Raw genomic sequence first — 72089 nt, forward strand, 5'->3', positions numbered from 1 at the left:
GGATCCAGCCCGTTTGAAATGAATAAAACTAAAAAAAAAAAGGACCGTACCCTTTTATGTAATGATGTTTACTTTGAATTTATATTAGTTCACACAAACACTCCATCCGGCCCTCCGGTCCAGTTTAAGAACCCATTGTGGCCCTCGAGTCAAAAAGTTTGCCCACCCCTGCCCTATACCCTCTTCTACTTGCCCTCAACCATCTCCTCCCAGCAATCACTACACTGTTGTCCATGTCAATTAGTTTTTTTCTCTTTTTTTCCCTTTTCTGTTCAATTCTCTACCCCCCAGGGCCCTCACAGTTGTCAACCTGCTCTCTATCTCTGAGTCTGTCTCTATTTTGCTTGTTAGTTCCTTTTGTTCATTAGATTCCACATATGACTAAAACTATGTGCTACTTTTCTTTCTATGACTGGCATATTTCAGTTAGCATAATAGTTGTCTCTCAAGGCTTAATACAAGTGCCATTTAATTTATGATGTATGTCCTAGAGATCCCAATTAAAATAACTCTTTCTGTTCTTTCAGCCTAACCATTTCTGCCCTAATGCACTGGACATTTATCACTCCACTTTCCCCCCTATACACCCTTTCCTCTTTGGGAGACTGTACATTGTTGACACTAGCTGGGGCTAATGGGTACTGGGATTCAGGGCCTTCTCATAGCTTAGGCAAGCTTGTCTCATGTGCTGACCAGAAAAATTAGTCCAGTGAATCAGTAGGTGAACCATTGTGTTTAGTGTTATTACTATATATTTTTTCAAATAAAAACTTGGAATCCAGAGAATCTGGAAAGATGCAGGATGGGTGTGCTGGGAGCCAGGATTCTAGCTTTGTGAATTAAGTAAATGTTAAAGAATGAAACTTTCTGAGGAAAGAAACAGACAAAAGATACAGAGAAAATCACGTTAACTTTTGTTCCTGGCTCTAATATCTATGCCCTTTTCTGTTTTGTTACATGACTCAGTGTAGTATTCCTTTTCCAAATTAAACTAGTTTGAGTTGTGTTTATTTTAAAACAAACAGAATACTCAGGACACCAGTCGGTGTGGACTTTTGTCATGGCTATTAAAATATTTTATTAAATACATATATCTTTATGCTTCGGGCTTTCAGCATTTCAAAGTCTAAAATTAGCTACTTACTTTAAATTAAGGTATTTATTTCTGAAATAAAAATGGAATTAAAGGAACATTAGACTTGCCACACTGATGGCTAGATCAAAGTATATGTGATGAATGGTATGACTCTAAGGATGCCCTTGAACACCCATGATAAAATCACCACAATCTCATTAACTGTGAGACATCCCTGGACATGGATACAATCTGGGGTGGTCAACAAAATAAATGTGGACCCATCCAAGTTCTAACCAGGCCTGACCCTGCTTAGCTTCTGAGATCGAGTTGGAGAGCACTATAATAAGTGAAATAAGTCAGTCAGAGAAAGATAAATATCACATGATCTTACTCATTTGTGGATTATAATGAACAACATAAACTGATGAACAAAAACAGATCTAGAGACAGAGAAGCTTCGATCAGATGCTCAAACCTCAGAGGGAAGGTAGGGGAGGGTGGGGGTAATTGGGAGAGATCAACCAAAGGACTTGTATGCATGCATATAGGCCCAACCAATGGACACAGACACCAGGAAGTGAGGGTGAGGGCAGGACTGAGGGGATGAGGGGACAATAGGGGGATAAAGATACATTTGTAATACCTTATATAAATTTAAAAAATAATAATAAATAAATAAATAAATGTGGACCCAGAAAAGTGAGCATTTATACCCTCACATTGTTTCTCTGCCCGGCTGTACTCCCCTGTGCTAAGCCTATGCAGTGGGGAAGTCATTCGAGTTTCTGCAGCAAGACCTGGGCTCCCATCTCTAGTGAAGGCTTGCTAAGGAGGACTAACATGGTGCTTACCTCTTCAGGCTGTTTCTTAATGGGGAAATATGAGACTGCAAACCTTCAGATGGTAGTCAGAGGAGCAAAGGGTTACTGCTGAGTTGTCAGCAGGTGCCCAGGGAAGGTGGCGGAAGTCATCACTGCTGTAACCCTTGGTACTCATTAGCCTCCTCCTCATTGATCACATGCAGTTGTCCATGGACCATTGTGTATGTACTCAAGCTTTCAAAGAGCATTCTCCTTTTTTGTGATGTAATTATAGTGTCATACAACACACAAAATAACACTAAGTATGTGATGGACATGCTTCTTTGCTTCAGAATATGAACACCTTTCTAAACAGGATGGGCGTCTTTTGAAGCAATGAGTTTTCCATTAAATTTCAGTGGAAATGAGGTTCAGAATGTATCTCAGGCAAGGGAGGCCACCAGATGATGACTATGAAGAGCCAGGGTGTGGTAGCTTTTCCTAATTCAGATTGTTGATTAAGGCCCCGGTGTGCTCTCACTGCCCATGTCACAAACAGCATAGCCAGTGACTTCTGATATTGACCATTGACAAACCTCATTTAGAGCAAAGTCTGAACAGTGTCTGGTGAGGAATGATGATTTTGCATACTTAGAGTAAGTGGCTTTATTCAGATCCAGGATGGGTCTCATAGAAAATGTTATTCTGATTTCTGTCCTACAAATGGGTAGCAAGAGAGATAAAGACGTTAGGTAGACAAGCCAACATGCACACAGCTATTTCATGACATGGTTGAAAAAATAAATAACCTACAAGAAACACACTGGCAGCACCTCCTCACACCTCTTTTGGAATCTTGCTGTGTTAATTATCTTCCACTGTCAACATTTTGAGTATTTCCTTTTCTGCTTGAGACTCCTCAGAATTCCCACATATTCAAATGTTTTTTTAAAAGAACTAACCTTGATCTTATACCCTCCCCCACCAGCTCTATTCTATCAATGTTTGTTCTTACCCCAGTGTTTGCTACATCTACACTGTGCTCATCTTTCTCCACCCTATTCCTACTCACATACACTCAACTCCTAATTCACTGGGTCCAGTCTCCGTCACAGCCCCTGTTACCCCAGTGACCATTATTTAAAAGCCAAGAACATATTTGTACATTCTTTCTGGATCTCTAGATGCCACTGTTGGGACTGCTGATTACATTAATCTTAAAACATTCTTGGTTTCCCATGAGCAGTTCTTATGTGTTCTTTGGGAAAGTCTCCTTCAGGTTCTTCATAGAAACCACCTGTCCCTTCCTCTGCATTAAGTACTGGTTTTCCACATCTGTTTTCATTCTTTCTGTCTTCTTGTTGCATTCATTTATCCTGTATTGGGCTTCAACAAACCCAGATTTCTTCTTGGAATCTGGGGGACTCTATGCAGTTGCTAATTTGCTGTCTGCACTTGGGCATTATTCACACACACACACACACACACACACACACACACACACACACACACCCCATATGCAGAGTACCTCAAACACCATAGAAAAAAATTAAAGTTGTTATTTTCTCTTATCCTTAAACTCCAAACTATCTTCTGAGTGTAGCGTTGTTTAAACGTATCATTATTTATACATTTACCTAACAAAAGCACCTCCCTCCCATCACCCATTTGTTCCAAATTCTGTTTATTATTCCATTGAATTATCTTCTGAATGCTCTCCTTCTTTCAAATTCCACCCCGAGCCACAATTGCTACCTCACTGCAGACCTTTGTTGTATCTTGACTAAATGATCATTACTTCCTAATGATTTCCCTACCACCTTACTTATTTTAAAAATAGTCTCTACTACAGAGAGAAAGAGAAATAAAAAATATGCCAGGTGCCCACATAAAACCTTCAGTTCTAGGTTTTGGGTTCAGGTCAGTCTGTCACTTCAGCAAAACTGAGCTTTGTCATGACATCAAATCTGAATACTTATTAAGCTTCCTTTGACTGGAAACATCAGCTCCTTTTCCCCGAATTTCCTGCAGGAGAGAATCAACCAGCTGTGTGCCTTGAAGACCACTCATGTGATGATTGTAGTGCACTAGCAACACTTTAGTGCTGGTGTCTGTGTCTCTGTCACCTTTCCTCAGTGTATGGTGCCTTTGTTGGCTGGGGCTCTGTGCGTGTGTGTGCACATGCATATGCGTGTGTACATGTTTCCCATTTTGCAGTGTAACTTTTGTCACACTGTAGGTTTTAAAAAATTGTTTTTGGATGATGGATGAATGGATGATTATGTATATCTATACATATGTACAGACATATTATATTACGTGCATCTATACTAATAAACGGGTAATATGCAAATTGGTCAGGATGCCCTCATGCAACAACTGAACAGCAGGCTGCATGGGGCAACCAGGCCAGCAGGGGGGGGGGCAGTGAGGGGTGACCAGGCTGGCAGGGAGGGTCAGTGAGGAGTGACTGGGACAGCAAGGGGGGGGTGAGTGAGGGGCGAACAGGCCAGCAGAAGGGTCAGTGAGGGAAGAACAGGCCAGCAGAGGGGGGCAGTGAGGGACAACCAGGCCAGCAGAAGAGGGCAGCGAGGAGCACCCAGGCCGTCAGGGGGAGCAGTGGGGGTGATCAGGCTGGCAGGGGGAGCAGTGGGGGTGATCAGGCCGGCAGGGGGAGCAGTGGGCGTGATCAGGCCGTCAGGGGGAGCAACCAGGCTGGCAGTTGGGGGCAACCAAGCCTGCAGGGGGGGCAGTGGAGGTGATCAGGCTGGCAGGGAGGGCAGTTAGGGGTGATCAGGCAGGCAAGCAGGTGAGTGGTTAGGAGCCAGTGGTCTCAGATTGTAGAGGGGTGTCCGACTGCTTGTTTAGACCCAATCCCCAGGCAGTCGGACGTCCCCCGAGGAATCCCAAATTGGAGACGGTGCAGGCTGAGCTGAGGGGATTCCCCCCCCATGCACGAATTTCATGCACTGGGCCTCTAGTATATATATATATATATATATATATATATATATATATATATATATTTATCAACTTATACACTATTTGTTCATCTCATCTTGGCCTCTCTCATCTCTCAAATCAGCCATCATACAGACAGCACTTCTGTGGGGATCTGTGTAACTTCCAGCAGTAGCAACCTGCTAAGGCCTTGTCTCGAGGTTGGCTAATCCCCTCTTATCTCACACTGTGGACCTGGGTCTGCTGGGTACCCATGCATAAATAACCTGGAAGTGGGGGTGAGGGCACCTTCGGTCTTCACAAAGAAAAACCTTTGACCAGTGGAGATGGGATCCCATGGATAAATGTATCCTCTTTCTGTATCTGGGATTCACCTCTATGCTTTATTTCATGTGTTTTATCTGAAGGTAATGTTGGAGCAGAGCACCTGCAGTGGTGGGCACACGTTTAACTCATCCTTATATTGGTTCTCTCTCCATCATTTTCTATTATTACTTCTATTCCTGGGAATTACATTCTCCATCAATAATCAGACCTATGCTATCATTACATGCTCTGTTTTGGGAGGAACTTATGCTAAAATAGTAATTAATGGACACAAGATAGAAAAACAGCTACAGATTTTATTAGATAAATTCTGTTCTTATTACAATTTTCCAGAAAAACATTTCTGGTTTTATAAAAATATCTATACTAATAAAAGCATAATGTGCTAATTAGACCTGCCAGCTGAACAACCTTCCAGATGTCATTCTGGACATTCTTCCGGACTAAGCCACAGTGGCGGGGGGCAAGGAAGAGGCAGTTAGGGGCAATCAGGAAGGCAGGGGAGCAGTTAGGGGCATTGACTACGCAGGCAGAGGCAGTTAGGGGCAATCAGGGAGGCAGGAAGAGGTGGTTGGGGGCAATCAGGCAGGCAGACAGAGTGGTTGGGGTAATCAGGCAGGAAGGCAGGCCAGCAGTTAGGAGCCACTGGTCCCAGATTGTGAGAGGGTGCAGACTGGGCTGAGGTACTCCCCTATTCCGTGCATGAATTTCGTGCACTGGTCCTCTAGTGTATTATAAAAATACTAGAGGCCCGGTGCACAAAAATGTGTGCATGGCGGGGGGGGAAGGGGGGTGTCCCTCAGCCCGGCCTGTGCCCTCTCGCAGTCTGGGACCCCTCAGGGGATGACCACCTGCTGATTTAGGCATGCTCCCCAGGGGATTGGGCCTAAGCTGGCAATCAGACATCCCTCTGGCAGCCCAGGAGCCCTCGGAGGATGTCCACTTGCCAGTGGGGAGCAGACATCCTTAGCACTGCTGAGGAGGCAGGAGAGGCTCCTACCACCACCACTGTACTGGCAGCCATCAGCCTGTCTTGTGGCTGAGCAGAGCTCCCCCTGTGGGAGCGCACTGACCACCAGGGGGCAGCTCCTGCATTGAGCGTCTGCCCCCTGGTGGTCAGTGTGTGTCATAGTGACCAGTCATTCTCAGTCTTTCTGCTGTTAGGGTCAGTTTGCATATTACCCTTTTATTATATAGGATAGAGGCCAGGTGCATGGGTGAGGGCCTGTTGGTTTGCCCTTCAGGGTGGGAGTCCCCACTGGGGTGCCACTGGGGTGCCTGGCCAGCCTGGATGATGGGTTGATGGCTGTTTGCAGCTGGTCACACTCCCTTCAGGATGGGGGTTCCCACTGGGGTGCCTGGCCAGTCTGGGTGAGGGGCTGAGGGCTGTTTTCAGGCTGGTGGGCGACTGAAGCTCCCAACCCCTCCTTTTTTCTGTTTTGTTTTTATTTATTCTGGGATTTATTTACCTTCTATAGCTGTCACTGGAGCTGAGAGCCAGCTCCAGCTCTGAGGCCGTTTCCGGCTGAAAGCAGGTATCTGGGTTTGTTTAGATTCTATAATTGAAACTCTGTTGCCATCACTGGCCGCTTTAAGCTCTGAGCCCGCGCTGGCTGAAAGCAAGTACCCAGGGTTTGTTTAGGTTCTATAATTGCAACATTGTTGCATCCGGAGCTCAGAGCTAGGCTGCGGCAGGCGGGGAACCTTGGCTTCTTCCATCACTGGAGCAAGCAAGCCTCATGTTTGCTGCAGCTGCCTGGCTGCCGGCTGCCATCTTGGCTGGCAGTTAATTTGCATATATCGCTGATTAGCCAATGGGAAGGGGAGCGAAGTTATGGTTAATTACCATGTTTCTCTATTATTAGATAGGATCTTTGTATTTCCCTCTTTAATGGCTTAAGTTTACTGATTGTGATCTCATAGAAGCTATGGAGTTGCTTGATCAGCATAAAATATGTTGCTTTTTTTGTTGTTGTTGTTGTTTTTACTTTCAATTGTGTTGGCTTAACAGACACAAAGTTCTCATCACTTATATCAGCACTTTTATGTCTTCATTTTTTTCCTTTTTTGTTAAGTTGTAAGGTAGAATTCAAAATCATTTCCAAAAACAGTCCTGAGCTAACACATGAAAATAATCATCAAATAACCCAATGGACAGCAGAGTACCAATCTGGAATGACATGAAATGTTGATTCACTAACTAATGTACAACAATTTGAATTCAGCATATGCAAGGAATTTGATACTTTTCCATTTAAAATGTATGCGACTGTAAGTTAAGTGCACTTCAATCCAGACCTACATATATTTGCTCTAAAATAATGTAGCTACTTTATCTTTACAACAATAATAATTCTAATTCAATTTGATAGCAATTCCACTTATGTAAAGGGTTCCACTTATACTATTAAATGGAGCTGTTTCTTGGATTGATACAAAAAGAGCAATTGTTTTTGTGTGTTGTGTTTTTGAGCTAATTATTGCTTAATAATATCTTTGAGAATACTACTTCTGACTTAATTATTTGCCACGTCATCTTAGGAATAGCCACTTTGATCCTCAAAGTAATATGCTTTACTAGTTCTTAATCTACTTGAAGCCCTTTACTATCACAGAGTGTTTGGCTCCCAGAGGTTGATGTTTATAGCATATGTAAATGAACAAATATATCACAAATGTTGCATAAACGGTGTGTGACGTCTTTGCTTTGAGCCAAATACATTTTGACACTGCTCAAACATATGCTGTAGAGCTTGTGACTTCCACATGGTTAATTGTGAAAACACTTCTCTACTTCTAACAAGTGACAACATCATACTCTCCTTATCTCAGCCTACACATTTTGAACCTTCCTTTTTCTTTGTCACTTATACTTACCTTATTAGTTTTGTCATTTCTTTATTTAAAGGGTCTCAAATTCACCAATTCTTTTATCTCCTTGTAAACTTCGTTATTCAGAGCCTGCATACCTCTTGTTTAGATGGTTCTAAATATCTACTATAAGCTTCCTTTTCTGCCTTTATTTTTCTTCTCCGTCACTCCCCAGAGAAGGGATTTTTCTCATTTGTTAACTCTACTGAGAAGCCCATACTGTCTCTAGCCTAAAAATGTCTCCACTTTGTTATTTTTGTTTAAGTTGGTCAGCTACTGAAAAATATGAAGAGTAATATTTGAAACTCCCAAATTTCCAAGACATCCCTCATTATATGGGATTCCATTTCCAAAGGATACCAGTCAGATGCCTCTTGTCACACACCATACCATAGCCTTCCCAAAGCCTGCCTTCCTTGTCAACATTGAAAATTACATTCCTACTGCAATAAATTATTTTCATTAATCTTAACATGACTTTATTCCTCTTGCTTATTTTGATTTTTTCTAGATATTTTTCTCACTCTACATTCTAGTTAGTCCATTAAATCCTATTTATTTATTGAGTCATAACATTAGACCTAATTGTAGCCATTCTAAAGGAGTCAGGTACATCACTGTCATATTTCCTTAGCAGTTTAAAGCTAACACCTTTCATAGACCTTATTATTTGTAATTTTCTCTCCATTTTGGGGGGTTATTTGTTAATACCTCAACTGAGAGGCCTGGGCTTTGCCTGGTTTGCACTCAATCCTTTGCCATAGAAATAAGGCAACAAACCAATCAAAGACTGTCAACTCTTAGAAAGTAAAAGCCATTTCTATCTTTAATTTTTAAAAAGAAATTTTAAACCACTGTATTCTAGCAGCTTTTCTAGTCTTCAGCTCAGAAAACACTTAAGGAATGTGAGTTGAATTATTGTGACTGGATTACTGAATATGACTAATTATTTCAATTTGTATTACATTATGATTTGCGTTTCTCTTACCATGAAAACTCTTGGGAAAAACCAGACACATCTAAATGATATTCAACTGTATAGATATATTTTACTTGTTTATATTATTAAATATCTCACTTGCCTCCATATTTTACTTTAATAAATAATTTTAGGCATATGATTTTATTTGTATTTCTAAATACACCTTTAAACTAGATTCCTGATTTTGAAATTATCAAGTCAATAACATACATTTTTAACACTTAAGTAGTACTTGATTATGCTTTCCTAAAAATGCAAAATTTCTTATATCTTAGCAAACAGCAGATGCAATTGTTTTACCACATCCTTTTTAAAAAGTGTGTATTTTAATTGATTAAAATATTTTTCATTAAAAAATTAGTTCAAAAAATGCCAAGGGCAAAAGACAAAGAGAGAATATTAAAAGCAGCAAGAGAAAAACAGTTAGTTACCTATAAGGGAGTACGCATATGACTGTCAGCTGATTCCTCAACAGAAACTACGCAGGCCAGAAGGTAGTGGCAAGAAATATTCAAAGTGATGAACAGCAAAAACCTACAACCAAGATTACTCTACCCAGCAAAGCTATCATTTAGAATTGAAGGTCAGAAAAAGAGCTTCACAGATAAGAAAAATCTAAAGGGGTTCATCACTTCCAAACCAGTATTATATGAAATGCTGAAGGGTATTCTTTAAGAAGAGGAAGAAGAATAAAAAGCTAAAGATAAAAATTATGAACAATAAAGTGACAACTAATACATATCTATCAACAAGTGAATCTAAAAATCAAGTGAAAAAAACATCTGACAAACAGAATAAACTGGTGAATAGAATAGAATCAGGGGCATAGAAAGGGAGTGGACTGACAATTCTGAGTGGAGTGTAGGGGGTGCGGGAAGAAATTGGACAAAAATCGTACACCTATGGATGAGGATAAATCGGTGGGGTAAGGTGGGAGGGTGGGGACAGGGTGAAGGGGAGCTATGGGGTGAAAAAGAAGAACAACTTTAATAATCTGAACAATAAAGATTTATCAAAAAAATTAATTAAAAAATAAATTAAATAAAACAAGATTGTCCATAAGTGAATTGATCCTTGTTGAAGCAGGGTATGGGTACAACTTTGCTGACTTTTCAGTTTTGATCTAAACACATGCTCCCTGGATGTTTTTGTACTTACATCTCCAGGCACCTAGTACTAGATGAGGCCAGCCTTTCTGAAACTCACATGAATAATTGCCAATAATTGATGTACTAAAAGAGTTTTTTTTTGTTGTTTGTTTGTTTGTTTGTTTTTTATCACCAAACCAGGATTGCAAGGAATGTTTAAGAGACTGCTTTAAGAAGAAGAATAAATAGAGAGTGAGAGGAATGCAGGCACAAAGAATAAAAATGGCAATAAATAGTACCTGTCAAAAATAACCTTGAATGTAAATGGATTAAATACTTCAATCAAAAGACATAAGGTAGCTGAATGGATAAGAAAGCATAACCCATATGTAAGCTGTCTACAAGAGACTCACCTGAGAACAAAAGACTGACATAATCTAAAAATGAAGGTATAGAAAAAGAAATCCATGCAAACAGGAAAAAAAATAAAACTGGGGTAGCCATACTTATATCAGACAAAATTGACTTTAAAACAAAAGCCATAACAAAAGACAGAGAATGTCACTAAATGATAAAAGGGATTGATCCAACATATATGCACCCAATATTGGGACACCTAAATATATACAAAAGATTATTGGAGGACTTTCAAATAGAGATCAATAGCAACACAGTCATAGTAAAGTAATTTAATAACACACTGCCATCACTGGATAGATCTTCCAGACCCCCCTCCCCCACCACAAAAAAGTCACGGAAATAGTGAACATAAATGAAACATGATATCAGATAAATTTAAATGATATTGACACAACATTTTATCCCAAAGCTGAAGAATATACATTCTTTTCAAGCGCACATGGAATATTCTCAAAGATAAACTACATCTTAAGGACACATTCAAAAAGATTAAAGGCATGTTAAGTGTCTTCTTGGATCACAATGGCATGAAACTAAAAATTAATTAGAATAAAAAAACTAAAAAACATTAAGATATATGGAAGCTAAATAGTATATTATTAAACAATCAATGGATTAGCAATGAGATTAAGGAAGAGATAAGAAAAAAACTTCCTAGAAACCAATGAAAATGAACACATAGCAACCCAAGATCTATGTGACACACAGAAAATAGTCCTGAGAGGGGAATTCATGGAATTACCAGCCTACCTCAAGAAACAAGAAAAATCCCACATTTATAATCTAACCCTGTAAGTAAAAGAAGTAGGAAAAATACAACAAGAAAAGCCCAGAATAAGTAGAAAGAAGGAAATAATATAGAATAGAATAGAAATAAATGACATACAACTAAAATGCATACTAAAGATCAATGAATCAAGTATTTATTCTTTGAAAAGATAAACAAGATCGATGAACCTTTAGCCAGACTCACCAAGAAACAAAGAGAGGACCTAAGTAAATATAATCAGAAATGAAAGAGGTCAAGCAACAACCAACAGCACAGAAATACAAATGATTGTAAGAAAATACTATGAACAATTATATGACAAAATTTGGACAACTTGGGTGAAAGGGAAAATTTTCTATAAACATACAATCATCCAAAAGTCAATCAGGAAGAATCAGAAAACCTGAATAAACCAATAACAACTAATAAAATTGAAACAGTAATCTAGAAACTCCCAACAAACGGAAGTCCTGATTCGGATGGTATACAGAGTAGTTTTACCAAACTTTCTAAGAAGAACTAACACCTGTCCTTAAACTATTCCAAAAAAATCAAGAGAAAGGAATACCTCCAAGCTAATTTTATGAGGTCAGCATTATCCTAATTCCAAAACCAGATAAAAACTTTGCAAAGAAAGAAAAAATATAGGCCAATATCTCTGGTGAACATAGATGCTGAAATTCTCAAGAAAATATTAGCAAATCAGATTCAGCAATATATTAAAAAGATCATATACCATGACCAAGTGGGATATATTCCAGGGATGCAAGGTAAGCTCAATATTCACAAATCAATAAATGTGATATATCACATAAATAAAGTATAAAAATCACATGACTATATCAATAGATGCAGAGACATCATTTGACAAAATCTAGCACCCATTTTTTATAAAAACTCTCAGATAAGTGGGAATAGAGGTATCATACCTCAACATAATAAAAACCATATATAAAAAAACCTACAGCCAATGTAATACTCAATGGGAAAAAATTAAAAGTGTTTCCCTTAAGAACAGAAACAAGATAAGGAGACCTGCATTCTCCACTCTTACTCAACATAGTGCTGGAATTCCTAGACACTTTGATCTGAGAAGAAGAAGAAATGAGTCATCCATACTGGAAAGGAGAAAGTAAACTAATCATTCCAAGGTGACATGATCCACCAAAAAACTACTAGATTTAATAAATGAATTTAGCAAAGTAGCAGAATACAAAATTGATATTCAGAAATTGGTGCATTTCTATACATCAATAATGAACTCTCAGAAAGAGAAAGCAAGAAAGCAATTCAATTTATCATTTCAACAACAACAAAAATAAGGTACCTGAGAATAAACTTAACCTAGGAGGTAAGAGACCTACACTCAGAAAACTATAGGTCACTAACAAATGAAATAGAGGAAGATACAAACAAGTGGAGACATATACTGTGCTCACGGATTGGAAGAATTAACATCATTAAGATATCATACTACTCAAAGTAATCTATAGATTCAACATGATCCTTATTAAAATACCAATAGCATATTTCACAGATCTAGAACAAATATTCCAAAAATTTATATGGGACCAAAAAAGACTGACTAGCCACAGCAATCGTGAGAAAGAACAAAGTTGGAGGGATCACATTACTGGATATCAAGCTATACCACCAACCATTGTAATCAAAACAGCCTGGGACTGGCCAAGAACAGGCATAGAGATCAATGGAACAGAACAGAGAACTTAGAAATCAACCCATGCCTTTATGATAAGTTAATATTTGACAAAGGAAGTAAGAGCATAAAACGGAGTAAAAACAGTCTTTTCAATAAATGGTGATGGGAAAATTGGACAGCAACATGCAAAAAAAAAAAAAAATGTAACCAAACTATCAACTTACAGCTTACACAAGAATAAACTCAAACTGGATAAAAGCCTTAAATGGAAGCCACAAAACCATAGAAATCCTAGAAGAAAACATAGAAGTAAAATATCAGACATCTCTTAGAGCAATATTTTTGCCAATATGCATCCATAAGAAGGGAAAACACAGGAAAAAAAATAAACAAATGGGACTACATATGACTTAAAAGCTTCTGCACAGCAAAAGAAACCATCAACAAAACAAAAAGGGAACCCACCATATGGTAGGGTATATTTGCCAATTATTCATCAGATAAAGGGTTAATCGCCAAAATATATAAAGAACATATACAACTCAACATTATGAAGACAAACAATCCTATAAAAAATGGGCAAAGGGCCTAAATAGATACTTCTCCAAAGAGGACATACAGAAAGGCAATACATATGTGAAAAAAATGCTCAATGTCACTAGTCAGAGAGATGCAAAATACAACTACAATGAGGTATCACTTCATACCTGTCAGAATGCAACTATCAGTAAATCAACAAAGAAAATGCTGACAAGGATGTGGAGAAAAGGGAACCCTAGTGCACTGTTGGTGGGAATGCAGATTGGTGCAGCCGCTGTGGAAAACAGTATGGAGTTTCCTATAAAAATTAAAAAGGTAACTGCCTCTTAACCTAGTTATCCCACTTCTGGGTATATATCCAAAGAATCCTGAAGCACCAATCAGAAGGAATATATTCACCCCAATATTCATAGCAGCACTATTTACAGTAGTGAAGATTTGGAAAGAGTCCAAGTGCTTATTAGTAGATGAGTGGACACAAACGCTGTGGTGTATTTACACAATGGAATACTAAGCAGCTGTCAAAAAGAAGGAACTCCTATCCTTTGAAACGCCATGGATGGAGCTGGAGAGTAATATGCTAAATGAAATAAGCCAGTCAGAGAAAGGCAAATATCATATGATCTCACTTACATGTGGAATTTAAAGAACAAACTAAACTCATGAAAAAAAAAGGAGCAGAGGCATGGAGGCATGGAACAGGCTACTGGCACTCAAAGAGGAGGGAGAGGAGGATGGGAAGAGATCAGATAAAGAATATATGCTTAACCCATGGACACAGGGAGGCAAAGGGAGGAGGGAAATGAGGGACATCTGTAATAGAGTCAACAATAAAAAACAGCTTTGCTGACCTAAAGAATGAAGAAATGGAAGTTAAAGAATAGTGTGTATTATATGATGCTATCTCTCTATATAAAAGGCTAATATGCAAAGTGCCCCCTCGGGAGTTCCACTGGGAGACTGGAAGTCTGATTGCTCGCTAAGACGAGTGATAACCACCAGGGGGCGGCACAGAATGAAGGAAGGCCCCGGCTGGCATCCGGAAGGCCCAAATTGGCCCTGGTCTTGGCCAGGCCTAGGGACACTACCCGTGTAAGAATTTTGTGCAGTGGGCCTCTAGTTTCTATATAAAAGAAAACCCTGAATAAAAAGAATTGACATGAAATGGAATATGACAGAACAAATTTAATGATATGAATATCTAAAATTCTCAGTTCATATGTGTGTTTCTCAAAAATGTTTAATGAGATGGGTATCTCTGTGGGAAATCAGATGTGTCCAGGCCCTGTAATGAGATGCTTGTCTGATAAGCCATAATGAGATGCTTGTCTGGGGCTTTAATAAGATGCCTTGCTGGAAGTGTAATTAGACGTTTGACTTGGAGTGTGCAATGAGTGGTGTGACCAGGAGTGTAATTAGTTTGGGTGTTGGGAGAGGGTGATGCCGTGTGTGGCTGGACTGCAAAGAGAAGCTGAGGCAAGCCTGGTGGGAAATGCATGCGGAATGTGATGATGTGCACTCTCAGAGGGGAATGAGTCACACACATGGGGACTGCTCCACTGGGTCTCTTATTGGTCTGTAGCTATTCATTGGGAAAAAATAAAATAAAATGCAGGATGTGGTTGTGGGAATAGACTTACCTGTGTGGCACAGAGGCCTGAGCATCGACGCTGTTGCCAAACCACCAAGATAGAACCCTGCTTTATCACTACCAGTACATCCTCAGGAAAATCACTTACATCCTCCCTGTCCCCAATTTTCATCTTTACATTTTGGATTACAAGGCTACTTATTGCTTAGGGCTGCTGTGAGGATTAAGTGAGTCCATCTATGAACAGTTTAAAGCAGTGCCTGGAACAAATGCAAGTGCTCTGCCTGAGTTTCAGCTGCTGTGCTCGCCAGGAGCTCTGAGGCTTTATTGGATTTCATCCTTATTCGGATTCTGTAAGCAAACAGGGGCTCAGAGCCCTTCACTCACGTGCCCCAGATCGCCCAGGTAGTAATGGGCCAGAGGGGCCCACGGTGTGGCAGAGATGACTCTGGCTTAAAGAATATGAGGCTCGCTGCTGAAAAGATGGTTGGGAACCCATAAACCAGATTCTCTGGGGGAGCTATGAGGAGGAAGAGTGAGCAACAAAACTGATCTGATGGGTGTGGTGGGGGAGTGACTGCACCCTGGGCCTCAGCGTACTCATCTGCATAGTCGGGAATAATAGCCCCCTGTCTTAAGAGCTTCTAAAAGGTAAAAGTGAAAAATATGTTAAACAGTTTAGAACAGCCCTAGCCAGTTGGGCTCAATGGATAGAGCGTCGGCCTACAGACGGAAGGGACCTGGGTTTGATTCCAGTCAAGGGCACATGCCCGGGTTGAGGGCTCCATGCCCAGTAGGGGGGCATGCAAGAGGCAGCCGATTAATGATTCTCTCATCATTGATGCTTCTCTCTTTCTCGTCCTCTCCCTTCCTCTCTGAAATCAATAATATATATATATATATATATATATATATATATATATATATATATATATATATTTAAAAGTTTAGAACAGTAAGTTACATCCTAAGTTCTGGTCAGTTAGGATAGGTATTTGTCTGTAGGAAACAAAAAATATGACCTAAAGTGACTTAAACAAATAAGGGGACAGATTTGTTTTTACTCAGCTAGGAATCGGGGCCAGACAGGGTGAGTCAATGGGTATCCCACTGGTGTCCTTGTCACTCCAGTCATTGTGCTTTTCCTGCTCTGCTGTGCTCATCCCATGGGCTTCTCCTCACTGGTCTCAGCACAGGGCCCCCTCCTCTAAACACGTCAGGATTTCAGAAAGAAGTGGGAGGGGTGAGGTTTGAAGGGCAATGGGCCTCTATACATATTAGTCTGCCCCATTATAAAGCTTCCTTCAAGTGCCAACCGATGCCTCCACTTACTTCTGTTGGCTCGTGGAAGTGTAAAGTGGGTTTCTTTGCTCTCCATTGTATACATGACGAGGCTTTAATGAATTTTGTGGATTGCTGGATGCATTTATTAAGGATACTACTTTTTTGTCATTATTTGCTCTGTGAACATTGAGGTACACCTTAATGATGTAATAATTGGCTTCGGTTCTAGTAAACCTTAGCAAATTAACAAAACCTTGGAAAAAAGATAAATCATTCTCAAAGCAGAGGTCCTGTTATTTTATATGATAATCACAGCCCTGTGATCTTCCACATTTCATGCTTTGTATAAGGTTACAAACAGAGCAAAAAATGTTATGACTGTGTTTTTAAGCCTAAGGCATATTTGACATTTCTCCCTTTACTTCCACTTAAAATTCAAAGAGCTGTGTTTCTATGGTAAAATCCGATAATGGAGATTCAGCTTAAAAATAAGTTATTTCTGTGATTGTAAAGGGTTAAACTCTCTGAGCATTTTACCAGAGGCATTTTATAAATTCAAGGGCTCCGCAGTGCTCATTAGCTCTGTCTCTATGGAGCTATTGGTGGTGTCTTTCCTTTATCTCTTTTTTTAAGCGGTAAGAAGAAATTTATTGCACAGTACAAATTATCTGTCTGAAAAGAATCTTCACCTGAGACTGGGCACTGCTATGAATTTCTCCTTTGATGATGAAAATGTGACGGTGGATAATGTATTATTCAGGTTAGTCTAAGTTATTCTGCCATAAAATGAAACCTCCAAATTTTAGTAGTTTAACCAAATCATAGGATTATTCCTATTCATACTTGGTGTCCTAAAAAGGCACAGGGAAATCTGCTCCCAAATCCTCAGGAATACAAGTAGAAAAAAGCGCTGCCATCCTGTGAGTCATTTTGTCCGTGTCAGGGTCCGGATGCATGGCAGCATCCACAGAGATGGCGGGAGCTTCGAGCACAGGCAAGCGCTTTAGTGTGGTAGTGACATGTGTTATTTTTTCTCATATTTCCTTATCTAAAACGAGGCACATTGTCATGCATCCAGAAGTAAGGAAGTTTATATTTGTTCTCTTCACTTTCTTACTTCCACTCTGGCTGAACTTCCCTGCCTCTCCTGAGAAAGCTCTAATTCAAAGTTCACCAAGAACTGGCATAGTCACACTTCTTTGTCCTTAAAACCATAAAACATTCCTAAAATCAGTAATCTTGCTAAATACTTATTCCTTATAAAATTCTATGCACTGGATATCATTTTTTAAATATTTTTTAAATTAATTTCAGAGAGGAAGAAAGAGGGAGAGAGAGATAGAAACATCAATGGTAAGAGAGAATCATTGATTGGCTGCCTCCTGCATGCTCCCCACTGGGGATCGAGCCGGCAACCCGGGCATGTGCCCTTGACCAGAATCGAATCTGGGACCCTTTAGTCCTCAGGTCGATCCTCTAACCACTGAGACAAACCGGCTAGGGCCTGGATATCATTTTTTAAAATAGGTTTGCAAGCTCCTTAGTATTATCTAGTTCCATTCTAATCACCTTATTTCCTTATTATCCAGGACTCTTACTATCTTTGCTTCTTCACTCCCTCCCTCCCTTCCTTTCTCATTCCTTTCATGGGATTTCTTTATGTAAAGTATGGCCAAGCCTTTGCTAAATTTTGTTATTGTTTTTGTTGGAGGGGTTATAATTTTTATAGTTATTTAGGATTTCTTAGCAATCATAAATGTATGGTAATGTACGATAAGGTACTTTTTATATTTCAAGTACTTTTCTGGTATTTAACTAAAATAATTCTTTTTGTAATATTTTAACAATTTCCAAGTGTACATTTTAATGACATTAAGTACATTCACATTGTTGTACAGCCATCGCTGCCATCTAATCTACAGAACTTTTCTCCTCTTCTCAAAATGAAGCTCCCTGCTCATAACAAAACAAAACAAAACAACAGCAAAAAAACCCCTCCCCATTCTCCCCTGTCCCCAGCCTCTGAGAACCACCATTCTAATTTTTGTTTCTATGAATTTGACTGCTGAGGATTCATCATATACTAGTAAGTGGAATTATATAGTGTTGACCTTTGATGATTGTTTATTATACTTAGCATAATGTCTTCTCATTTTATGTGTTGTAACATGTGCCAGAATTTCTTTTTAAGGCTGACTCATATTCTATTGCATGCATTTATTACATTTCATTTATTTGTTTATTTTGGTTTTAGCAGATGATTTTTAATATATATTTTTATTGATTTTACAGAGAAAGGAAGGGGAAGGGGGGAGAGAGAGAGGAAGAGAGAGAGATCAGCTGCCTCCTGTATGCACCCTGACCGGGGATTAAGCCCACAACCTGGGTGAGTGCCCTGACCTGGAATTGACCTTTCAGAGCACAGGTAGATGCTCAAACAGCTGAGCAACACAGGTCCAGGGCTACATTTTGTTTATTTATTCATTTAATATTAGATAGTTGGGTTGCTTCAACCTTTTGAATATTATGAAAAATGCTACTATGAACATGAGGGTACAGGTAGGTATCTGTTTGAGTCTGCTTTAAATTCTTTTGAATATATAACCAAAATGAAATTTCTGGTAATTCTATTGACATTTATTATTATGGCAATTTTATATTTACTTTTGTGAATAATCACCATACTGTTTTCTAGAGTAGTTGTACCATTTTACATTACAACCAGCAATGAAAAAGGATTCCAAATTCTCCACATCTTTACCCATATTGCTATTTCTGTTTTGATCATTAAAATTTTGATTTGAATTTTTCTAATGATCAGTGATGTTGAGCATTTTTTTTTGTACTTACCAGCCATTAGTATATTTTCTTTGGAGAATATCTAAGTTACTTGCCATTTTTAAATTGTTTGCTTGTTTTTGTTGTTGGGTTATAGTTTCTTATATATTCTAAACATTAACTCTTATCATGTACATAACTTATAAATGTTTTTGTCATTTTATATGTGTTGATAGTGACCTTTGATATACAAAAGTTGTTTTTTTTGTAATTTTAATCTAGTCCACATTATCTTTTATTTTTCTTTAATTGCCTGTGTCATATTAATATATATAAATCCTATCTAATAAAAGAGAAACATGGTAATTAGCGTACGACCGCTACCCTTCCCATTGGCTAATCAGGGCGATATGCAAATTAACTGCCAGCCAAGATGGCGGCCGGCAGCCAGGCAGCTTAAAGCGAACATGAGGCTTGCTTGCTTCAGTGACGGAGGACTCCAATGTTCCCTGCCTGCCGCTGCCGGCCTCTGAGCTGCAACTCTAAGCAACTATGTTACAAATATAGAAGCCAAACAAAACCCCAGAAACCTGCTTTAGTCCACCGGGCTTCAGCCAGCAGGATCGCAACATTGTTTCAAATCGAGAAGGTAAACAAAGGCCAGAAACCTGCTTTCAGCAGTGGAGGCCTAAGAGCTGGAGCTGAGCCTGATCTAAAGCTGGCCCTAGGGATTGGGCCTGCCCTCTGCCACCTGGGAGCAGGCCTAAGCCAGCAAGTCGTTATCTCCCGAGGGGTCCCTGACTGTGAGAGGGCACAGGCCGGGCTGAGGGACCTCCCCACCCCCGAGTGCACAAATTTTTGTGCACCGGGCCTCTAGTATATATATACACATATATTTGCCAAATAATAAAGCTTTTATTTTTTTTTGGAAAGAGCTATATAGTTGTGGTTTGCACAATTAGATCTTTTATTCATGTTGAGTTAATTGTATATGGTATAAGGTTAAGATTGACAGCTGGCTAGCAGGCAAAGGCCAGTAGAGGCAAAGCACAGGGAAGCAGGGGAAATTTAATGACCAAGCCCTGGGCTCCAAGAAGCTAACAAACTTATTCTAGAGGGCAGATTGGCCCCTTTTGCTTTGAGCAAACACTGTGGAGAAAGACACAAGAGTGGATCGGTGGATCACTTGGAGCTTCATGCAGGTTGCTGGAAGCAACAAGACAGTGACTGACAGTGGTTAGCATCTAAGTACCTAACAGGAAGCCCGGAATCAGTAGACTGAAGAGTGGGGTCCAAAGCCAGCTCCCATAGGGCATTAAACTCAGCTGAAACAAATGCCCCTTCACTTTTTTCTTTTCTGTTCTTTCCTCCCTTTTTTCTTATATTTTCTCTTATTTACTTTTTCTCTTCCCTTTCTTTTCCCCCCTTTTTATACTTACCTTCCTTATCTATCTGCTTTATTTATTTGTTATTATTATAGTCTCTGTTGTTTCACTCATATATCTATTTTTCCTCTTTCCTTCTCCTACTTAATTTTTCTTTCTTTTTTTCCCCTCTTTTATTTTTCTCCTGTTTTATCATCTCTTTTCCTTTCCTTTTTTTTTTTTTAAGGTCTATCAGCTTTCTCCTCAATTTCCCTTTTTAAATTTTATTTCTTGACTTCTCATTTCTTTTCTTCCTCTTTTATTCTAAACCATTTTCCCCTATTCCCTTAATTCTTATTCTTATTTTCTTTATTTCAGATCTGCATCTACATATTCTGCTCCCATTTTTTTGTTTTTGTTTGTGCTTTGTTTGTTTTATTTTCCACTTATATATATTTCTTTTTTTATTTCTATCATTCTTGCTCTCTTTTTTGTTTCCTAATTGTCTTTTCTCTAGTGGTTGCTTTTTTAAGTGCTATAGGAGACTTGTGTATGTTTTTATTTTGTTTTTTGTTTTGTTTTGTGTTTTGTCTCATATTTTGTTATATCCAGTCAGCGCCTCCACAACAGCTTGCATAATGTGGCCAAGATGAGGTACATAGTCAGCCAGCCTGAGAGGAGACTCCATCAACATATGGGACAATAACATTCAAGACCCAACTACTACAGGATAACTCAAATAACCAAGTAAGGGGTTTTCCTAGAACACCCAGCTTAGGAGATCTAAGAGAATGCACTACTGGGTCCATGCATAAGACGATTCCAAAAAATCTGTTTTAGAATTTACAGCAGTTTTATTTAATAAATACAAAGGAATAATTAAATGGTGAGACAAAGAACATCCCTTAAATGAAAGAAAAGGAGGAATTGCCAGAGAAGAAACTAAATGAATGGAGGCAAGTAATTTGTCAGGTAAATAATTCAAAGTAATGGTTATAAGGATGCTCGAACATCTGAGTAAGAATTACAACTAACTTTATGAGAATTATAAAAAGCTGAATGAGAAATACACCAACATGAATAAGAATGAAGAGGAAATGAAAAAACACATAGCTGTAATAGAAAATAACCTGGAAGGATTCAACAGTAGACTAGAAGAAGCTGAGGACAGAATCAGAGAGTTAGAAGACAATGTAGAAAACAAAACAAAACACCCAATTAGAGCAGCAATTTGAAAATGAAATTATAAAGCAGGAGGAGAGTTTAAAGGAGATTTGGGACAATATGAAATGAAACATCTCATAATAGGTGCCAGAAGAAGAAGAAAATGAACAAGAATAGAAAATGTGTTTGAGAAATTAATAACAGAAAATTTTCCTCACTTGTGGAAGAAAAAAGTCACAGAAGTCCAGGAAGCACAGAGAGTTCCAATCAAGATGAACCCTAGAAGACCCATACCTAGACACATCATAATTGACAAAGGTTAAAGACAAAAAAGAATCTTAAAGGCTGCCAGAGAGAAAGTTACCTACAAAGGATCTCCAATTAGAATACCAGTTGATTTCTCAATAGAAACCCTCAGGGCAGAAGGGAGTGGTATGAAGTACAAAGTAAAGAAAAGCAAGGGACTGACTCCAAAACTACTCTATCCAGCAAGGCTACCATTCAAAATTGAAAGTGAAATTAGAAGCTTCACAGAGAAAGGAAAAGGCTAAAGGAATTTATTACCACCAAACCAGCAATGAAATAAATGCTAAAATGACTTTTTTAAAAAGGATAAATAGAAAGACACGGAGCTTCTGCACAGCAAAAGAAACCATCAACAAAACAACAAGAAAGTCCACTGAATTGGAGAATATATTTGCCAATGTTATCACCGATAAGGGTTTAATCTCCAACGTTTATAGGGAACTCATACAACTTAACAAAAGGAAGATAAACAATCCAATCAAAAAATGGGCAAAGGACCTAAATAGACACTTTTCAAAAGAGGACATTCAGAAAGCCAAGAGACATATGAAAACATGCTCAAAGTCACTAATCATCAAAGAGATGCAAATCAAAACAACAATGAGGTACCATCTCACACCTGTCAGAATGCTATCATCAACAAATCAACAAACGACAAGTGCTGGAGAGGATGCGGAGAAAAAGGAACACTCGTGCACTGCTGGTGGGAATGCAGACTGGTGCAGCCACTATGGAAGACAGTATGGAGTTTCCTCAAAAAGTTAAAAATGGAACTCCCATTTGACCCCGTGATCCCACTTCTAGGAATATATCCCAAGAAACCAGAAACACCAATCAGAAAGGATATATGCACCCCTATGTTCATAGCAGCACAATTCACCATAGCTAAGATCTGGAAACAGCCTAAGTGCCCATCAGCAGATGAATGGATTAGAAAACTGTGGTACATCTACACGATGGAATACTATGCTGCTGTACAAAAGAAGGAATTCTTACCATTTGCAACAGCATGGATGGAACTGGAGAACATTATGCTAAGTGAAATAAGCCAGTAAATGAGGGAAAAATACCACATGATCTCACTCATTTATGGATAATTAAGACCATTATAAACTTATGAACAAAAATAGATACAGAGGCAGAGCAACATTGAACAGACTGTCAAACTACAGTGGGAAGGCTGGGGAGGGTTATGGGTGGGGATAAGAGATCAACCGAAGGAATATAAGCATAACCAATGGAAACAAGACACTGGGGGGTTGGGGAGGCCGGGGGAAGGTCAAGGGGAGAAAAAAAAGGAAACATATATATTACTCTTTGTAATACTCTAAGCAATAAAACAAAATTTAAAGAATTAAAAAAAGAACAAAGGAAAAGAAGAAATGGGTGTGTGACTATGGGAGCAAACTTGGTGATAAAAGGAAGCTGTGTTGGTTTCATCTTCTTAGTGAGTCAGGAGGTGAGGTCACCTGCTAAAGATTGTAATTGGCTTGGGACCTTAAGAATACTGGAATTTGGAATATCCACTGAGGATAAAATAAAGGTATAAATTAAAATATAAAATAAAATTTCTGAGTCATAAAAAAAAAGAAAGACAGGGAAGAACACAGGCATGAAGAATAAAAATGGCAACAAACAAGTACCAATCAACAATAACCTTAAACGTAAATGGATTAACTGCTCCAATCAAAAGACATAGGGTAGATGGATGGATAAGAAAATGTGACCCATATATAGGCTGCCTACAAAAGACCATCTCAGGACAAAGGACTCACACAGACTGTAAGTGAAGGAATAGAAAAAAAAAAATTCTAGACAACTGGAAATGAAAAAAATAAATCTGGGGTAACAATACTCATATCTGAAAAAATAGACCTCAAAGAGAAGGCCATAACAAGAGATAATGAAGGTCAGTTCATAATACTAAAAGGATTGATACAACAATAGGATATACTGTGGTAAATATATATCCACCCAATACAGGAGTATCCAAATATATATAAAAAAAAATTCTGGAGGTAATCAAGGGAGAGATTGACAGCAATACAATCATAGTAAAGGACTTTAACACACCACTGACATCACTGGATAAATCTTCTAGAGAAAAATCAACAAGGAAACAGTAATTCTAGGTGACACATTAGATCAGATGGAATCAATTGACATTTTCAGATCATTTCACTTCAAAGCTACAGAATATACATTTTTCTCAAGTGCACATGTGACATTTTCAAAGATAGACCACATGTTAGGAAACAGGGTAAGCCTCTAAAAATTAAAGAAGTTTGAAATCACATAAAGCATCTTCTCAGATCACAATGGTTTAAAATAAGAAATCAATGATAATAAAAACAATGAAACACATGGAGGCTAAATACCATGGTGGTAAACAATGAATTCGTTATCAAAGAGATCAAAAAGAAATAAAAAAAACATCCTGGAAACAAATGATAAAGAAAACACAACAACCCAAAAACAATGTGACACAGTGAAAGCAGAAAGCAGTCCTGAGAGGGAAGTTCTTGCACTACAGGCCTACCTCAAAAAATTAGAAAAAACTTTCAATAAGTTATCTAACACTACAACTTAAAGAACTAGAAAGAGGACAACAAGGAAAGCTCAGAGTTAGTAGAAGGAAGGAAATAATAAAGATCAGAGTGGAAATAAATGACATAGAGGCCAAAAAAAAAATCAATAAAACCAAGAGCTGGTTCTTTGGCTGGTTCTTTAAAAGGATAAACAAGATTGATAAACCTCTAGCCAGATTCATCAATAAAATAAAAAAGAGATGATCCAAATAAACAAAATCAGAAATGAAAGAGGTGAAGTAACAACTGTCCCCACAGAAATACAAAGGATCATTAAAAAAAAATATATACTGTGAACAACTTTATTCCAACAAACTGGAAAACCTGAATGAAATGGACATTTTCCTAGAAAGATACAATCTTCCAATCACAATCAGGAATAATCAGAAAACCTGAATAGGCTGATAACTACTGATGAAATTGAGGCAGTAATAAAAAGACGTACAGCAAACAAAAGCCCAGATCTGGATGGCTTCACAGGGAAATTACACCCAACTTTCAAAAAATAACTAACACCTATGCTCCTCAAACCATACCAAAACATTCAAGAGCAATGAGCACCTCCAAGGTCTTCCTATGAGGAGAGCACTGACCTAATTCCAAAACTAGACAAAGAAAATACAAAAAAATGATAATTATAAGCCAATATCCCTGATTAACAGATGCTAAATTTCTCAATAAAATATTAGCAAATTCGAGCCACCAATACATTACGAAGTTCATACAACATGACTAAGTGGGATTTATTCCATGTAATCAAAGCTCATACAATATTAATAAATCAACAAATGTAATACATCACATAAACAGATTGCAAGACAAAAGTCACATGATCATATCAATTGATACAGAAAAAACATTCAATAAAATCCAGCACCCTTTTTTGATAAAAACTCTCAGCAAAGTGGGAATAGAGGGATCATATCTCAACATAATAAAAGCCTTATATGACAAACCTACATCCAACATTGTACTCAATGGGCAAATACTAAAACCATTTCCCCTAAGAACAGAAAAAAGACAGGGATGTCCACTTTCATCACTCCTGTTTGACATAGTACTGGAAGTGCTAGACATAGCAATCAGATAAGAAGGAGAAATAAAAGGCATCCAAATTGGAAAAGAGGAAGTAAAACTGTCCTTATTTGCAGATGACATGATATTGTTCATTACATAGAAAACCCCAAAGACTCCATAAAAAACTATTAGATTTAATAAATGAAGTTGGCAATGTAGCAGGGTACAAAATGAACACCCAGAAATCTATGGCATTTTAATACACCAATAATGAACTCACAGAAAGATAAACTAAAACAAACAAACAAAAAAACAAAAAACTATCCCATTTACCATTGAACAATACTTAAGGTATTTAAGGAAGGAGATAAAAGACCTATACTTGAAAATCTGAAGGAGGTTGCAAAATGAGATAGAGGAAGATATAAAAAAGTGAAAGAATATGCTGTGTTCATGGATTGGTAGAATCAACATGTTTTAAATGTCCATACTACCCAAGACAATCTGTAGATTCAATGCAACCTCTATTAAAATACCAAGAGCATATTTCACAGATCTAGAAAAAAATATTCCAAAAATGTATATGGAACCATAAATGACATGAATAGCTGCAGCAATCTTGAGAAAAAAGAACGAAGTTTGAGGAATCACAATACCAGATATCAAATTACATTACAAAGGCATTGCAATAAAAACATCTTGGTACTGGCACAAGAACAGGCATACAGATCTACAGACCAATGGAACAGAACATAGAACTAAGATATCGACCCAAAACAGTATACTCAATTAATATTTGACAATGGAATCAAGATCATACAATGGAGTAAAGATAGTCTCTTCAATCAATGGTGTTGAGAAAAGTGGACAGGTACATGCAAAAAAATGAAACAAGACCACCAACTTAACCTATACACAAGAATAAAGTAAAAATGTATAAAATACTTAAATGTAAGCTGTGAAACCATAAAAATTTTAGAAGAAACCATAGGCAGAAAAATCTAAGTCATGTCTGGTAGAAATATGCTTACTGATACATCTCCTAGGACAACGGGAACTAAGGGAAAATAAACAAATGGGACTACCTCAAAATAAGATGTTTCTGTACAGGCAAAGAAACCAGCAACAAAATGACAAGAGAGTCCACTGAATAGGGCAACATACTTGCCAATGATTCATACACTAAGGGGTAAATCTCCAAAATATTTAGGGAACTCATACAACTTAACAAACAATCCAATTTAAAAATGCCAAAGGATCTAAATAAAAACTTCTCCAAAGTGGACACACAGAAGTCCAAGAGGCATGAGAGAAAATGCTCAAAATCACTAATCATCCGAGAGATGCAAATCAAAATGGCAATGAGGTATCACCTCACACCTGTCAGAATGGCTACCATCAACAAATCAACAAATAACAAGTGTAGGCAAGGATGTGGAGAATAAGGAACCCTCTTACATTGCTGGTAGGAATGAGGTCTGGTGCAGTCTCTGTGGAAAACAGTATGGAGTTTCCTTAAAAAGTTAAACATGGAACTCCCATTTTGATCCAGTAACCCCACTTCTAGAAATATATCCTATGAAATTGGAAACACCAATCAGAAAGGATATATGCACCCCTATGTTCATAGCAGCACAATTTACAATAGCTAAGATCTGGAAACAGCCTAAGTGCCCATCAGCAGATGAGTGGATCAAAAAGCTGTGGTACATCTACACAATGGAATACTATGCGGCTATAAAAAATAACTGTTACCATTTGTGACTGCATGGATGGACTTGGAGAGTGTTATGCTAAATGAAATAAGCCAGTCAGAGAAAGATAAGTATCACAAGATCTCACTTATATGTGGAATCTAATGGAAAAGATAAACTGATGAAAAAAATCGATCCAGAGACATGGAAACATGCAACAAACTGCTGAACCTTAGAGGGAAGGCAGGAGTTGGAGGGTGTGTGGGAAGAGATCAACCAAGGAACTTGTATGCATATATGTATAACCCACGGACTCAGACAATAGAGTGGTGAAGGTCTGGGCTGGGGGGCAGGGATAGGCTAGAAGAGGTCAATGGGGGTAAAATGGGGACATATGTAATACTTGCAACAATAAAGATTTTTTAAAAAATAAAACAAACAGAAAACAGAACATGGCATCCATGTTGTTCTTGATCTTAGGGGAAAAGCTTTCACCCTTTTCCATTGGGTATGTTAGCTGTTGGTTTTTCATACATGGACTTTATTATGTTAAGGCACTTTTTTTCTATTCTGAGTTTATTAAGTGGTTTTTGGTGTTTTTTTTTCCCATGAAAGAGTGCTGAATATTTCCAAACTCTTTTTTCTGAAGCAATGAAGATAATCATGTGTGTGTATTTTCTTCATTTTTAATGTCAATACATCTCAATGATTTATTTTCATATGTTGAGCTATCCTTGGATTATAGGGATAAAGCCCATTTACTTATTATGTATAATCATTTAATATGCTTTTGAACTACAGAATTTGGTCAATAGTACTTCATTGAGGATTTTTGCATCAATATTCTTAAGGAATAATGGCCTACATTTTATATTTGTGTTGTGTCTTTGTCAGCCTATGGTATCACAGTCATGCTAGCCTCAGATGAGTTTGAACAAGTATTCTCTTCTCTTCCACATTGTGTGAACAATTTAAAAAGACAGTAGTTTTCTTTAAATGTTTGGAAGAATTCAGAAGTGAATTCCTTAAGAGATCAACCAAAGGACTTGTATGCATGCATATAAGCATAACCAATGGACATAAGACACTAGGGGATAGGGGAGGCTAGGGGACTGTCTAGGGTGGGGGGGGGGAAATGGACACATATGTAATACCCTTTGTAATACTTTAAGCAATAAAATAAAAAATAAAATAAAAAAAAGTGAATTCTTATTTTCTTTTGGGGGGAGTTTTTGATTACTGAATAAATCTCCTTAAGACTTATAGATCTGTTCAGATTTTCCCTGTCTTTGTGATTCAGTCTTGGTAGGTTGTATGTTTTTAATAATTTTTCCATCTCATCTAAGTTATCCATTTTTTGATTTATAAGTTTTCATTAAACTCTTCTATAATCCTTTTATTTCTCTAAAATCAATAGTAATGTTCCCACTTTTATTTCTTATTTCATATATTTAACTCTACTCTCATTTTTCTTAATCTAGCTAAATGCTTGTTAATTTTGCTGATCTTTTGAATAAAAGACTTTGCTTTATTGATTTTTCTTTATAGTTTTCTCTTCACAATTTTATTTACCTCTACTTTAATCTGTTTTTCTTCCTTCTGCTAGATTTGTATTTATATTACTCTTTTTAGTTCCTTAATGCATAAAATCAGGTTGTTAATTTTAGAGTTCTCTTATTTGTTTTGTGTGGGTTTTTTTTGTTTGTTTGTTTTTAATTTAAGCATTACAGTTATAATCCCATAAGTTGATGTATATTGTGTTTTTGTTTTCATTTACCTCAGGATATTCTAATTTCACCCCCTAGCTGGTCTGGCTCAGTGGGTAGAGCATCAGCCTGCGGTCTGAAGAGTCTGGATTCTATTCCAGTCAAAGGCACATGACTGGGATGCAGGCTTGATCCCCAGTGGGGGGCATGCAGGAGGCAGCTGATCAATTATTCTCCCTCTCCCTTCCTCTCTGAAATCAATAAAAATATATTTAAAAATATATATTCTAATTTCCCTTGTGATTTTTTTTTGTTCCATTCATTATTTGAATGTACTGACCAATTTCAACAGATTTGAATTTTTAAAATTTTCTTTCTACTGTCCATTTCTATTTTTATTCCATTGGGATGAGAAAAGATACTCTATTATTTCAATCTTTTAAAATTTATTAAACTTTGTTATCTAACATATGGCCAATCTTGAGTAATATTCCAATGTATATTTGAGAAAAAATGTGTGGTTATTAAGTGTTCTGTACATACTTGTGTGGTCCAAGTTGCTTATAGTTTTGGTTAAGTCCTTCTTTTACTTATACAGTGGGTCCTTGACTTACAAGTGTCCCAACTAACGAGTTTTTCGAGATACGAGCCGTCTCTTGGCCGATTTTTTGCTTTGAGTTGCAAGCTAAAATTCGGGTTACGAGCCAGCTTCAGATACCCTACCGGTAGTTGGTGCAACGATTGTCACAGTGAACGCCACAACATCAGCCCAGCATCGCGTGTCTCACTCATTCACTGTTGATTTGACATACGAGTAATTTGAGTTACAAGCTCCATCATGGAACAAATTAAACTCATAAGTCAAGGCCCCACTGTATATATTCTGTCCAGTTGTTCTACACATTATTTAAAGTGGGGTATTAAATTCTCTTACTATTACTGTAGAGCTTTCTATTCCTCCCTTCAATTTTGTCAGTGTTTTCTTTATATACTTAGGACTCCTAGTGTTTGGTGCATACATATTTATAATAGTCATATCTTCTTAGTGTATTGATCCTATTATCATTATATAATGTTCTTCTTTATGTAACAGTTTTTAAAGTGAAATATATATCTTCTGATATCAGTATAGGCACCTCCGCTTTCTTTTGGTTACACTTCATATGGAACATCTTTTTTATACTTTAATTCTATTTATCTATATCCCTATAGATACAGTGAATCTCTTTGTTACTACTAGAGGCCTGGATCCATGAAATTCGTGCATAGGGGGTGGTCCCCTCAGCGCAGCCGGCATCCTCTCCAATCTGGGACCCCTGAGGGGATGTCCAACTGCTGGTTTAGGCCCGATCCTGGCAGTCGGACATCCCTCTCACAATTCTGACTGCTGACTCCTAATTGCACACCTGCCTGCCTGCCTGGTCACCACTCACTGCTCCCCCCCCCCCCCCGCCGGCCTGGTTCCCCCCTAACCTCCCCCCTTCCAGCCTAGTTGCCCCTCACTGTCCCCCCAGCCAGCCTAATTGCCCTCAACTGCCTCCCACTGGCCTAGCCACCCCTCACTGTACCCCCAAGCAGCTTAATCACCCCTAACTGCACCCCTTGCTGGCCTGGTTGCCCCCAACTGCCCCCCCTGCCAGCCTGGTCACCCCTCATGCCCCCCCCCCCCCCCGCCAGCCTGGTTGCCCCATGTAGCCTGCTTGTTCAGTTGTTTAGTCGTCCCTCACTAACCCCCCTGCCAGCCTGGTCGCCCCATGCAGCCTGCTTGTTCAGTTGTTTAGTTGTCCCTCACTAACCCCCCTGCCAGCCTGGTTGTAGGCAGCCATCTTGTGAGGGCATGTGGGTTAATTTGCATATTAGCTCTTTATTATATAGGATATCTTTTATTAGGGATTTTTTTAAAACGTATTTTTATGTGTATTTTTCCCCATTGATTTTAAAGGGAGAGGAAAGGAAAGAGAAATAGAAACATCAATGAGAGAAACATCAACATCGATCAGCTAGCTGCCTCCTTCATGCCCCATGCTTGGGATCAGAGATCGAGCCCTCAACTATGCATGTGTCCCGAACAGGAATGGAACTGGTGACCTCTCATGGAGCCACACTGGCTGGGTAAGATTAGGAATTTTAATCTATGTATATTTAAAGTTATTACTGAGAGGGAAGAGCTTAATTTTAAAATTTTTCTGTTTATCTTATACCTTTTTCTTCCTTATTTTCTCCACATTGCCTTCATTTGTGTTTAGTGAATTTTTGTAGTGAGATTTTATATTCTTTCATTCCCCATGTTTACTTTAGTTCTCTTGATGACTTCACTTATTATTTTATTTTTCTGTCCTCAGACTCAGTGTTTTCCTATTACTTGTGTTTAAATTTGCAGTTTATTTTGCTTTTTCTAATCACTTATCGAACTTCTTTACTGATTCCTTTACTTAAATTATTTTAATTATCACCTCCAGAATTTCCCTTTGGTTCTTTTTTTAAAAGGATTTATTTTCTATTTGGTGATTTGATTATTGTGTTTATATATTATTTCTTTCATTTTCTTTCAGTTTTGTTCATGTTTTCCCTTGTTGAGCATGTTTAAGACTATTATTTTATAGCCTTTGTCTAGTAAGACCAATGCATGTTTTTTACTCAAAGACAGTGTTTAATGATTTTTTTGTTCTATTTTTGGGTCATGTTTTCTTGTTTATTTGCATGTTTTGTGATCTTTAGTAAAAAAATTGGTCATTTTGCCCTGAAAAGCTCTGCTCAGTTGTTAGAGCACTGGCCTGTGGACCAAAGGGTTGCGGGTTTGATTCACAGTCAAGGACACATACCTTGGTTGATTGTAGGTTCCATCTGTGGCCCTGGCGTTGGAACTCATGTAAGAGGCAACCAACCAATGTGTCTTTTTCACATCAATGTTTCTCTCTCTCTCTCTCTCTCTCTCTCTCTCTCTCTCTCTCTCTCCTCTCTCTCTCTCTCCCTTCTTCCACTCTTTAAAAGTAATTGGAAAGAATATATTCAGGCTATGATTAAAAACAAAACACTAAACTAACAAATTGGTCATCTGAAAAAAAAAGCCTCCGATACCAGTCTTTGTAACCTGGTTTAATGCAGAGAGAAGGCCTTCTATCAGGATACAGTTTGAGCCTTGGAAACAGCCCGATATGAAGGCTCGAGATCTTCCCAGCACTTCTTGGGCACATGATTCTCTGGGCCTCCTTGTGTGTATTTTCTTCTCCTTATACAGTTGTTTTTTAATGTCTTATTTTCATATAGAGTCTCTCTTCTTCCCTTCTCTGAGCCTTAGTTGTGCCATTGTGTTCCTCAATTGATTATCACTTTCCCTGAGCACATGCAAGCATATAATCAACTTATGTATTCCATGAGCCTTGCCTTCACTTCCTATGGCTCTTACTAGCTGAGATCTAAGCTGTGCTGTTTTAGGTTTTTTAGCCAACAAGTTAGCTGATGGAGAAAGGAATTTCTCAGTCCCCAGACAGGTTACAATGTTGCATTTTAGGTCTGCTTTGCTTTCTGTAGTTCATTAAAGGAAATTAGGGAATAGGATGCTACTTCTCCCAAACCAAGACACACCACATTGTGTTAGGTGTGAGGCAAAAGCAATGAAATTTCCTACCATTTTGAATGTGGTTTATTTCTCTTTTTTTCTGATATTTTATTTTATTAATCCACAAGAGCACTTCTGGCCTCTGTTGCTACCTTCTACAAGATGTCGTGGGTTCCATGCTAAAACTATGCTGGCCTGGGAGCGCCTGTGGAGGTAGCAGGGGCTCCCTGTCTAGGAGAGCCTTATCTGCCAATCCCTGTGACTCCTGTGGTGTTTAACTGTCCCTCACTCCACCTCAGACACACACCACACATCCACACGCCCCTCCTGCTCCTTTACTCACTCATACTCTCTTCTTCCCTCTCATCCTGTTGGCTGCCATGTTTGAATCTCTCTAGAAGAATAACTCTTGGTAATTATATACTTATCTCATTCCGTAGCAGTTCAAGATAGATGATAGATGGATGGATAGATAGATGATAGATAGATAGATTATAGATAGATGATAGATAGATAGATAGATAGATTTAGATAGATAGATAGATAATAGATGATATATAGAATTATAGGCAAAATGATGGGACTGGTGTGAAGGGAAGGGGATGGAAGAAGGTGGGTTTATTTCTTGACAGGTTTTTCACTTGGCTGATGTATATTGTTGACTGATATCCAGAGATTCTATGACATTATTTTAGCCAGTATCTGGTTGTTAATTTAGTGTTTCCATTGGGACATGAGGGAATGGGGTTTCCTAGTCTGCCATCTTGATGACATTACTCATAAATATATCCTTAAAATAAGACTAAAGCATAGGTATTATATCTAATGTTCATTTTATTTTATACATAAAAATCATTGATATAAGGAGACTGAGTACATTTGCCAAGGCCACTTAGAAAGTAACCATAGAGGGTTTTGAAAAATGTTTCATGATTTCAAGAATTTTGGGGGCTTGGTTTTATTCTAAGATAAAGAAGGAGCCTGGGAGTTCCATTCTAAGATAGAGGTTGTAAGACAAAGATATTATTTTATATTCTAAGTTAGGAAACTATTTGAAGATAGAGAAGAAACCTTGACATCCCCATTCTATTTTCTAATCTTTTATTCTTACCTTAACTTTAGAAATCACAGGGGGAGAGATAAGCTGATATTTAAATGCAAATTCTATGCCATAGCTAAGCAGGATAAATAAAAGTAGAATCAGAAAGAAAAAAATGGTGCATCATTGATATGAATCACACACAATAGGAAAACTAACTTTACTAGTCAGCTGTGCGGATATCTGTGAATAATAGCTTTTATATTTTAGTTCTTCTTTCACTAAATGTTTTGAAATCCAATGAGTAGCAAGTGTCACCTTAAGGCTGTCTTGGTGGAAATTGTAAAACAATAATTTTAAAAGCATGTTTGGTTTCAATATATATCTTATGCTCCCTGGGAACCTTTTCCTTTTTAGCATTGAGACCACATCTGGCAGGCAGTTGGCAGGAGGCAAAGGTCTACAGCAAGGGACTACAAACAAGACAATTACTGGAATTCAGAAAAGCAAAAAGGCTTTCCTCACACAGGGAAGTGAATGCCAAACAGCAGTTTTGCCTTAAACTTTGAGTGACGCTCATCTGCCTATTTCATTCTAGCTTGTATCTAAATGCCTATAGTGGGAGGTCTACTCTCAGACACTTTATTTTGGTAATATTCCTTTAAAAAGAAAAGGGTTGCCTGAAATAGGCCCAATAGCAATATTTTAGTGGACTTGTATTATAATCAATTGATAAGCATTATCAATTATTAATGGACCATTCTCACAAATTTATTAATGCCACAGAATTCAACTTAACAAATCTTAAATGAATATCTAAAATGGACCCAACACTTCTAGTTTGCTGGAACAAAGTGAAGAATAAGATATTGTTAGTGCAAGGATGTTAATAAGCAAGACTAACAGGAAAACAAATGAATGGAATATGATTTGATTCATTAATTCAGAATACATTTGCTGAATGTTTGCTTAGTTCTTAACACTAGGATAGATGTTAGGATTAAAAAAAAGTTGCATAATACATTACTCCTGCCCTGAAGGATCTCCAGGTAGGTATAGAAGACTCAGAGAGAAGTAAATTAATAATCACAGTGCACTCTGGTGCATGCCAAGTTAGGAGTGCATAACAAATGAAGTAGGAGCAGAGAGGTGAGGCTCTATTCACAGGAGGACTGAATTACTTCCTGGAAAACTCAAGCCTTATTTATTGTTGCAGTTCATCCCTGGGCTGAATATGAACTAGTGAGATAGACAAAGACTATATGGTAGCTTTAAGAAAATAGCTCAAATTAAAAGAAGGAGGCAGCTACTAAAAGATGAATTAGGAACAAAGCCTTAGTCTTTGGAATAATGCTGTACACAGCCTTTTCAGGCCTGTCTTGTGAGATCTGTAGTGAGGGGGTCTGTTACACACTCTGCCCAACTCCATTGCTGTGCATGCAGGAAGAGAGATAACTCTAAAAATGTAGCTGTTGGACTGAAGTGCAAAATACCAGTTAGCAACCATTGATGGTTACCCTAATGAAATAAAATGTGAAAGAGGGTCTTTAAGCCTTGTCCTTAAGCCCCAATGCGCATATGCACATATATATATGTATACACACACACACACACACACACACACACACACACATTTGGAGGTATATTATTTAATAAATAATTGAATCCTGCATTTATGATAACATGTGTGAACCTGGAGGTCATTATACCAAGTAAAATAAGGCAGAGAGAAAGACAGACAAATATGGCATGGTCAAACTCACAGAAACAAAGAGTAGAATGGTGGTTGCTAGGTCCATTGGGGTGGGAGAAATGAGGAGACATTGGTTAAAAGTTAAAAGTTTTCAGCTTTAAGATTAATAAGTCACGTAGGTCTCATTTACAGCATGGAACCTATAGTTGGTAATGCTGCACGTATAGCTGAAATTGGCTAAGACAGTCAATTTTAATTGTTCTCAACAAAAAGAAAAAAAAGAGAAAGAAAAAGAAAGAAAGAAAATAAATTATTATAGAACAAGAAAAAATATGTTAGGTGATGGGTATGTTAATTAATTGTGGAAATCCTTTCACAATTTATGTCAATTCATGTTTTTACATCTATTACCAGTTTAGTTGTCAGTCATACCTCAAGAAAAGCTGGGGGAAAATAAATCAGAAATTGCGAGGGATTTTTCAAGATTATTTTGGCCATTATGCATCTCTGCATCTCTATATGAATTTAAGGATCCGCTTGCTAAGTTCTGCAAAAGAGGCAACTAGAATTTTGATAGAAAATTTGTTGAATCTTTGGATCAATTCAGGGAGTGTTTTATTTTAACAATATTATGAAAATCCAAGTCCTAGTGGCCACATCTGTCTGAAATAGTTAAACATTTGCAAATCAAAGCTGGGGAGACGGGGGGGGGGGGGGGGGGGGGCGGGGGCGGTGCGGGCGATTGGTGGTCTTCCCTCCCTGAAGTGAATCTACATAGGGTGGCAGCAGGTGTGGATGGGTATGCATGCATGCTCTCTGCCACTGCTCCAGCTCAGAGCTCCCTGCACACAGCTGAGAGGAAATAGAGGTGGCCATGCTACAGGTTCTCTTAAAATATATGCATCTCCGTTGTCTGGATGCTCTTAGGAAGATTTTCAAAGACGAAATGGTTGTTTTTATTTTGTTTTTTTTGTTTTGTCTGTTATGCTTTAAAAACAGTTTTCAGCACTTTTATGATTATTTCACTGGGAAAACATCCACCAATCTCCTCAAATATTGTCCCTACCTACAGTTTCTTCAACCGATTCTCCCTTTCCCGGTGTCTACCATAAGGACTCATCGTCGCCTTGCTCTGTGGCTGTAAACAGACTAGTAAAATGTGGGCTCGTCTGGACTCCAGGCAGAGTTGTGATCTTCTATGTGCACATTCTTGGAAAAACTATTATTAGTGTACTTAATAACTTAATAATATTGAATAATTCTTCTAGAACCTCAAAGCCATGACTGTGTCAAATTCTTCTGTGATATGTTTGTCCAGCACAAGCCTCAGGTGCTGTTCAAGAAGTAGCTATTGAAAGAATAAGTGAATCCATGTATCCATAAATAAGGTTAGCCAATTAAGACCGAGAAGTAATTAGGCCTTTATCGCTATAGTTAATAATATGAATGAGAACAATATTATATAGCATATTAGTCATCTAAATATTTTCACTGAGCCCCCTTGCATTCAGAATAAATAAAAATACCAAATCTTAAATATGATTTCTGAATGTAATTCCTTCTCCAAGAATAACTTGGAGTTGCTGACTAACAGCTAATTAATGGTAAACTGCTTTCTAACATGGGGAATGAAGCCAGGGAGACTTTTCAATAAAGGGACAATGTGCTGTGAGAGGAATCTTAAAATCAGTGAAGTTTTTGAACTGACAAATTAGAAAATATAATTACTATTTCTTACCTCCTGTTCTTAATAATCGCCAAGCACTTGCTCTAACGTGCATTAAAGTCTATTAAATCATCTCTGTGCCACCAGCATCTGTTTCTGTTATTGCACTCATCACACAGGACTGTAATTACTGCATTTACTTATGCATTTATTTCTATCATTAACTGGAGCTCCTTGAGAACCATCACAGTACTGAATATCTGTATCCCCCAGATGCATAGCACATAATCCGTGTTCAATAAAGATTTGTTGAATATATCATTTCATGTATCATCCTGTGTGGCAATGATGTGGTTTTATGTTGATTCTCTCAAGCTCCTCAAAGATAATCTTTTATTTTTATGACAATATAATTGGATTAACAAGTCAATAAATAAATAAGGGAATTAATGACTGAATAAATATACTAAAAGCTGTTTTTAATTTCTCAGCTTTGAATACAGAAATGGTTCTATTAACGCATATGCCCAAATCTCAGTGACTGATATGCCGCCCGCTTGACTGTATAGTCTCATTTCTCATGAAGCCTCCAACCTGAATATTCTCAAGAGAACTCCAAGCTCATTCAAGGACACTCATTACTTCCTGGTGAAGCTCCTCTGCAGGGTTCACTGCCCCTCCTACACTGAGCCCTCTATCAGACCTTTTAAGTAGAGTTGTAATAATCCATAGGGAACTATGACATATGTTTGTTTGGTTGTTTATTTATTTATTTACTCAATTTCCAAGTCTTCAAACAGAATGTTTTGAAGAAACTCACAAGTGTCTAGCTCCCATGGGACGCAAATAAACTCTACCACCACAAAACTTTAGGAAAAAGGTCATTTCCTCTATTAGTTTGGCCAGGAAAATTAAAGCTAGATAACATATTTTTACTAATTGTACAATCCTCCCCAGAATGTTACATCAGGATTAAGTGGGGTGAGAGCTGTTTAGATCCATTAAAAAACTTGTGGCATCAATGCGCCTAGGCCTTGGTGCCCGGCTGTGGAAGCTCACTGTCTACAATTCTTAATAAAATGTGGTTGTTCAGTTCGCTTCTTCTTAACCATTCAGGCCCTCCATGTAAATTTCCTGCTAGTCAAGACTATTTTCAAGACTCCCATCAATAATGTGAGCTATTGTATCATCTTAATAAAATCTCTTGTTTAATGTCATCGGGGTTAGTTTTTCTTACCTGGAACCCAAAATCTTGACTGACACAACATTTAAATTTTAAAGTAAACAAGGATTAAACATTTTACTTTCCAAGAAGTTACTCAGCTGCAATGCAAACTGAGAGATGCAAATTACTTTTTCAGATAAGGATATGATTTAACTCTCTTAGTGGCATGGCTGAGTCACGCTCTTTCTCAGCTGGGATACGGAATAGTGGCTTACTCATACCACCTCTTAAAACCCTTGGACACTGGCATCTTTAAAATTATGTTCACAAAATATTAGTTTCAGGAGAGTTGAGTGAGTACACTGAGACATGTGGATTCATTGTTACAGAGCTTTGTGGTGTACTGGGAGCCAAGTTCTCCCCTGGGAGATTCACTGTGCACTGTAGCCTATTTAAGACTCTGAAGAGTCAAAATAAAGGTGCTTGTTCATTTTTCTTTCCTCTGCTCCTGGATTCAACATATAGCATACACTTTGCAACACACAATGAGGGGCAGCAGCTCCCTGGAATCATTTGACGACACTCATAAGGACGGTTGGTGTTCTTGATTCTCACTGGAGGGAACTGAGGCAAGAGCCTCTGACAAGGCCTTGCCCACAAATCTGCAGTGCCTTGGTTGATGTCACTTCCAAAACAGTGTGGCAAGATTTCTTGCAAGTCTTACCATATGCCTTCCCCTGAGAGTGACCTAAAACTGAAAGGAAGGACTTATTTTAAAACAAACAAATCGTTATTGGGAAAACATGAAAGATCAAATACTCATAGAAATCTAATGCCATCTTAGAAGTAGAATAAGCTTATTAATTTCCTAATAGATACTAAATAGAGTATAAATGTATTGTTTCAAATTGGATAAAAATAAAAATATTGCTCATTTCAATATTGGTTATAATAAGAAACCACTGGGCCCCACTTAAATAAAGAAAAATCTAAATATATTAGTCTAAAGGGAATCAGTAGCAAAATGGTATATGTATATGAACATAGTTATAACTTTTTATATAGAAAAATAAATGTCAAAAAAGACAAAGAATAAATAGTTTAGATTACACAGTGAAAGACTATGTGTGAGTATTGCCTGTGTTTCTTTGTGTTTATGATTATTACTGTACAAACATATTCATAGAAAAATGTAAAAGCCTGTGGCATAAAATAGAAAAACAGCTGGAAGAAAACATATGCTACACTAGTAAATGACTCCAATTCATTAATTGGAAAAATAAAAAGATTTCACATTTACTTAGAAATTAAAATCAAATATTATACAAGAAAACAGGATTTAAATATTGATGTATGAAAAAGAATTTGACAAAAGAGCTGGCAGTGACAAAAAAAGGACACTTTGAAATGCTGTCACAGTGAATATATTAAATTATATTAATATATTATTAATATACACTGAGTGGCCAGATTATTATGGCCACCCCATCAGTACTTTGTTGGGCCACCTTTTGCCTTCAATAGTGCAGCAATTCTTCTTGGCATTGACTCCACGAGATGTTCAAAGGTGATGCGATGGTGCTCGCTTCGGCAGCACATATACTAAATTGAAACGATACAGAGAAGATTAGCATGGTCGCTGCGCAAGGATGACATGCAAATTCGTGAAGTGTTCCATATTAAAAAGAAAAAAATAAAAGAAAGGTGATGGGAGGAATCTGACACCATGCCTGATGAATAGCACTGTCTAGTTCTGTGAGATTTGATGGTTGTGGAACCAGCTGCTTGATGGCTCTTTTAACTTCGTCCCACAAATGCTCAATTGGATTGAGATCTGGTGATTGTGGGGGCCACCTAAGCAAGGTAAAGTCTCCCTCATGTTCTTGAAACCACTCCTGCACAATATGAGCACCGTGGCATGGCACATTGGCTTGTTGGAAGAAGCCATCACCATTGGGATACTCCATCAACATGATAGGATGAACTTGATCAGCAACAATACTTAGGTATGTTGTGCTATTCAGACATTGTTCCACACGAATTAAAGGGCCCAAATCATGCCAGGAAAGCATGCTCCAAACCATAACACTGCCCCCACCAGATTGAAGGGTTGTACTCATGCATGTGGGGTGCATGCTTTCATGCTGTTTCCGCCAAATTCTCACTCTACCATCTGCATGATGCAACTGGAAACGTGATTCATCGGACCACATGACTTTTTTCCAATGCTCAACTGTCCAATCCTTGTGTTCCTGTGCGAATTGGAGATGTTTTATCTTGGTAACTGCAGACAGCAAAGGTGTTTGAACAGGCTTTTGGCTGTTTTGCTGATACTCGTTCCATGGCTCCGAGCTCCAACAATCATCCCACGTTCAAAGGCTGTTAAATCGCATTGTTTATCCATATCTTCGGAAAAAAATCACTTCTACTGTTGTGGTAAACAACCTGCTTCCCTATTTATAATGATCTGACCCTCTAGCAACTTCAGCGCGAAATTATAGCTAATTTGCCTACAATGTCAGGTGGTCATAATAATCTGGCCACTCAGTGTATATTTCCTCAAAGATATAAAAGTAACTTTCAGAAATTACGGAAGACCTAAAAATAAACACATAGGTTCATATTAACAATTAATAATAGAATTTAATACACTTTCCTTAAAAAAAGTTAGTTCCAAAAGACAAAAGTAATCAGTAAACATATAAAAGACCTAAAAAAACAGAAGAAAATGTCATATCTTTTAGATATACAGAGTAGAACAAAGTAAGTTTATAGTTGTGAGTATGCAAAGCACAGTTTAATCTTGTATTATAATTTACTAATTACTATATATTAATTTAAATAAAACATCCGTAAATTCCAAAGAATACACATAAGTAGGATTCTATATCTCTAGCAGACAACAATAGTACTAATAGGAAATAGTACCGTAGACTGACTACAAGACAATAAACTAGAATATAATGTCATTTTCTTTTTTTCAATTACAGTTGACAATCAATATTATATTAGTTTCCAGTATATAGCATGATGGTTAGGTCAGACATTAACATAACTTACAAAGTTATCCCCCCATAAGTCTAATATCCACCTTGCACCATACGTAGTTATTGGAATATTATTGACTATATTTCCTATGTTAAACTTTACATGCCCGTGACTATTTTCTAACTGCCAATTTGTACTTCTAAATCCCTTCACCTTTTTCACCTAAATCCTCTATCATCAGTTTATTTCTTGTATCTATGAGTGTATTTCTGTTTTGTTTGTTCATTTATTTTGTGTTGTTTTTTTTAATTCCACATATAAGGGGAATCATATGTCCTAACTCATCGGCCAACTGGCACTCAGGAACCTTCACCATCTTCATGGAAAAAAAAAGGGGAATCATATGATATTTGTCTTTTTCTGACTTACTTCCCTCAGTTAGCATAATACTCTCGAGGTCCATCCAAGCATGACACAATTTTCTAAAAGACCACATATCTAGAAATAATGCAACTTAATACTAAATATATGTGGGAGAAAAATCAACAGAATGAAAGTAGATACATTTTGATAATTATGGAAATGATAACACAACATAAAATTGATGGCATAAATCTAAAGCTGTAAGGAAGACTATACATACATAATCAATTAATCAATTAATTTATATGCTACAGTCATGATAGCATAGTAGGTAAGCACTGTGCTTACCCCCTCCCCACAACCACATCGAAATTACAACTGAATTAAAGAGCAACCACCTTTGAGAGTCACCTTAAGGCTAGCCTAATGGAACTCTTATAATGAGTGATATACAGATGAAGCCATATTAAGAATGGTAGGAGGGGTGGAGATGCTAAGCAGTCTTGTCCCACACCTGATACTGGACAAAGTGGGGGGATCCTCTTCTCCACTGGGTGCTACTGTGGGTGGGCTTCTTATGATATACCAAGAAAAAGACCGCTCTGAGACACCCATGGGAGAATGAGTGATATTTGTGTGGAATTAAATCCTGTATTTTTAAAGTCCCATTTCCCATAGTCAAGTCATAAAAGAAGTATAGCTGGGGTTTCAGCAGAGCTAAACTTAGAGCCAAAGTCCAGAATTTCCATTCCATATCAGAGCAGGGTCCAATAAATACAGGATCAGGCCATGAGCCACACAGAAGAATGCCAAGAAGCATGAGCTGTGAGCTAAAGATGTCAAGAGAAACCAAGAGAGCTTACGAAAGCACACTTCTTTTTCTAGGGAACTATATACCCCAAATTTTCTGTGCACTTGCTGGTCAACTATTTCCATCCTCAGATATGGTTAAGAAGCAAGTACCTTCCCTATGTCACCCCAAAATTACTGGGTATGTGTATGTCTATCTTTCCTTTGTTGGATCCTTCCCTCAGTGTTTTGCAAGGAACATGCCTATAATATCTGGCATTCCTTTTGCTCCTTTTGTATTATTAATAATTAGCTAATTATAATGGTATCACACCCACATGTGATAGTTAAGAATTAGGAGGGATATATCAGGTGTGGAATTCCCCCCTGAAAAGTAAGGGTTCCAGCTCCATATCAGGCTCCCAGCCCAGGGTATCAGTGCTAGAAAAGGAGTCCCCACAGCATCTAGCTGTGAAAATTAGCAGGGCTTCTGTCTAGGTGAGATGGGAGCTGCTATAGACCTACATGTCCTTTTAAAGAGCCCATGTGTAGACTCTCTGGCTCACAAACACTACCCTAAGCTCCAACAAAGGAACAGCAGCTCGAAAAGTTACAGGGACCTACAAGGAAGAACTGACTTGGCTGGCTTCAGGGTAAGGAATAGAGGGATAGCTCCCTCCCATACAGAAGTGGTGGCTATTACCATTGTTAATTAGTTGAGCCTTTCCCCATCCAGTTTTCAGGTGGAGGGGAACACTTAATGTGAGTCTCCGTCACCCTGCCTAACAGAGCTTATCTCATCCTAGTTATTCCCTGAGACCCAAACCCAGCCAAAGCATATAACAACTGGAATCTTTTTCAGTAGCTATTCTTCACAAGCAGTGGCCTCAACACACACTGTGGACTTTCCTAAAATCTCTCAAAGATCCTCAAATCCCAGACTAGCAGTAGGTGACCTCAATGTGCCCTGTACCTCTTGCTAAGCAAATCCAAGTCTGGCAGTCAGCCTCAGTTCACAGCACAGACTCTCCCAGGAACCTCCAAGCCCAGCACAGGCAGCTGCCAATGGCAGTTGACTTTGTAGTTTCTGTCAGGTGACCCTGTGCTAGGCACAGGCAGCAGGTGATCTTGGCCTGCACTAGAGCCTTTCTCAAGGGCCCAGAACCAACACAACGAGTAGACATTCTTCAGACAACTAGAGACCACCACCCAATTAGCTTCACAAATGACACACCCAAAGGATAAACTCAGCAGGCAACAGAGCCCTGCCAAAGCAAATCCTTCTCTAATTGGAGTCAGATTTCACACAACAACTCATCTGCTATAGTCACAGCCAACACTCACAGCCAGTCAGGCTGAAGGTCAATCTCACCTACTATTGTGCCAATAGCAATCAAGTCTAACTTACAACAGGAGGGCACACACAACCCACACAGGAGACATCCTTAAAGCACCAGGATCAGGTAACCAGGGAGACTTTGCTACTGGGCCTCACAGGAAACCTGCTACATAAGCAATCTTGCCAAGACTGGGAGACATAGAGGATCTACCTAAAACAGAAACAAACACAAATAGGCAGCCAAAATGAGAAAACAGGAAACATGCCCTAAATGAAAGAGTAGGACAAAATTTCATAAATAGCTAAACAAAATTGAGGCAAGTAATGTATCAGATACAGAGTTCAAAACACTGGTTATAAAAATGCTCAGTGAACTTAGGGAAAGAAGAGATGAACTCAGTGAGAACTAACACAAAGAGATAGAAATTATGAAAAAAGTCATAAATGAAGAATATAAAAATGGAAATGAAGAATACTTCAGATGGAATCAATATTGGATTAGATGAAGCAGAGGGTCAAAACAGTGATTTGAAAGACAAGGTAGTGGAAAACACCCAAGGAACAGCAAAAATTGAATTAATGAAAATTGAGTTCAGTTTAATGGACATCTATGACAATATCAAGTGTAACAACATTCACATCATAAGGGTGCCAGAAACAAAAGAGAGAGTGTAAGGTATTGAGAACCTATTTGAAGAAATGATGACTGACAACTCCCCCTAATTGGTTTCAGGCAATAGATGTATATATAAGATGAGAGAGCACAGAAAGTCCCAATAAGATAGTCCACACTAAAACACATCATAATTCAAATGGCAAAAGTTAAAGACAAAGAGAGAATCTTACAGACAGAAAAAAAAAACAAAAAACCAAAAACTGCAGTTAGTTACCTACAAGGGTACTCCCATATGAAAATTTTCAGGCCAGAAAGTACTGGCATTAAATATTCACAGAGATAAAAAGCAAGTATCTACAACCAAGATTACTCTACATGGCAATGCTGTCATTTAGAATGGAAGGAGAGAGAGCTTCTTCCCAGACAAGAAAAAACTAAAGCAGTTTATAACCAACAGACCAGTATTAAGTAGAATGTAAAAATAATTCTTTAGTCAAAACTGGTTTGGATCAGTGGATAGAGCGTCAATCTGCGGACTGAAAGGTCCCAGGTTCGATTCTGGTCAAGGGCATGTACCTTGGTTGCAGGCATATCCCCAGTAGGAGATGTGCAGGAGGCAGCTGATCGATGTTTCTCTCTCATCGATGTTTCTAACTCTATCTCTCTCCCTTCCTCTCTGTAAAAAAAAAAAAAAAAAAAAAAAAAAATCAATAAAATATATTTAAAAAAATAATTCTTTAAAGAACAATAAGAAAAAAAGAGATAAAAATTATGAATAGCACAATGGTAATATCTGCATACCTATCAAAAATTACTTTAAATGTGGATAGATTAAAGGTTACAATAAAAAGACATAGGGTGACTGAATGGGTAAGAAAACAAGACTCATACAAATGCTGCCTACAAGAGACTCACTTTAGATTGAACAGCACACACAGTCTGAATGTAAATGAATATTAAAGGTATTTACTGTGAATGAAAACAAAAAAGCTGAGCTAGCAATACTTAAAATAAGTAGACTTTAAAACAAGAGACAAAGAAGTGCATTTCATAACTGTAAATGGATCAATCCAAGAAGAGGGTATAACCCTTGCAAACTTTTACACACCAAATTATGTAAAGTATATACTGAAGGATATAAAGAGGCAGATTGACTGTAATACAGTTGGAGTAAGGGACTTTAACATCCATTGACAATGGCTAAATCATCTAGACCAGCCGTGGGCAAACTACGACCCGCGGGCCGGATCCGGCCCGTTTGAAATGAATAAAACTAAAAAAAAAAAAGACCGTACCCTTTTATGTAATGATGTTTACTTTGAATTTATATTAGTTCACACAAACGCTCCATCCATGCTTTTGTTCCGGCGCTCCGGTCCAGTTTAAGAACCCATGTGGCCCTCGAGTCAAAAAGTTTGCCCACCCCTGATCTAGACAGACAAACAACACACACACACACACACACACACACACACACACACGAAGCAAATAAACAAAAATAAAACAGAGACTGTAAGTAACACATTAGATCTGATGGTTTTAATTGATATTTATATAACATTTCACCTAAAAGCAACATAATATACATTATTCATAAATGTGCATAGAACATTTTTAAAAACAGACCAAATGTTAGGTCACAAAACAAGCCTCAATCAATTTAAGAAGATTGAAATTATATCAAGCATCTAATATCACCATAGTATATTAGAAATCAATTATAAGAAAAAACAAAACAAAACCTGAAAACACATAAAGACGTGAAGGCTAAATAATATGTTACTAAACAATGAATGGATTAACAATGACATCAATAAAGAAATCAAAAATAATTTTTAGGCATATGAAAATGAACACATTGTGGCTAAAATTCTATGGGACATGGCCAAAGCAGTTCTAAGATTAAAAAAAAAAATAGTAGCAATACAGGCTTACCTCAAGAAATAAGAAAAATCTCAAATAAATAACCTAACATTACTCCTAAAGGAACTAAAAACAGTAGAATAAACAAAACCTAAAGTGAATAGAAAGAAGTAAATAATAAATATTAAAGTAAAAATAAATAACATAAAATCTAAAAACATAATTCAAAGGATCAATAAAAGTAAGAACTTTTTCAAAAAGATAAACAAAATTGATAAACCTTTAACCAAACTCATAAATAAGGTATATATGTAATACTTTGAACAATAGTATAAATTTGAAAAAAAAGCAAAAAAGAGAGAGGACCCACATAAATAACATCAAAAACAAAAGACACAAAATGACTACTGACATCACAAAAATACAAAAGATTATTAACAAAATAACACAAAAATTATATGTCAACAAATTGATAATCAGGAAGAACTGGATCAATTCCAAGAAACATAGAATCTTCCAAGATAGAATCAAGAAGAAACAGTTGACTACCAAAAAATTTGAATCATTAATCCAAAAACTTATTACAAATAAAAGTTAATTTTACCAAATATTCAAAGAAGAATTAATCTTATCTTTCTCAAACTATTCCAAAAGTGTAGAGTGGCTCCCAAACTCATTTTATGAGGCTAGGATTATTCTGAGTTCAAAACCAGACAAAAATATACAAAAACTAGGGCATTATCTCTGATCAACAGAGATGCAAATATCCTCTCCACAAAGTAGTAGCAAACCAAATTCAGCACTACATTATCAATATCATAGAACAGGATCAAGTGGGATTAGTTCATGAGATGTAAAGTTGGCTCAATATTTGCAATGAATTATGACAAACCACATTCACAAAATGAAGGCTAAAATCATATGATCATATCAAATTATGGCTATATAGTATTAAACCTTTATCAAATGAGGCAAGAGTAAATAATGTAGCAAACACATTTGCCAAAATCACGCATCAGTTTATGGTAAAAACTCTCAGCAAAGTTCAAATACAGGGAATATGCCTCAACATGATAAATGCCATATATGACAAAACCACTGCTAACATCATACTCAACATTGAATAGATAAAAGCATTTTCCATATGATCAGTCACAAGACAAAGATAGTAACTTTCACCACTTTTATTCAGCCCTAGAGGCCCAGTGCATGAAATTTGTGCACAGGGGTGAGTCCCTCAGCCCGGCCTGCACCCTCTCACAATGTGGGACCCCTTGGGGAATGTCCGACTCCTGGTTTAGGCCCAATTCTACTCACCTGCCTGATCACCCCTAACCACTCTGCCTGCCTGCCTGATGCCCCTAACCACTCTGCCTGCCTGTTTGATGTCCCTAACTGCTCGCCTGCCTGTCTGATCACCCCTAACTGCTCACCTGCCTGCCTGATGCCCCTAACTGCTCACCTGCCTGCCTGATCGCCACTAACCACCTCTGCCTCAGACCCCTCCACCTAGGCTTCATCCAGAAGGACATCCGGAATGACATCTGGAAGGTCTTTCAGCTGTCCGGTCTAATTAGCATATTATGCTTTTATTATTATGTATTGTATTGAAGGTCTTAGCTAAAGCATTCAGATAAGAAAACAAAACAAAAGTCATCCAAATTGAAAAGAAAGAAGTAAAACTGTCATTGTTTGCAGATGACATGATAGTATACATAGAGAACCCTAAAAATTATATTAAAAAGCTATTACAACTTATAATTAAATTTAGCAAAGTGGAAAAATACTAAATCAATATTCAGAAATCAATTTCATTTTTTTAAAGTAATTTTTTTTTATATTTTATTGATTTTTTACAGAGAGGAAGGGAGAGAGATAGAGAGTTAGAAACATCGATGAGAGAGAAACACCGATCAGCTGCCTCCTGCACATCTCCCACTGGGGATGTGCCCGCAACCCAGGCACATGCCCTTGACCGGAATCGAACCCGGGACCTTTCAGTCCGCACGCCGACGCTCCACCCACTGAGCCAAACCGGCCTCGGCATCAATTTCATTTTTATACAACAATAACAAACTATCAGAAAAGGAATTAAGCAAACAATCTTATTTATGATTGTATCAAAAAGAATAAAATACTTAGGAATAAATTTAAATAAGGAGGTACACGGCCTATACTTAGAAAATTGTAAGACATTAAAAATGGAATTTGAAGAACATACAAATAATGGAAGCATGGATTATGCTTCTATATATATATAAAGAATTAACAGACAACAGACAACAAGTGAGGGCATGAGTGGGGGAGATGGAGGGGAAATGGGGGGGTAAGGACACATATGTAATACCTTAATCAATAAAGAAATTAAAAAAAGAATTAACATAATTAAAATGTCCGTACAATTTAAATAATATACGGATTTAATGTAATTCCTATCAAAATGCCAAAGGCATCTGGCCAATGTTGCTCAGTAGTTGAGCATCGACCTATGACCCAGGAGGTCAGAGTTCAATTTCAGGTTAGGGAACATGTCTAGGTGGTGGGTTAGAAGCCATGCAGAGATAGCCAATCAATGATTTTTCTCTCATCATTGATGTTTCTATCTCTCTCTCCCTCTCCCTTCCTCTCTGAAATCAATAAAAATATATTTTAGAAAAATTTAAAAATACTAATGGCATTTTCATAGAACTAAGACAAATAATCCTAAAATATGTATGGATCCACAAAAGACCTCAGATAGTCAAAGCAATATTGAGAAAGAAAAACAAAGATCAATGGAACAGAATAGATGGCCAGAAATAAACCTATGGCTATACAGTATTTTAATGTATATTAAAGAAGGCAAGAATATATAAGATAAACAGTCTCTTTCATAAATGGTTTTGGAAAAAATCATACAGATACATGCAAAAAGTAAAACTAGACCAATTTCTTAAACCATATACAAGAATAAACTCAAAATAAATTAAAGACTTAAATGTAAACCCCAAAAATATAAACCTCCTAGAAGAAAACAAGGTGGTAAACTATTTGACAGTTCTTAGTCATCAACAAACAAAAATAAAAAGATAAATAAATGGGATTATATCATACTAAAAAATTTTCTGCACAGAAAATGAAACCCTCAACAAAACCAAAATGCAATCTACTGAAAAAAAGGTATTCAGTAATGATATACCTAATAAAGAGTTAATACCCAAAATACATAAAGAACACATATAACAACACCCACACACATAACAAAATCCAATTAAATCATAAACAGGGGGGCCTGACCAGTTTGGCTCAGTGGATAGAATGTTAGCTCTCAGACTAGAGGGTCCCAGGTTTGATTCCTGTGGGGCAGTGGTTCTCAACCTTCCTAATGTCGTGACCCTTTAATACAGTTTCTCATGTTGTGGTGACCCCCACTTTCATTGTTACAAATTGAACATAATTAAAGCATAGTGATTAATCACCAAAACAATATGTAATTATATATGTGTTTTCCGATAGTCTTAGGCTACCCCTGTGAAAGGGTCGTTCGACCCCCAAAGGGTTCGTGACCCACATGTTGAGAACCGCTGCTGTAGGGGCACGTGCCTAGGTTGCAGGCTTGAACCCTGCCCTGGTTGGGGCATGTGCCGGAGGCAGCGAAACGATGTGTCTCTCCCACATCGATGTTCCTCTTGCTCTGTCTCTCCTCCTCCCTTAAGCCCTCTCTAAAAATCAATGAAAAAAATCCTCAGGTAAGGATTAACAACAACAACAACAAAAATGGGCAGGGGACCTGAATAGACATTTCTCCAAAAAGAACATATAGTTGGCCAATAGACAAATAAATAGATGTTCAATCTCATTAGAAATGCAAATTTAAACCACAAGAAGATATTACCTCACACCTGTCAGAATGGCTATCATCAATAAATCAACAAACAACAAGTGTTGACAAGGATGTGAAGAAAGGGAAATCCTTGTGCAGTGTAGGTAGGATTGCAAATCGATAGAACCATTATAGAAAACAATATGGAGATTCCTCGAAAATGAAAAAAAAAATAGAACTACTATATGACCCAGAAATTCTACTTCTGTGTATTTATTAAAAGAAATTCAAAACACTAATTTGAAAAGATAAACGCATCTCTATGTTCAATGCAGCATTACAATAGCCCTGATATGAAACCTAAATGTCCATCAATAGATGGTTGTTAAAGAAGTTGAGATACATATATAAAATATAATATTAGTCACAAAAAAGGATGAAATTTTACTGTTTGCAACACCATGATGGACCTAAAGGGTGTTATGCTAATGAAAGTAAATTAGGCAAAGACAAATACCATATGACTTCACCTATATGCAGTATGTCCAAACAAAATAAACATACCAAACAATTACAGGCTATTCTTTCCACTCCTGGCTTCCTTCAAGGATTAAAGTAATTACCACAGGAGTCCTCATACTTAAATAACTTCAATCCTCAAATGAAAAAATGCCACCCACACAGTGTGCTTTAGTGGTTAAGCATTGACCTATGAACCAGGAGTCAAGGTTCAATTCCCTGTCAAGGTACATGCCTAGGTTTCAGGCTCTATCCCCCAACAGAGGGCATGCAGGAGATGGCCTATAGATGATTCTCTCTCATTGCTGTTGTTTCTATCTCTCCTTTTTCTTTCTTCTCTGAAATCAATAAAAATGTATATTGTTTTAAAAAAAGAAAAAATGCCTAATGGTGGAATTTCAATATCTATGAATGACTGTGGAAGAAATATGTTGGGAAGAAACTATTCTGATTGTCTTTAGATATAATCTGGTGGCAGAAACCTCAGAGGCCCAAATTGCATTAAGCATTGCACTATCAAGGGTATTTTCACATGTGGAATTATACTTAATTTGTACACATCATTAAAGGAAGTTACATATTTTTAATTGTCACATATTCATTACAAACATTATGAAAAAAACTATTCTTATTAAAATAAAAAAACATGATTTCACTACAACAATCTAATAGGTATTAACTATTTTGGTGTTTTTTTTGTAATACTTTTAATATATGTATGATATATTTTATATAATTTACATTATGCTATATATAAATTATAAATCCTATCTTTTTACTTCTTGTGTATTTTAATATCTGTAAAATATTCCATCATATTGCTATTTATAAATGTGTATTTTAATATATTTTAATAGGAAATATACAGGAATCATACAAAACAGAAAGTAGTGACATTTTAGAATTTTCTCTATAATATAATTAACATCAAAGCACTATTTAAATGCTGTCAATGAAACTTGCTTGCTCAGAATACTTGAGGTTTATTTTCAGCTGTCATAAAGCTGAATTTCTGAAATATATTTTCAGAAAGATCCTGATGGTTTTCCTGCTTTATATGCCCATTTTTGTATTTAAAATTTATATGGAAATGAGTATGCCAGGGGAAGAAACCAACTACCATATAATGGAGTCTACCTCTCTTTGCATTTCTAAACTTATATTGAGACATAATTAGACCTAATGGCAAAACATCTATTGTTCAGAACAAATCAGCAAGAAGGAGTGGATTTTTGTTGGGATGACAGTGACAAGGTGCTCAGCACAATGGAACTCAGGCAGAGTCCTGTGCAAATCATAGAAGCTTTAGGACAATAGCAACATCTCTGAAATGGCCCACATATAGACTGATGTCTTCAGAAGAACCCAACTTATAGGTCTTCTCTGCTGTCTTCAAAGCATCAATACATATTATCTCAATATGAACATTTATTTCAAAGTTCAGAGCAATTTTCTCTGGAAAAAAAAAAGTTTTTTAAAAATTTGATGATTTTGTATAATATATAATTAAATTTAAAAATTGATTGATTGATTGATTTTTCAAGACAGAGAGAGGAAGGGAGAGAGAAGAACAATGATTTGCTGTTCCACTCATTTATGCATTCATTGGTTGCTTCCCGTGTGTGCCCTAACTGAAAATCAAACCTGGAACCTTGGCATATCCAGATGATGCTCTAACCGAGTTACCTGGCCAGGGCTCAATTAAAGGCCTAATTAAAGTTTTTATATATCTATTTAGATGTAGATTTTCTGTCTCCGATCCTATATAATAAAAGTCTAATATGCTAAGTGTCCGGTCGTCCATTCAACCAATCAAAATGTAATATGCTAATGATATGCTAAGGCCATTCAACCACTCACTATGACATATACTGACCACCAGGGGGCAGAAGCTCAATGCTGGAGCTGCCCTCTGGTGGTCAGGGTGCTCCAACAGGGGGAGTGCTGCTCAGCCAGAAGCTGGGTTCATGGATGGGAGCGCAGTGGTGGTGGCGGGAGCATCTCTGAGGCAGTGCTAAGGAACAGCAAGCCGAATGGTAAGGAACAGGGAGTAGGCTGGCGGTAAGGGGAGAGAGCTCCTGGACTGTGAGAGGGCACAGGCCAGGCTGAGGGATTCCTCGGAGTGCACAAATTTTCGTGCACCAGGCCTCTAAAATATATTAGAAGGGGGGTTCCCTCAGCCCAGCCTGCATCTTCTCCAATTGGGGACCCCTTGGGGGATGTCCAACTGCCAGTTTAGGCCTGATCCTTCTCGCAATCTGGGACCACTGGCTCCTAACTGCTCACCTACCTGCCTGCCTGATCACCCCTAACTGCCCTCCCCTGCAGGCCTGATCTCTACCCCAACTGCCCTCCTCTGCTGGCCAATTTGGTTCTGATTGGTTGGTTTCTATGCCAGTCAGCGTCAAAAGCTCTGCCTGTTAGGCAGTCATTGGCTCCCCACAGCATCCAGATTTGGTTCTGATTGGTCAGTTTCTATGCTAGTCAGCATCAAAAGCTCCACCTCCTAGGCAGCCATTGGCTCCCCACAGCACCCAGATTTAGTTCTGATTGGTTGCTTCCTATGCCAATCAATGTCAAAAGCTCTGCCTCCTAGGCAGCCACTGGTTCTTCACAGCACCCACATTTGGTTCTGATTGGTTGTTTCCTATGCCAGTCAGCTTTTCTGGGCCTATCAATGGGGCCTGATATGAAAGGCGGGGCTGATCAGCAGCCCTAGTGGAGGCCTGGAGAGAAATAGAGGCTAGGCTGCTGGCCACACTGGGGGAGAGAGAGGCAAGTGCTGATCAAAAGCTGCCACAGAGGCAATGGATCAGTCCCTGCTTCTCTCTTCAGGCCACTTTCTGGCCCTGATTCTCTGCCCCCTCAGCAGTCAGTGTGGGGCACCGTGCCTGCAACCCAGCGCTGACTGTAAGACTGACTTCCGGTTGGTGGAGCCTAGATCCTTACTGATAGTTCAGACCCAGGGTTCTTATATATTAGGATATTCACACTATTTCTGGGTCTCTCCAGTAGGAGTAAATTGTGGATAAAGATTTCAAGAATTTGCTTCCTGTGTGGTTAACAACTTGTTAATTTGTGGTTAACTGCTTAGTTCAATCAATGACAGGCATGATTTCCTGTACATGTGCTCTCTTGGCTTTTGGCTTTTGTTCAGAATGTGAAGAGTGATGGAATGAGAGAGCAGCATTGGTGCTGAATGATCTATTAAAATATAATTAATTCCCCTATAGTTGGATATTTAAGTTATCCTATTCTCTTATGTTAAAGATAATGCTCTGGTGATCATATCTGTACCTAAATATTTGTCCACATATCTTATTACTATTCTAGAGTACATATTTCATATATATATATATATATATATATTCCAATTCAAATAATCTGAACATATTTATGTCCAAATAACTTCTCAAGAAAATATAATTTACAGTAATGTATTCATGTACAAACATATTTTTTCACATTTTAGTTATTCTTCGTGACTAAAATGACTTAATGTCCCAAGGGAGATAAGATTAAATGGGGGACTTTCAAGTACGTGATAGGTTATAGAATAAACCTCCTACAGTGAACACTACTGGGGATGTCCCTCAAATGAAATGAAATGAAACTGACTTTCTTGACACTTAATATATACAGTAGTAGGTGTGTTGAAAACATCATTTTATGTAATCTTCACAAAACTCCAGTGGATTAGAGCCTTATCCCCATTCTTTTCGTATTTAGAAACTGTCTGAGAGGTTAATTAGCTTGCCCTTGATCAAATAGCTTGAGCAATGTTGGCCTTTACACAACAGAAGAAAAGTAAGCAGAGCACTGGCCTCTCAAGTCTTACTTAGAGAAGGCCAATAATTGGGATCGTCAGACTCCCTTCTCTGTGGTCTTTAATCTTAAGATTTAATTAAAATGTGGAGTAACAATTTCTAATTCGCCGTATTCATTATTCATACAAAATTACATGAGTCACATAGGAATGAGAATACAATATTGAGAATTTCTATAAAGTCATTTATCAGCAACACTTTTAATCATTTACTTTACCACCATTTAATAAACAGCAGATTACCATCTATTGGCATGATGAGGCAAACACACAGAAAGATAGGAAATACTTTAACAGCATTTAATTAATAGCAAGGGTAGCTACAATTTTTGTGGGCTCATTAAATACAGCTGGGTTTGCATTCAATTCGTAATTTTGAAATACCAGTTAATAGTATTATTGTAATCACAGGATAAATTTGCTTATGAGAGCACTCACATGTGAAAGAGATGGGACTATAAGCCACTAAGAAATGAGGAATTGCTCATTGATTATTGGAAACAGCTGCTTATGTTAAATGCAATCAGGCATTGCCATTGGTTTCAAACCTTGAATAATTTAGAGATGATGAAAATTTCTAATATATGTAAACATTTTTCTCAGCAAAGGAGAAACAACTAAATGAAGTCCATTACTAGTTGAAGAGATGTGGTATATAGTAGTGATTTATAGTTACTGAAAATGAGGATGTTGACAAACATTGCTGAAGATTGTCAAAAACATGAACATTACTTGTTTCTATCAAGTCCTTTTGGTTTCTGTGCACATGGACTTGAAAAGTGCTCGGTGATATTGTTTTCTTTTTTTAAATAATAGCTTTATTAAGGTATAATTCACATGCTATACAATCCAGCCACTTAAGCCTATAATTGAATAGTCTTTAGTATATTCAGATTTGTGTAAACATCACTATAATTTTAGAATATCGTCATCACCCTAAAATGAATGCCATGTCCATGGGCAGTCACTCCCGTTTCTCCCCACTCCTGCCTGCCCTGGTCCTGGGTGGTCCCATCTTGTGTTTGTGTGGAGTCCTGGGCCTTTATGAAGTTCAACATTCCCTCTAAACTATGAAATCATGAAAGCTCAGAGCTGTGATTGGTAGATGACTTGACAAATTGCGCTACACCTCAAAATTATTATTCCCCTGTTTCTTTTATACTTTTTATTTACTTGATTAATTGCCTACTTAAATTTTAAGTATAAAATTAAGGAATGAAGCTGTGTTTACTAAATATTAGTAGTCTAGCTCAGTTAGCTTGGAAGCAAGGGGTAAAAGAAATGGACTTTCTCTGAATATTTAGAGAAAGCATGTCCAAATTTACAGAGGAAAGTGAGCAAATTCTCTTCCAATATTCCACCCAAAATAGAAGTACCAATATCATAATCCAGCAGTGCAAGGATGATATGGGAGACATAGAGCAGACCATGGTTGACTAAAGCAGTGCACCATCTGAACAAGTCACAATCTACCTTTATTGTCTAGCCTATCATAACCATTCTCGAGTCCTAGGAACTCCTTTAATTTAATAGCTCTTGTCTTTCCTCTGACATTGTTTGCCATCTCTATCCTTGAATAAGGATCTTTTGCGGGACAGTGATTATTTCTTATTCAGGCAGGAGTAGATAAGGCCAGTTATTTAGTCCCAGGAGACCATCAGCGCTACGAAACTGATTCTTCACTTAGACAAGATGGGGTTTACATCATAGTTTCAAAGGTTGTTTTCAATTTTCTGTCCATAATTATGCGACACTACCTTGCCTGCATTGCTCAATTTTTGCCTAGAATTAATATGAAAATCAGTGGCATTCACAGCTCATGATCATTGGACCCTTACAAACCACTATCATCACAGAATCAGGAGTGGAAATTTTCCCTGGAAAACAAAGACACCTCCAACCCAGTGATAAGCTGCATTACCTTGTCCCTCTAATCATGTGCAGACTTTGAAAAGAGAAGTTGGCTGATTAAAATATTTGCTTACCGAGTGAAATATCTAATTAAGTGGTTTGATGGAAACCGTTTTCTCCCAAGACAGGCTTCCCATCTTCATCAACCAGTGCTCCTCACTCCCATCACACACACACACACACACACACACACACACACACACACACACACACATGCAGCCTCACCTCTGAATGTGTACCCTGCTATCCACTCAGATCATGCAGGCCACCTATTCCAGAACCCAGAACTGGCCAGAATTTCCAGTGAATATGGAAAAAGGCAAGGCTGTAAGAGGAGGCTGAGAGCTTGACATCTAAACTCAGGCCAGAAAGTAAGTGGAGTCAGGGTAAGAAAAGATTTAAAGCAGAGGGTGAAGCAACTGATAAGATCTGAAGCATCGGAGAGTATATATGTGTTTCTTCAAAGAGTTCAGTGTGTGTGTGTGTGTGTGTGTGTGTGTGTGTGTGTGTGTACTTGTGGGAAGGATAATTATGCTGAAGCTAGAGAGGCAAACTCGTCTTTGCGTCAGATTTTATACTTATTGGATTCTAGACATTCATGTTTCTTTACAAACAGATGCTCTCTCTTGATGCTCACACAACCACATATCTGAGGATAGGGCAAATAAATGTACCTCAAGGTAATGGACGGGCCTCTGAGAGCTTCAAGCAAAGTCATCCATCCCCAGATTGAAATTCTAAAAGATCACACAGGGGGCATTGGTAGAAGATTGCACTGGCAGTTTGGAAGGGAAAGATTAGAAGTTAATGGCTCTCAAAGTTAATACAAATAACAATCACCTGGATTGCATGCTTAAGCTGCAGATTTATTTGTTCCTCTCTGGAGATATGAAAACAATCTTTGGGACTGTGAACAAAACCCATTTTTGTGCAAATAAAGAACCAGAATCATAGTTGGGAAGATTAAACAAAATTATCTCTATGTAAAGCAGGAAAGTGGCTTCAATATTAACAAAAAGGTAACATTACAAGTAGCTATTTCTTCACTGATGATGATTTTGGTGATTATGATGATGGTATGATAACTAGTTAATTAGGATCTAGGAAGTGGGGTCCCTCAGAAAAAGGTAGATCCCACCCAGTATGAGTTCTCTCCCAGGGGTGCTTAACCTCGCTGTTCTGGTTCTCTGAGGCTCTGCTCTTCAGGCCTGAGTATGCCTTGCAAAAAAATGAAGGGCTTTCAAAAATACTACACCAGAAGCAACTGAATTAGAACTTTGTGTGTGGGGACTAAGCATTCGAAATTTAATAAAGGTATCCAGTGTGTTTTATTTTATTTACTGATTTGAGAGAGAGAGCGCGCCAGAGAGAGAGAGAGACAAGCAGAGAAAGAGAGAGAGAGAGAGAGAGAGAGAGAGAGAGAGAGAGAGAGAGAGAGAGTTGTTATTCTGCTTATTTATGTGTACATTGATTGATTCTTGTATGTGCCGTGAGTGGGGATCTAGCCCACAATATTAGTGTATTGGGATGTCATTGTTACCCACTGAGATACCCAGCCAGGGACACTAGGGCGTTAATTTTATTATGCAGATAGGGGAACCGCATTATCTGGCCTCAGGGTGAGAGCTCGAAGGGCAGCTTTCCCCCACAAATAGTGCTGGAAGAGGCCATTGTTCCTTTCCTGAGCCCTTCCTGGATAGAGCCAGGAGACAGGCACCATATCCGAGTCTCCATCAACCTGGCTAACACTGTTCACTCTGCCCTCGTGATTCCTGGGCCTCGATGTGCCTATAGCTCTAGATAAGGGGCCCCAGGCCTGGCACCAGTGGCAGGTGGCCTTGGTCCTCAGCTTGGCCTCTCCTGGGAAGCTGTAAGGCCAGCATAAGTAGCAGCCACCGCAGCTTGCTTTGTAGCTCATGCTGGCTGGCCCTGGACAGGACACAGTGATGGCTGACCTTGGCCTCCTGGGGGGCCCCATTCCCAGCACACTCAGAGGACAGCTTCAAACCACAGCAAAGTGCCACCCAACGACCTCTATAGGAAACACACTCAAGGGGCAGGCTCAGTGGGTACCAGGACCTTGCTAAAGTAAGCCCTGCTCTGTGGGGTAGGCCCTACTCAACGGATTCTCCACTGCGGTCACAGCCAGTACTTGAATCTGATTGGCCTGAGGGTAAACCCCTCCCATTGATGTGCCAGCAGCAATAACGGCTTATCTAAAATAGGAGAGTGAGCCCTAGCCACTTTGGCTTAGCAGACAGAGCGTCAGCCTCCAGACCAAAGGGTCCTGGGTTCAATTATGGTTAAGGGCATGTAACTTGGTTGCAGGCTCCTCCCCAGCCCAGGAAGCAATCAATTGATGTGTTTATCTCATATTGATGCTTCTCTCAGTCTTTCCCTGTTTCTTCCACTCTCCCTGAAAAATCAATGGGAAAAATGTCCTCAGGTGAGGATTAACAACAAAATAAATAAATAAATAAATAAAGCAGGAGGGCGTGTACACAGCCCACAAGGGGCAGGCGGGGCGGGGGGTGGGAGGGGTGGAACTCACCTGGAGTACTCAGCTCAGGTGAACATGAAGGCTGTGCCACTGGACCCTACAATACACTTACTACAAAAGGCTCCTCTATCAACCCCAAGAGATGTAGCAGTTCCATTTAATACATAGAAACAACACTGGGAGGCTACAAAATGTGGCAACAAAGAAACATGTTCTAAACTAAAACACACAATAAAACACCAGAAAGAAACAGACTAAACATAATGGATACAAGCAGTTTACTAGATGCGAAGTTCAATACACTGGCCATAAGGATGCTCAGTGAACTTAGGGACAGAGTAGATAAACTTAATGAGAACTCCAGAAAAAGAGATAGAAAAAAAATAAAAATTGGACTGGAAAACATAAAAGATATAGCCAGAATTGAATAATGCACTAACTGTAATGAAGACTGCATTACAGGGAATCAATAGTGGAGTAGATAAAGCAGAGGATCAAATAAGACATGTGGAAGATAAGGAAGCAGAAAACTCCCAATCTGAACATCAAACAAACAAGCCAACAAAGAAACAAACAAAAAAACACAAATAAGTAAGGATAGTTATAAAGGGCCTCTGGGACAACCTCAAGCACACCAACATTCTAAACTTGGGGGTTCTGGAAGGAGAAGAGAGAGAGGGCAAGGGATTGGAACACATATATAAAAAAAAAATGATGGAAAGCTTCCCTAAACTGATAAAGGAAATAGACATACAAGTTGAGGAAATGCAGTGAGTCCCAAACATAAAGGGGACCACACCAAGGCATATCACAATAAAAATGCCAAATGTGAAAGACAAAGATAAAATCTTAAAAGCAGTAAGAAAAAAGTAGTTAGTTATCTATATGGGAGCTCCCATAAGATTGCTAGCTGATTTCTCAACAGAAATGTGGCAGGCCAGAAAAGAATGGCAGAAAATATTCAAAGAAATAGAAAGCAGGGGCCTACAACCAAGATCACTCTACCCAGCAAAGCTATATTTAGAATCAAAGGACAGATAAAGAGCTTTCCAGACAAGAAAAACCTAAAGGAGTTCACCACCACCACACAAGTATTAAATGAAATATTAAAGGATCTTCTTTAGGAAGAAGAAGAAAAAAATAAATAAAAATCCTTTATAATAAAAGCCTAATATGCTAAGTGTCCAGTTGACCGGTTGGCCGTTCAACCAATCAAAGCATAATATGCTAATGATATCCTAAGGCCACCCAACTGCTCGCTATGATATGCACTGACCACCAGGGGGCAGATGCTTCAACCGGTAGGTTAGCTTGCTGCTGGGGTCTGGCAGATTGGGACTGATCAAGATGGGCTGGACATGCCCTGGAGCCCTCCTGCAGTCCCTCCCAGGCTGACCGACCTCAGCATCTCTCCCCCACCCCAATCGTGCACCAGTGGGGTCCCTCAGCCTGGCCTGTGCCCTCTCGCAATCTGGGACCCCTTGGGAGATATTGGAGAGCTGGTTTTGTCCCAATCCCACAGGAAGAGCGCCACTCAGCTAGAAGCCGGCTCATGGCTGGTGAAAGCCGGGCTCATGGCAGCGATAAGCCATCAGCTGGACATCCCGCGAGGGCTCCTGTACTGTGAGAGGGCACAGGATGGGCTGAGGGACCTCCCCCACCTTGAGTGCACAAATTTTGTTCATGAGGTCTCTAGTATATAAATAATAAAATGGCAATAAATATATACCTATCAACAATTAAATATTTTAAAAAGCAAACAAAATAAATTAAGAGACAGAACAGAAACAGATTCATAGATTCAGAGAACATTTCAATTGTTTCCAGATGGGAGGGGGGTGAGGGAATGGTTGAAAAAGGTGAAAGGATTAAGATGTACAAATTGGTAGTACAGCATAAGGAATATAGTCAATACACTGTAATGACTGTGTATGGTGTCAGGTGTATAAGATTTATCAATGTGATTACTTATTAAGCTATATAACATCTAATAACTGGGTGTGCATCTGAAACTAATATAACATTGTATGCCAACTGTAATTAAAAAATAAGTTATTTAAAGTAAAAAGAATATATGAAAAAGAAGAAAAAAAAACTTAGTGAATAAAACTGGGAAAAAATTGAGGGAGTAGTGTTTGCAGTGAAGTAAAAATATGAAAATACTGATAGTTCTAAGACAAAGCAGGTAGTTCAGCCCAAACAGCATATCTGAAGGGCAACAGACGCTATGGCAAGCTTTGTAGTTTCCTGAATACAATCCTGAACTCTTAGTGGAGGTAAAACAAAACACAACAAAACAAAAATTAAAACCCTTCCTTTCATTTCACACTCAACATGCCAACAATTGACTACTGCCCATAGATTTCCACAGATATCTAAAATTAAACTACAGATTTTTTTTGGTGGTCAAATTAAAGATACTAAAATATAACTACTCTACATTATTGATAAGGAGAAATATATTTTGAGAAATTGATAGAGGAAAAAGGGGCATTTTATTCTTGTAAAAAATATTTTGTATTTACCACCATGACCTTTTGCATTGTAAAATTAGTAAATAAGAAGCATTAGAAAAAATGGTCCAACAATAAACTTCTCATAACTGAATCACATGTGTTGAGAATAGATAAAACTGATAATGTAGTTTTACATTTGACCCAAGTAATTCAGTTACTTACCTGTCAGTTGCTTCACGTACAAATGAGACAAAATTATGTTCAGGATTAAATTTATTCACTGTGATATCATAAAAGACAAATAGAAATATGATAGGACTAGAGGCCCAGTGCACAAAATTTGTGCAAAGGTAGGGTCCCTAGCAGCTGTCTGCTGCTGGCCAGGACCTCCCTTCCCTGGCTGCTGGCCTGGGCTTCCCTTTGTTCCACACTGCCCCCTGGTGGTCAGTGCATGTCATAGTGAGCGATTGAACTCCCAGTCGGTCGAACTCCCGAGGGGACATTTTGCATATTAGGCTTATATATATATATATAGATGATAGAGAAAAAGGAAGTGTGAAGCTCTTCCTTGTTGAGAAAACATGCTGCTAATGTGTTTCCAAAATATCATTTGCCAAGAAATAACCAGCTTAAAAGGCACAGTTGAGGCCTTTAGTTCATTGCTGTTAGTTGATTTATTGATTGTGGCTGAAAAAGGACAGGATTGGAACACTACCAAGAGTAATTACAACTCTCAATGAGCCTTAGGATTTCAGCATTGGGAAGGGATGTTCTCATCAGGGAGTTCAAATACCCATTCATGTCTTCTTATCCATCCACAAGCATCACTGACCACATGCTGCTAGGGCAGAGACGATCTTGTGTCCTTTGACATAGCAATGAATACACGTTACCTCATATCTAGCAGGCCAATGAGATGTGTTGGGTACTTTCCCAGAGGCTGAACAGAAGAGTAAAGCATTCTGTAGGGCAGTGGCAAAGGAAACAAGAAAAGGAAAGAATTAAAGTAAACATTTATTTTTTTAAAAATATGCAATAAATTCAGTATACAACATTTCATTCTAGGCTTGCTAAAAAGAACTATGCATTATGTACAAATGACATTATTTCAAAAGACATTGCAGACTACTGTTTCCTAAAGTTCACCCTGTACACCTGTGATTGAATTCCAGATTGCACCTTAGTTGACTTCTCTCAATTTTTACAATAAACTCAGCATTTAGTAGCTGCCTGGTTCATTAAAAAGAACCCTGAAATGGCCGCCAAAAATATGTGGTCTTGCCCAGCTGACATGGCTCAGTGATTGAGCTTTGACCCAGGCACCAGGAGGTCATGATTTGATTCCTGGTCAGGGCACATGCCTGGGTTGTGGGCTCAATCTCCAGTAGGGGGTGTGCAGGAGGCAGTCAATCAATGATTTTCTCTCATCGTTGATGTTTCTCTCTCTCTCCCCTTCTCTCTTCCTCTCTCTGAAACGAATAAAAACATTTTTTTTTAAATGTGGTTCTAGTTAGACTTAATCATGTGGCCTTGGACAAAGCACCTACATTCTGACTCTCCATTATGTGCTCAAACCACCCCCAGGATACTGGTGTCAAAAACAGAAGACAGTGTTTCTGAGCTTACTCTGTGACTGCTGGAGGCTTAATAATCCAACCTCAACACAGTGGGCTGAGCTCAGTTCAGGTGTGATCAAGCTGTGCTACTCTGATAGCTGTTTCCCTCCAGTAACAACCATTAGCATGGGCCTTCTACAGTGTTTTGAGGGAGAATGAAAGTGTAGGGAAATTCCAGAATTATCTGAAGGATAAAGTGAGCACACCTTCTGAGCCCCAGGCCAAAGACCAGGTGGTTTAGGTAGCCCTCTTCTGGGTTCTCCAAACCTAATTAGACACATTCTGCTTCTCTGCCCTTTGCCCTTAATTTCTCATGAGTCTGTTATTCTGTGAGATTATACTCTCCCTTGTTCATTTAGTGACCCCAATTTCTCTACCTAGGAGCTTTCTCCTGCCTTCATACCCCATCACCGTCCTGCCTGAATCCTACTCACCTCAAAATTGATTTCCAGTTCTTTATTCTGATGCTCTTCGGGCAATGTGGCCACCAATGGATTTCTCCTCTGATCAGTTAGGACACTTACTCACTTGTGGTTTGCAAACTGATTGTGTATCAGTATGTATTCCTAGTTTTCTGTCATATGCATGCTTTATTCCACAATTAGTATTAATCTCCTTGAAGGAGGAACTGTTTTTTTCGCCCACAGTACCTAGTACAATGTCTTGCTAATAGACATACAGGAAACAGATATTGCTGATTGATGACATACTAGTTAGAAATGTCAGAAAACATGCATGGTTAATATTTCCATTTACAGATGAAACTATTTCCATTTTAGCCACAATACAGAAAGTAAAATAATTATAAAATAAAATTTGTTTAAATTACTCTTTTTTATTGAAATAGAATTATATTAATGCTATCCTATATGTTGCCTTCCAAGAGTCTGTGAAATGTATATGTCTTTCTTTTATTAAAAACTAGAGGCCCAATGCCCAAAATTCGTGAACCCAGGGTGGGGCGTCTCTCAGCCTGGCCTGCACCCTCTCGCAGTCTCGGATCCCTCAGGGGATGTCTGCCTGCCAGCTTAGGCCTGATCCTCCCAGCAGTCAGACATCCCTCTCACAGTCCAGGGCTCTCACAGTCCAGGATCCCTCATTCCTTACTGCCTGCCTGCAGTGAAGGCAGGAGAGGCTCCTGCCACCGCCACTGCACTTGCCAGCCTTGAGCCTGGCTTTTGGCTGAGTGGTGCTCCCACTGTGGGAGTTCACTGACCACCAGGGAGCAGCTCCTGCACTGAGTGTCTGCCCCTTGGTGGTCAGTGCACGTCATAGTGACTGGTTGTTCCACCCTCTGGTTGATTTGCATATTAGGGTTTTATTAGATAGGATATTTTTGAAAACCTCTATCAGCTCCTGAAAAGATCTGTTTATTTTTTAAAAATATATAAAAGGTCATCCATTTCCCTTATTACTATTGTTTCAGTTAGAAGAGAATCCAGCATGCAGACTTAGAAAGTGCTGCGACTGTTTTCAAAGTATAAAGCCACTTAGGAAGCAGCTTCACAAAGGAAAGACTTTTAGAATTGATGCTTGTTACAGAACTTTAAGGCTGAAGTGCATGCTTTCATTTCTAGAGGATAATTAATTGAAATAGGTAAAATGTTATTCTTTTGAATAAATAATTGCCAATCATCAGTTTATTGTAATCATCTTTTTGTTAGTTGTACAAGAGTGATGCATTGTTTCTCTTATGTGAGTAAAACAATTAGCCTCTGTAAATGCAAAGACTGTTCTTGGCACTAACAAATCAGCCTCCATAAGAGCCTTATGAAAAACCCTTTTAATGATAGGGTTTGGCTGAGCATTGTAGATGCAACTAATTGAAAGGGAATATATAGTATCAAGTTCAGCCACTGATCATCTTCATCATCATTATTACTAATAATATAAAGCACATTTCTTTTAAAAATGTACATAGTGAAAGGAATCAGCCAAAAACTACATATTATATGATTCCATTTATGTAAAGTTCTGGAAAATGCAATGTTAGCTATACTTCAAGAAAACAGCGCCCCCCAGAGGTGGAGTGAGGCATTCCCAAGGGCATTAGAAAACTCTGGGAGGTGATGCATATGCTCACTACCTTGATTGTGGTGATAATTTCACAGGTGTATACATATGTAAAACACATAAAACTGTACACTAAATGTATGCGCAAATATATTATATTCAACTCTGCTCTTAAAATATGTCCGTGGATACCGCATGAGCATTGGGCCAGGCATTGACTTCACGGCTCCAACCCTGCTGCCGAGCAGTGCTCCCTCCAGTCCTCTAACACCCAGCCCCCACTCTGTGCTCAAATCATGTTCCAGCTGTTGGACGTGTGTCTTCTCTTTCCTGTTTAAACTTCAGTGCCCTCAGGCTCATTTCCACTAAACCTGTTCTAAAACTAGCACCAACATTATATTTAAAACACACACACACACACACACACACGCACACGAATTCAGAACCCTAATACACACACATGCTCATTATTTTGTTTCAGTAGGTATCAATATAATCAGCGGAGTGGTATTACAAAACTGAACTGGCAGGCATCAGGATTGATGGAATGCCAGTTAGGGTGTGGTATCACATAGGAAGGTGTTACATTACACTCAAGATCAGCCTTGCTAAGACGTTTGTCTTACATTTTCACTCACTCACTCATCCATTTACTCATTCTTACAATATACATTTCTGATCACAAAGAATGGGTGAGGACTGGAGCTCAGCCCTAAGAATCCAGATAGGCACAAGAGAATCCCCCTGTTTTTCTGCCATCATTAAAAGAAGGCTTAGCAAATAAATCAATACTTATAGTTATAATGACAGTTATTAATAGGGTTCTGACAAAGTTCATATCCTCATTGAAGTGCACCCCTTCCTGTTTTTCATCCACATGTACATTTTTATACATTTTCTGTGATATATATTTAAAGAGAATGTATTATGGCTTTATATTTTTAATATTTTAAAAGAATATATACATTTCTTGAATATGAAAATATAGTAATACTCAATTTCTTTTTTGTGAGAGTGTATTGAATATTGTTTATAGGTGGGTGGAATTCATAGAGTGCAATTTTAATTTTATTTTTCAACTATAGTTGACAGACTATATTATATTTATTTCAAGTGTACAACATAGTGATAAGACATTTATATGCCAATGAAGTGATCACTCCGATAAGTCTAGCAATCACCATTGCATTGTTATTTTAATATTATTGACTATATTAGTGGCCCAGTGCACGAAATTCATGCATGGGAAGTGTTCCTCAGCCTGACCTGCACCCTCTCCAATCTGGGACCCCTCAAGGGATGTCCGACTGCCAGTCAGACATCCCTCTCGCAATCTGGGACTGCTGGCTTCTAACCGCTCACCTGCCTGCCTGCCTGATGGCCCCTAACCACTCTGTCTGCTGGCCTGCTCACCCCCAACTCGCCCCCACCACCCGCCGGCCTTCTTGCCCCCAATTGCCCCCCCTTGCCGGCCTGATTGCTCCCAACTGCCCCCCCCCCGCCGGCCTGCTCACCCCCAACTGTCCACCTCACTGGCCTGAAAGCCCCCAACTGTCCTTCCCAGCCAGCCTCATGGCCCCCTACTGCCCTCCCCTCTGGCCTGGTCTCCCCATGCAGCCTGCTGCTCAGTCATTTGGTCATCCCTGACTAACCTTCCTGCCAGCTTTGTCGCCCCATGCAGCCTGGTGTCCAGTCGTTTTGTTGTCCCTCACTAACCCCCCTGCTGGCCTGGTCACCCCGCACAGCCTGGTGTTCAGTCATTTGGTCGTCCCTCAATAACCCCCCCCCCTGCCGGCTTTATCGCCCCACTCAGCCTGTTCAGTCGTCCATTCGGTTGTTTCAGCTGTGACGGTTGCTTAGGCTGTTATTATATAGAAGATTCCCTACACTGTACTTTACAGCCCCGTGACTAAGTACTTGCTTCTTTCAGAGAAATTTTTAGAGGCTTTCTGGAAGAAGTGATATTGAATCAGTCATCATCATGAATATTCATCATGACCATCATTAAGCTGTATTTGTGGTTGTGTAACATTTGTTACCCACAAGAGTAAAGGTTCTAATTAAAGTTCTCCACATTAGTATCCTTATCACAAATGAGGATGCCCATATCACCAAATATTTTACATTGATTTGTATTTCTTTACTAACAAACTTCTGAACATCTTAAAGCTAGCAGAGAATTTTGCTGAGTTTAAGGAAATAAAAATAAGAGGCAAAACCAGTAAGTCTGGTAAGGCAGGCGGCTGCAATAACTTTAAGAATAAGGATCAGAAATGGGCATCCACCTTCTTTTAACTTATGTTTGCTAGGGTATGCCCAGTGCTTTTATCATATAACCAGAAAAATACTAGAACAAGTTTCCTGTGACTTGTCTAACAAGGATACCCAACCTTCTTCCTGAAGACTTCCACTAGGTGGAATCTACTGTGAAAAAAATAAATCAAAATCAATGTCAAAAAACCTAACTCTATTTATAGCAAATGTCACAAAGAAAGTAAATCTAAACTCAGGAATCTAAATTTTTACCCTAGGAAACAAGAAAAAAATTCACAAAGTCCAAAGAAAAAATATAAAATAGAGTAGAAATTAACAAAATTAAAAACAAAAAATCAATAAAGAATATCAACAAAAGCAAAATCTGATTCTTGGACAAGATCTATAAAATAGATAAGTCTAGGTAAGAGAGAGAGAGAGGGAAAGAGAGAGAGAGAAAGAGAGAGAGAGAGAGAGAGAGAGAGAGAGAGATAAATTATTAATATCAGAAATGAAAAAAGGAACATCTCTATAAATTCCATGCAAATTAAAAGGATAATGAAGGAACGCCCACAAATTTGAAAGCCTAGGTGAAATAGACCAATTCCTTGAAAGACACAATATGTCAAAACTCATACATAAAAATTAGGTAATCTGAATAAACTTATATCTATTAAAAATTGAATCAAAAGTTAATAACCTTCCATAACAGAAAGTCCCAGTTGAGTATACTGCTGAATGCTATCAAACATTTAAGAAATAGATTATACTAATACTATAATCTCTTCCAGAAGAGAGGAAACACTTCTGGTCTCTGGACTCATTCTATGAGGCCAGCATTATCTTAATATCAAAACAAAACCAAGATATTACAAGAAAACTACCAACCAATATCTCTCATAAACATAAATGGATAAATCCTCAAAATACTAGCAAATCCAAAAGAACATGAAAATAATTATACAACATGACAAGGTGGCATTTATCCCAGATATGTGAGATTGATTCAACATTTGAAAATCAATTAAGGTATTTGTCATATCAGCATTGAAAAAGAAAAATCACATAATTATATCAAGAGATGCAGAAAAAAAGATTTAAAAAGTCTAGCACCCATTCATGATAAACATTCTTGGCATGATAGAAATATAGGGGAACTTTATCAACTTGATAAAGATTACCTCCAAAAGTCTAAAGTTATCATCATACTCAATGTTAATAATCTTGAAGCTTTTCCACTTTGATCAGGTACAAAGCAAGAAAGCTTCCTCTCACCATTTATTTATTTTTTTATTGTTTAATGTATTACATATGTCTACCCACCCCCCACTCCTCCCTGGCCACTCCCAATCCCCAGGACAAACCCCCACCACCCCAGTGTCTGTGTCCATTGGTTATGCTAATATACATGCATATAAGTCCTTTGGTTGATCTATTACCCCACCTCCCCTCTCCCTCCCCTGCCTTCCACAATCCAATAAAAAAATGGGCCAAGGACCTAAATAGACACTTTTTGAAAGAAGATATACAGAAGGCCAAGAGACATATACAAACATGCTCAAAGTCACTAGTCATCCTAGAGATGCAAAGATGCAAATCAAAACAACAATGAGGTGCCATCTCACACCTGTCAGAATGGCTATCATCAACAAATCAACAAAGGACAATTGCTGGAGAGGATGTGGAGAAAAAGGAACCATCTTGCACTGCTGGTGGGGATGCAGACTGGTGTAACCATTGTGGAAAACAGTATGAAGTTTCCTCAAAAGGTTAAAAATAGAACTCCCATTTAACCCAGTAATCCTACCTCTAGGAATATATCCCATGAAATCAAAACCACCATTCAGAAAGGACATATGCACCCCTATGTTCATAGCAGCACAATTTAAAATAGCTAAATTTGGAAACAGCCTAAGTGTCCATCAGCAGCTGAGTGGATTACAAAAGAATGGTACATCTACACAATTTAATACTACACTGCTGTAAAAAAGAAGGAACTCTGCCCATTTGCAACAGCATGGATGGACCTGGAGAGCATTATGTTAAGCAAAATAAGCCAGCTGGAGAAAGATAAATATCACATGATCTCACTCAGTTGTGGAATATAATGCACAACATAAACTGATGAACAAAAATAGTTCCAGAGACAGAGAAATACCAAACAGACCATCAAACATCACTATTTATTTTTTAACATCATAACAGAAGTTCATGCTAACCCAATAAGGCCAGAAAAAGAAGCAAAACATATACATGTTGGGAAGACAGAAATGAAACTCTCCTTTTTCTCATAATAGTTCATGTTGAAAATCTGAAAGAATTGATCAGAAGACCACTGGAACTAATAAGTGATTATAGCAATGTTGCAGGATACACAGTTAATATACAAAAGCCAATTGCTTTCCCACTTAGCAACAATGAATAAGTGGAATTTGAAATTAAAAACACATTATCATTTATATTAACATCTCCCAAAATAAAAATATTTATGTATATATTTAATAAAATATATTCAAGATCTACATGGGAAACATAAAACTAATTAATAAAATCAAAGAACTAAATAAGCAGAATACTGCATGTCCATGGACAATAAAAGTCAACATTTTCAGTTGTTCCCAGTTTAATCTAGAAATTCAACTCAATTCTGAATTAAAATTCCCACACATTATTTTGTAGATATCAACAAACTTGAGGTCTGACACAACTTGAGTTCAAGGTTTGCTATAAAGCTACAGTAATCAAGAGTTTGGTGTTGCCAAAAGAATAGGCAAATAGATCAATGGACCTGAACAGAGGGTACGGAAATAGACCTACATAAGTACAGGTAATTGACTTTTGACAAAACAAAACAAAGGGAATCCAAATGGAGCAAAAACAGTCTCTTCAATAAAAGATACTGGAACAACTGGACACCTGCATGCAAAAAATGAAGCTAGACACAAATCTTACACTCTTCACAAAAGTTAATTCAAAATTGATCTAGACCTAATTGTAAAATACAAAACTATAATACTCCTTGAAGATAACATAGGAGTAAACCTAAATGACTTTGGGTGTGAATGTATTTTTAGGTAAAACACCAAAGATGTAATCCATGAAATAATTGAGCTGGAATTCATTACAAATTTAAAAATTCTCTGCTCTGTGAAAGACAATTATCAAGGCAATTAGAAGACAAGCCATAGATAATATGTATGAGAAATACACATCTGATAAAGGAATATTATCCAAAATATGTAAAGAACTCTTAAAATTCAACAATAATTAGTAACCCAATTAAAATATGGACCAAATATCTTAACAAGCTCCCCATGGAATAAGATATACAGAGGGCAAATAAGCATATGAAAAAATGCTTCACATCATATGTCATCAGTGAAATGACAATTAAGTAACATCTGATATTACTACACATTTATTGGAATGGCCAAAAATCTGCCACACTGATAAGGTGAGGACGTGGAGCATCAGGAACTCTCAGACATTGCTGGTGGGAATGCAAGCTGGTCTGGGCACCTTGAAAGACAGTTTGGCATTTCTTACTAAGCCAAATATGGAGCGCGGCTACAGTGTTTTGGACAGGTTCGGGCCTTGTATTGAGGAGAGGGCACAGTCCTCTAATTGCCATGTGCAAGTCCCAGCTTGGAGGGCAGAGCCTTCCCAGCACAATTAGCCAACAGATATAGCTGTAAGCTTGAGCCTGTTGTCCGAACACGTGGCCCCATGTGCCTGTGTGATAGAGTTCAGGTGCATGTAGTTGAGGAGGGTTGAAACCAATGAGAATGCTGTAAATATCTTGATCACGCCCCTACTTTGCTTGGTGGCATCTACTATAAAATAAAGACACGGCTTGTGGGCGCTGGCACTGTCTCCCCATCAGGGAGCAGCGTCCCACGGAGACCCAGCTTTCATTCTCTTGTCTGTCTTTTCTCAATCTTTTCACCACCCCCACTCAGGGTCACTGAACCAGGCTGAGCTGGCATAGCACATAAGGCGCCCTTGGGCTGAGTATGCCATGGCCGTGCAGGCTCCCCACAGCCAAACATGCTTTTACCATACAATCCAGAAATAGTTGTTCCTTGGTATTTTCTTAAAGGCATTGAAAATGTATGTCTATATGTCTCTTGGCCTACTTTATGTCCTCTTTCAAAAAGTATCTATTTAGGTCCATTGACCATTTTTTGATTGGATTGTTTATCTTCCTTTTGTTAAGTTGTATGAGTTCCCTATAAATGTTGGAGATTAAACATTATCTGGAGGTAGGGGAGGGTGGGGGTAAGTGGGAGAGATCAACCAAAAGACTTATATGCATGCATACAGGCCTAACCAATGGACACAGACAACAGGGGGGGTTAGGGCATGAGTGGGGGTGTTGGGGGGTAATGGGGGAATAAGGACACATATGTAATACCTTAATCAATAAAGAAATTAAAAAGAAAAACAACCCTTATTGGAGATAACATTGCATCTTCCATGCAGTGGGCGTTCTTCTTGTTTTGTGGATGGTTTCTTTTGTTGTGCAGAAGCTTTTTATTTTGATGCAGTCCCATTTGTTTCTTATCTCATTCATTTCCATTGCCCTAGGACAGTGATGGCGAACCTTTTGAGCTCGGCGTGTCAGCATTTTGAAAAATCCTAACTTAACTCTGGTGCTGTGTCACATATAGAAATTTTTTGATATTTGCAACCATAGTAAAACAAAGACTTATATTTCTGATATTTATTTTATATATTTAAATGCCATTTAACAAAGAAAAATCAACCAAAAAAAATGAGTTCGCGTATCACCTCTGACGCGCGTGTCATAGGTTCGCCATCACTGCCGTAGGAGCTGTATCAGTGAAGATATTGCTTCCTCATATTTCTATTTTGCTGCCTGTGGATTCCTCTAAGATTCTTATGGTTTCCCATTTTACGTTTAAGTCCTTTATCCATTTTGAGTTTATTTTTGTGTATGGTGTAAGTTGGTGGTCTAGTTTCATTTTTTGCATGTTTCTGTCCAATTTTCCCAACACCATTTATTGAAGAAACTGTCTTGACTCCATTGTATGCTCTTGCCTCCTTTGCCAAATATTAATTGAGCATAGTGGTTTGGGTAGATTTCTGGGTTCTCCATTGTATT

Source organism: Myotis nattereri, assembly GCF_964212035.1.
Source record: "Myotis nattereri genome assembly, chromosome: 7".
Lineage (NCBI taxonomy): Eukaryota > Metazoa > Chordata > Mammalia > Chiroptera > Vespertilionidae > Myotis > Myotis nattereri.